Below are 58649 nucleotides of genomic sequence, written 5' to 3'. Positions count from 1 at the left end.
GTGTGTGTGTATTCACACTTTTCTTCATTCACTGCTGTTTCGGTTCCAACGTACTGGATGTTGTTAATGCAGCAGATCTTAATTACTCCGATTGCTCAGTGGCCCTGATGGATGTAACTGAGCACTGAATTTTTTTTTTCCTGTTTATTCTCCCTCCTATCCCCCACCATCTCTCAAATGTCTTTGAGGTGACATTCACTTCAATATTCTTTTTTAGTCACATTTAGGGGGAGCCTCCTGAATTTAAGTCCAGTCTTGAATCTGTAACTTTTCTAGGACAAGAGTCACTATTTTTAATAAGGGGACAAATCAGATGTTGACCTCCTTATTTCTGGGAAGAGATGGGAGCAATGATCTTGAGTCTAGATAGGGTTGCCAGATAAAACACAAGATGTCCAGTTAAATGACAGTTTCAGCTACATGACAAAATTTTTTGGTCTGTGTTCCAGAAGGCATTTGTTCTAAAATTTAATTGGAGGGGCGCCTGGGTGGCTCAGTTGTTAAGCATCTGCCTTCGGCTCAGGTCATGATCCCAGGGTCCTGGGATCGAGCCCCACATCGGGCTCCCTGCTCGGCGGGAAGCCTGCTTCTCCCTCTCCCACTCCCCCTGCTTGTGTTCCCTCTCTCGCTGTGTCTCTCTCTGTCAAATAAATAGAATCTTTAAAAAAAAATAAAACTTAATTGGAATTGGCACTATCTGGGATTTCAAATAAACAACAAATCTTTTTTCTTACTGTATGTCCCAAATATTGCATATCTGAAAATCAAATTCAACTGGAATTGGTATCATCTGGAGTTACACTGGAGATAAACAACACATAGCTTTTTTTCTGTTTAAGTGTGTCCCGAGTGTCCTTCTTCATTTACCTGAAATTCAGACTGACTTGAATTCAAATACATGTCCTGTATTTTTATTTACTGCATCTGGCAATGCTAGTCTAGGATCTGCTGCCACTACCTTCGGTCTTGATTCTTGCCTGAAATTCTCTCCAGGTTCTAAGCAGGAAGTTGAAAGCTATTGGTCCTTGGATTATCAGGAACATGGTTACCTGCTATCATCCACATTTTCCTGGATTTTTTTTGTAGAAATAGGTGCCTGATTCTTAAATGACAAGACATATGTGTATATAGATTTCCTTCCTGTCCCCTCCCCTTCTTCATCACTGATCCTAGGGACACTGTGCATCCCAGGGGGTTGTCCTCTGGTTGAGGGGATGAAGGCAAACTTTGAGCAGAGCCAAAGGTCCTTGAGGTTTGCTGCTCATGGTGTTGCAAGGGCCCCTCACAGGGTAGAGACAGACTCAGAAATTCTTAATGGGTTTCTTTCTTGCATCTAGGGAATGAACCACTGAGGACGAAGGCTTTGGGTAGATCAAGTGGCTTCTCTGTTTCTGACGTTCTATTTGCTTCCAGCTCCTTTGTGTTCAGGGAGCAGATATTTGAGCAACAAAGAGCCCTTCACTTAGACCTGACAGCACCTTCAGTTTATGTGGGGAACATCTGAAAATATTGTTGGTGAGGCCCCACCTCGGACCCATTATATCCCCATTCCTGAGGAGGTGGGGGCAGAGCAGACTTAAATCTCGTCTTTTTAAAGCTGCTCACGTGATTCTAATGTGCATCAGGGCTGTTTAGAAAGGCATAGTCTTTCAATTAAATTCAAGTGTGACTTGCATTCCCTTTTGTTGGCACGTCCTTATTCTGGGGACATTTCTTCATCCTGAGACAAAACCTCCTCCTTAACTCCACACACTCTCCACTTTTCCACTAATGCATCTTAAATGTCTGACCTGAAATGCTTTTCTCTTCATCAAACTTGTTTCATAGTTTCTTCTTTAATTGAGCTCAAATTCATCCAACATACAATTATTTTAATGTGTACATTTTGGTGGTATTTAGTATATTCACGGCCTTGTGCAACCATTCCCTTTGGTCCCCTAAACATGTTCATCACCCCAAATGAAATGTGAACCCATTAGGCAGTCACCCCACATTCTCCTACCCTGCTGCCCATTGGCTTTCTGTCTCTATGGATTTACCTATTCTGTGTATTTCATATAAATGGAAGCATACAACACGTAACCTCTTAGTGTCTAGCTTCTTCTAAGCATAATGTTGGTTGAGGTTCACCCACATGGTAGCATGTATCTGAACCTGATACCTTCTTTTTTAAGGACTGAATAATATTCCATTGTATGGCTATTCCACATTTCATTCCCTCAGGTGTCGATGGACAGTAGTTTTCCCCCGTCTGAGTTTTGTGAGTAACACTGCTACGAACATACGTGTACAAGTGTTTGTGCGTCTGTATTCATTTCTTTGGGGTGGATAACCCAGGAGTGGAATGGCTGCATTAGACGGTAACCGCCTACTTTTCTTGACTCTTCAGACGAAGTTAGGTTGACTATTCTCCCCCTTGTGTTAACCATTGTTCAGTAAATATTTGGGTGCCAGCAGTGTGTTGGGCAGTGTTGAAATAAAATGGTGAGCAGGACCAAATCTTGATGTCTTCCTTGTTAGACTTGAGAACTTGCACCAGGGCTATTTTCTGCCTCCCATAACTGGCATGACATAGGCCCTCATTATTAGGTTGAACCTTATTAACTTTCTGTCTGTAGATACAAAATCATAGAGATCTTGGCAATCTGTACCTGATCCAGCCTGGTAGTTATTGAAGTGATTCTGTAGGGCAGAGGCTCAGATGCACAAGGCTGTTGCCGACCTACTATGCGGTTCTTAAAGTTTATGATGCAGAGTCATATTGTATTTCTTGCAATCTTGGATTTCTTTGGTTCTTTTTTGTTGAAATCTAACTGGCGTAAGGCACAGACGTCTTTTTTTCCCTTAGGTTTTTATTTATTTTAAAGATTTGACAGAGACAGCAAGAGAGGGAACACAGGCAGGGGGAGTGGGAGAGGGAGAAGCAGGCTTCCCGCTGAGCAGGGAGCCCGATGTGGGGCTTGATCCCAGACCCTGGGATCATGACCTGAGCCGAAGGCAGACACTCAACGACTGAGCCACCCAGGCGCCCCTTTAGGTTTTTATTTAAATTCCAGTTAACACACAGTGTAATATTAGTTTCCAGTGTATAAGGTATTTATTTATTTTTTTAAGATTTTATTTATTTATTTGACAGAGAGACAGCGAGAGAGGGAACACAAGCAGGGGGAGTGGGAGAGGGAGAAGCAGGCTTCCCGGGGAGCAGGGAGCCCGATGCGGGACTCGATCCCAGGATCCTGGGAACATGACCTGAGCCGAAGGCAGACACTCAACGACTGAGCCACCCAGGCGCCCCCCGGTGTATAACTTAGTGACTGAACACTTCACTCAGTGCTCATCACAAGTAAAGCACAGACATTGTAAGTATACAGCATTGGGGGAAATAATTAAAAACAAAAGCTCCTGCCAACCCAGAAAACCCCTGCACAAAATTAAAAGAAAAAAAGTTCTATTCTTGACTAAGCATTAAGCCAGACTGCAAAATGTGTCACAGGCAATCCACGGAAGAGAACACAAAGGCAGGTGGAAATTTTGCCCTTCTCATAAAGCCGGGCAGTTACAGCCAGTCACACGCATGTTCTCAAGATAAACGGTAACTGGTCTTTAAATACGAGGACTTGTATGAGAGTTGACGGCAACATTTGATACATGTATTTCATCCTAAATTTACCTGGTAATTGGGGTGGCCATTTGTGTGAGCTAATGGTCTTTCACCAAAAAAGTAATGAAACTTAGAGCTTCTCTAGGATAGGCAGGTAATCACAATGTGGAACCAGGACCTAAATTAAAGTCCCAGAGATCAAGGGATAGGGGTGCTATCTCCCTTGGCATTTACAGCTCAAAGGTGGTTAACACCAGCAAGAGGCAATTTAGACTTTTCAGATACTTCTATGCATCTCAAAGGGATAGAGAAAGAATTTATAATGAAAAGTTTGCTAAAGAAATGCCCTAATCAAAGGAAGGGGCAGCCACTTGTCCACTCCCTGTTTCTATGATTTTTGACTTTCAATTTAAGATTACACACGTAAGTGATACCATGCATTATTTGTCTCTCTGGCTTATTTCACTTAGCAAAAGTTCTTGCAGGCAAATCCGTGTGGCAGGGGATTGGAAGATGGGGGACATAGGGAGAAATTGGTAAAAGGGTACAACTTGTAGTTATAAGTTAGATCTGAGGATCTAATGTAAAACACAGTGATTGTACTTGATAACACAGTATTATATAACTGAAATTTGCTGAGTAGAACTTGAATGTTTTCACGTGTATATATAATAAGTGAGGTGATGGATGTGTTAATTCACTCGATGGGGGGAAGCCCTTCATTGGGCTCTGCTCATCTATCAAATCACCACAAAATACAATTTAAATATCTTAGTTTTGTCAATTATACCTCAATAAGATGGAAATCGAAAAATGAGGAAAATCCTTTCCCCCTTTTACACGAGTAAGAATAATTAACTTTTTTAAAATTTAAATTCAATTAGCCAACATATAGTACATCATTAGTTTTTGATGTGTTCAATGATTAATTAGTTGCCTCTAACAATCAGTGCTCATCACAACTTGTCATCTTTTTCATTCAACTGTTAAAGGACATTTCAGCTCCATGTTCATTTGTTTATGGTGAAAAAAATTTAGATTTAGCCAGCTGGACTCAGTTTAGATGATCCCAATTTTGTTGGCAACATCCAAACCATCATAGTCAGGAGCCAGTCAAACATATGCCTTCTTCTCTCCATCAGGCCTGATGAAGGTGTTCACCTTGGCCACCTCAATGTCATAGAGCTTCTTCACAGCCTGTTTGATCTGGTGCTTGTTGACCTTGACATCCACAATGAACACAACTGTGTTGTTGTCTTCTATTTTCTTCATGGCTGACTCGGTAGTCAGGGGGACCTTGGTGATGACATAGTGATCAAGCTTGTTTCTCCTGGGGGTGCTCTTTCGAGGATATTTGGGCTGCCTTCAGAGACGCAGTGTCTTGGGTCGTCGGAATGTAGGTGATGTGCGGATCTTCTCTCTCTTTTTTCTTTTTTTTGATGACTGTGGACACCTTTCAGCGCTTTCTTGGCCTTCAAAGCCTTGGCTTTGGCTTTGGGAGGGGCAGGGGCTTCCTTCTTAGCCTTTGGCACCATCTTCGTAAAAGGGGTCCTTGTTCACTTTTGATTCAGACTTGTCCTGATAGCAGCTTAATGCTTTTTGCATATACTGCAATGCACCCTCTCCTGTTTGACCCTGAATATTTCCAGTGCTCTAGAATGTCTCCAAGTGCCCCTCCCAGGCTCCCCTAGCACTAACCTCTATTCTAAATTCTATCATGGTGGGGTAATTTCTGAGCTTCATATAAAGATAGTATGCAGTGTGTACCTGTTGTGATCGGGACTCTTCTCGACATAGTAATTGTGAGGTTGATTCATCCTGTTGCATGTGTTGGTGTTTTGTTTTTATATTTCTGTATAGAATGCCATTGTATGGATGTAACACATTTCCACATTGGTGGACACTTCTTCCAAGTGTTTGACTATCATCAGCTAGAGTTGCCGTAAACATTCTTGTTCATGTCTTTTGGACATGTACCTGGGAGGGGAATTGCAGGGCCTGTGCATGTGTAGCTCTAGGATTTGCTGCCAGGCAGCTGTACACAGTGGCCATATCTTTTCACACTCCTACAGGGAAGGCAAGGTTATTCAAGCTCCACATCAGTGACAACACTGGATGTCAGCCCTTACCATTCTAGCTCCTCCAGCTGGGGTATAGAATTCTTTCCCTGGGATCTAATGGAAGTTTTCTGATGAGTCCTGTTCATGGGCCAGTTGGACAACCTCATGTGAGATGCCTCTTGAAGTGTTCTGACCATTAATAAAATTAGGATGTTTTTATGACAGTTGTTGGGGGTAGTGTTCTGTATGTATACCTCAGTTAGGTCAAGTTGGTTAATGATGTGGTTCAAATGTTGTATATCTTATACTTTTTTCCTGCCTGTTCCCTTAAACCTTAAATCTCCAAATAATCATTTTATTTCTATTTTTGCCTTATGTAATTTGAAGCTACATTATTAGGTACATAAAAATTTAGAGCTGCTCACAATGTCCACAATAGCCAAACTGTGGAAAGAGTGAGATGCCCTTCAACAGATGAATGGATAAAGATGTGGTCCATATCTACAATGGAATATTATTCAGCCATCAGAAAGGATGAATACCCCACTTTTACATCAACATGGATGGGACTGGAGGAGATTGTGCTAAGTGAAATAAATCAAGCAGGGAAAGTCAATTATCCTATGGTTTCACTTATTTGTGGAACATAAGGAATAGCAAGGAGGACATTAGGAGAAGGAAGGGAAAAATGAAAAGGGGGATATTGGAGGGGGAGACAAATGAGAGACTATGGACTCTGGGAAACAAAGTGAGGGTTGCAGAAGGGAGGGGGTGGGAGAACAGGGTAACCAGTTGATGGGTATTAAGGAGGGCACATGTTGTGATGAGCACTGGGTGTTATACGCAAACAATGAATCATGGATCACTGCATCAAAAACTAATGATGTACTGTATGGTGACTAACATAACATAATAAAAAGATGATAGATGATCACCTATAAAATGCAAATGATAATATGCATGATAATACAGCAAATAGACCCCAAAAAGCAAATTTTAAGGACTAATTCTATGTATGGCTCATTTTATTCTGTCTCTATACATTATATTCAACAGTTTCTTTTTTTAATGTTAACATCTTTTATTTAACCCAGCATATTCAATATGTAAACCATATAAAATTAAACAATTTAGAGCTGCTCTATCTTCCTGCTAGCCTGGTCCTATTATAAAATGTCCTCTGTGTTTAGTGATCATTTTGCCTCTAAATGTACTTAGGTAATGTTCTAGATACACTTGTTCTGGTTAGAGTGTGAACACTGCATTTTTTTCACATTAAATGGTCTATGCTCTGATACTTGTCATGTGCCTTTCATTTTTAATCCAGTTTGACAGATAGTTTTCTTGAGTTAGCATTTATCCCACTTAGGTTTCTATGATTGCCAACACCTTGGGGTTTTGGTATGTCCTTTTGCTCTGTTTTCTGTGTTTTTATTCTTTGTCATTTTTTGAAGAAATTAAGTTTATTTTCTGTTAGTTACACATCTTGTTGCAGTGGTTATTGTAGAGAGTTCAGTGTTTATCTCTGACTAGTGGTTTGCCTGAGATGATGTCGTGACTGATCAATATGAGAATCATGGAGCAGCTGAGCTCTTTACTTCCTCTCATCCTGTGTCACTGTTTCTGTGTTTTACCACGTATATTATAATGTGTTACTATATTATAAATAAAATGATATAATACAGTATATTGTCAAGGGCTAATAATCTTGCACATTCATCCCCACATTGACCATTTCTGTGTCCCTCTTTATGTTCTACCATACTTCCGTCTGAAAAAGTTTTTAGGTAGTTTTTAGTGGTGAGTGTGTGTGTGTGTGTGTGTGTGTGTATATATATATATATATATATATATGTCTGCTGGCAATGAATTGTCTCTGCTATAAACTTTTTTAAATTTCCAGCTTTATTGAGGAAAGAGGGACAGATATTTAAGTTGTGATTTTTTTAAAGGTGTACAACATGATTTAATATACATACTCATTGTGAAATGATCACCACAATCAAGCTAATTAACACATCCACCTCACATAGTTAACTTTTCTGTGTGTGGTGAGAACACTTAAGATCTACTTTTTTAGCGAATTTCAAGTATATACTATTAACTATAGTTGCCATGCTGTACGTTAGATCCCCAGAATTATTCATCATGTAACAGAAAGCTAGTAACTTTAGACCAACATCTCCAGCCCCTGGCAACTCAGTGTTTGATTGGAAACATCTTTATTTTACCATCATTTTTAAAGTTTTTCAAATTCCAGTTAACATACAGTGTAATACTAGTTTCAGTTGTACAATATAGTGATTCAGCACTTCCGTACAATACCTGGTGCACAACACAATAAGTGCAGTCCTTAATACCCATCACCTGTTTCCTCCCTCCCCCACCCACATCCCCTCTGGTAACCATCAGTCTGTTGTCAATAGTTAAGAGTCTGTATTTCTTCATTTTTTGAAGGACATTTTCACTGGACATGTAATCTAGGTGGGCAGTGTATTTTTTAAATTTTATTTTATTATGTTATGTTAGTCACCATACAATACATCATTGGTTTTTGATGCAGTGATCCCCGATCCATTGTTTTCATATAACATCCAGTGCTCCATGCAGGACGTGCCCTCGTTAATACCCATCACCGGGCTAACCCATCCCCCACCCCCACCCCCGCCTCTCTAAAACCCTCAGTTTGTTTCTCAGAGTCCATAGTCTCTCATGGTTCGTCTCCCCCTCGGATTTCCCCCCCCTTCTTTTTCCCTTCCTTCTCCTAACGTCCTCCTTGCTATTCCTTATGTTCCACAAATAAGTGAAACCATATGATAATTGACTTTCCCTGCTTGACTTATTTCACTCAGCATCATCTCCTCCAGTCCCATCCATGTGGATGTAAAAGTTGGGTATTCATCCTTTCTGACGGCTGAGTAATATTCCATTGTATATATGGACCACATCTTCTTTATCCATTCGTCTGTTGAAGGGCATCTCAGCTCTTTCCACAGTTTGGCTATTGTGGACATTGCTGCTATGAACATTGGGGTGCATAGGGCCCTTCTGTGTCTTTGGGGTAAATATCCAGTAGTGCAATTGCTGGGTTATAGGGTAGTTCTATTTTTAATTTTTTGAGGCACTTCCACACTGTTTTCCAAAGTGGCTGTACCAACTTGCATTCCCACCAACAGTGTAAGAGGGTTCCCCTTTCTCCACATCCTCACCAACATTTGTTGTTTCTCGCCTTGTCAATTTTTGCCATTCTAACTGGTGTGAGGTGGTATCTCAATGTGGTTTTGATTTGAATTTTCCTGATGGCTAATGATGATGAACACTTTTTCATGTGTCTGTTAGCCATTTGTATGTCATCTTTGGAGAAGTGTCTGTTCATGTCTTCCCATTTTTTGACTTGATTATTTGTTTTTTGGGTGTTGAGTTTGAGAAGTTCTTTATAGATCTTGGATACCAGCCCTTTATCTGTAGTGTCATTTGCAAATATCTTCTCCCATTCTGTGGGTTACCTCTTTGTTTTGACTGTTTCCTTTCTATGCAGAAGATTTTATCTTGATGAAGTCCCAAAAGTTAATTTTTGCTTTTATTTCACTAGACTTTGGAGATGTGTCTTGAAGGAAGATGCTGTGGCCGATGTCGAAGAGGTTACTGCCTATGTTCTTCTCTAGGATTTTGATGGATTCCTGTTTCACATTGAGGCCTTTCATCCATTTAGAGTTTAGCTTTGTGTATGGTGTTAGAGAATGGCTGAGTTTCATTCTTCTGCATGTGGCTGTCCAGTTTTCCCAGCACCATTTATTGAAGAGACTGTCTTTTTTCCATTGCATATTTTTTCCTGCTTTGTTGAAGATTATTTGACCATAGAGTTGAGGGTCCATATCTGGGCTCTCTATTCTGTTCCATTGGTCTATATGTCTGTTTTTGTGCCAGTACCAGGCTGTCTTAGTGATTACTGCTTTGTAACACAGCTTGAAATTGGGCAACGTGGTGCCCCAGCTTTGTTTTTCTTCTTCAACATTTCCTTGGCGATTCGGGGTCTTTTCTGATTCCATACAAATTTTAGGATTGTTCCAGCACTTTGAAAAATGTCATTGGAATTTTGATCGGGATGGCATTGAAGGTGTAGATTGCTCTGGGTAGCATAGACATTTTAACAATGTTTATTCTTCCGATCCATGAGCATGGAAAAATTTTCCATCTTTTTGTGTCGTCTTCAATTTCTTTCATGAGTGTCGTATAGTTTCTAGAGTATAGATCATTTACCTCTTTGGTTAGGTTTATTCCGAGGTATCTTATGGTTTTTGGTGCTATTGTAAATGGAATTGTTTCTCTAATTTCTCTTTCTACAGTGGCGTTGTTAGTGTATAAGAAAGCAACTGATTTCTGTGCATTGATTTTGTATCCTGCCACATTACTGAATTGCTCTATGAGTTCTGGTAATTTGGGGGTGGAATCTTTTGGGTCTTCCATATGAAGTATCATGTCATCTGCGAAACGAGTTTGACTTCTTCTTTGCCAATTTGAATACCTTTTATTTCTTTTTGTTGTCTGATTGCTGTTGCTAGGACTTCTAGTACTATGTTGAACAATGGTGGTGAGAGTGGGCATCCTTGTCGTGTTCCTGATCTTAAGGGAAAAGCTCTCAGCTTTTCCCCATTGGGGATGATATTCGCTGTGGGTTTTTCATAGATGAATTTTATGAACCTGAGGAATGTTCCCTCTATCCCTATACTCTGAAGAGTTTTAATTAGGAAAGGATGCTGTATTTTGTCAAATGCTTTTTCAGCATCATTTGAGAGGACCATATGGCTCTTCTCCCTCCTATTAATGTGTTCTATCACATTGATTGATTTGCGAATGTTGAACCACCCTTGCATCCTGGGGATAAATCCCACTTGGTTGTGGTGGATGATCCTTTTAATGTATTGTCGGATCCTATTACTTAGGATTTTGTTGAGGATTTTGGAATCCATATTCATCAGGAATATTGGTCTGAAATTCTCCTTTTTTATTGGGTCTTTGCCTGATTTGGGGATCAAGGTAATGCTGGCCTTATTGAATGAGTCTGGAAGCTTTCCTTCTGTTTCTATTTTTTTGAAACAGCTTCAGTAGAATAGGTATTATTTCTTCTTTGAATGTTTGGTAGAATTCCCCAGGGAATCCATCAGGCCCTGGACTCTTTTTTTTTTTTTTTTTTTTTGGGGGGGGGGGAAGGTTTTTGATCACTGCTTCAATCTCGTTACTGGTTATTGGCCTGTTCAGGTTGTCAATTTCTTCCTGTTTCAGTCTTGGCAGTTTATAGGTTTCCAGGAAGGGATCCATTTCATCCAGATTGCTCAGTTGATTGGCATATGGTTGTTGATAATCATTTCTAATAATTGTTTCTATGTCCTTGGTGTTAGTCGTGATCTCTCCCCTTTCATTCATAATGTTATTAATTTGGGTCCTTTCTCTTTTCGATAAGTCTGGCCAGTGGTTTATTGATCTTATTTTTTTTAAGATTTTATTTATTTGAGAGAAAGAGAGTGCACATGTGGGGGAGATGGTCAGAGGGAGAAGCAGAAACTCCCTGCTGAGCAGGGAGCCTGATGTGGGACTCGATCCTGGGACTCCAGGATCATGACCTGAGCCGAAGGCAGTCGCCTAACCACCTGAGCCACCCAGGTGCCCAGTTTGTCGATCTCATTAATTATTTCAAAGAACCAGCTTCTAGTTTCGTTCTGATCTACTGTGTTTCTAGTTTCTAATTCTTTGATCTCTGCTCTAATCTTATTTCTCTTCTAATGCGTGGTTTAGGCATCATTTGCTGCTTTTTCTCTAGTTCTTTAAGGTGTAGCGTTAGTTGGTGAATTGGGGATTTTTCTATTTTTTTGAGTGAGGCTTGGATGGCTATGTGTTTCCCCCTTAGGACCGCCTTTGCAGTATCCCATAGGTTTTGGACCTGTGTTTTTGTTCCTATTGGTTTCCATGAATTGTTTAAGTTCTTCTTTGATTTCCTGGTTGCCCAAACATTCTTTTTTTTATTATGTTAATCACCTTACATCATTAGTTTTTGATGTAGTGTTCCATGATTCATTGTTTGCATAAAACAACCAGTGCTCCATTCAATACGAGCCCTCTTTAATACCCATCACCAGGCTAACCCATCCCCCACCCCCCTCCCCTCTAGAACCCTCAGTTTGTTTCTCAGAGTCCATAGTCATTCATGGTTTGCCTCCCCTTCCGATTTCCCCCTTCATTTTTCCCTTCCTACTATCTTCTTTTTTTATTAACATATAACGTATGATTTGTTTCAGAGGTACAGGTTTGTGATTCAACAGTCTTACACAATTCACAGCGCTCACCATAACACATACCCTCCCCAATGTCTATCACCCAGCCACCCTATCCCTCTCACCCCCCGCCAATCCAGCAACCCTGTTTGTTTCCTGAAATTAATTCCTCATGTCAGTGACATTATATGATACATGTCTCTGTGACTTATTTCACTCAGCATAATACCCTCCAGTTCCATCCACATCATTGCAAATGGCAAGATTTCATTCCTTTTGATGGCTGCATAATATTCCATTGTATATAAATGCCACATCTTTATCCATTCATCTGTTGGTGGACATCTTGGCTCTTTCCATAGTTTGGCTATTGTGGACTTTGCTGCTATAAACATCGGGGTGCACATACCCCTTCGGATCCCTACATGACCCAAACATTCTTGAGCAGAGTGGTCTTTAGCTTCCAAGTGTTTGAATTTCTGCCAAATTTTTTGTGATTGAGTTCCAGTTTTAAACCACTGTGGTCTGAGAATATGCAGGGAATAATCTCAATCTTTTGGTATTGGTTGAGACCTGATTTGTGACCCAGTATGTGGTTTATTCTGGAGAAAGTTCCATGTGCGCTCGAGAAGAATGAGTATTCTGTTGTTTTAGAGTGGAATGTTCTGTATATATCTATGAGGTCCATCTGGTCCAGTATGTTATTCAAAGATCGTGTTTCTTGACTTTCTACTTAGATGATCTATTGCTGAGAGTAGAGTATTGAGGTCTCCTACAATTAACATATTGTTATCAATGACTATTTTGGTTAACAGTTGGCTTATGGAGATGGCCACTCCCATGGTGGGGGCGTAGATCTTTACAATTGTTAGATCTTGTTGGATAGACCCTTTAGGAATGATATAGTGTCCTTCTGTGTCTCTAACTACAGTCTTTAGTTTAAGATCTAATTTGTCTGATATAAGAATTGCTACCCCAGCTTTCTTTTGAGGTCCATTGACATGAAAGATGGTTCTCCATCCCTTCACTTTCAGTCTGGATGTATCTTTAGGTTCAAAATGAGTCTCTTGTAGACAGCATATGGATGGGTCCTGTCTTTTTATCCAATCTGCACCCTGTGCTGTTTTATGGAAACATTTAGGCCATTCACGCTCAGAGTGATTATTGAAAGATATGAATTTACTGTCATCCTGTTGCCTGTGAAGACCTCGATTTATAGATTGTCCCTATAAATTTCTTTTCTATATCACTCTTGGGGTCTTTCTCTTTTTTATAGAACCCCCCTTAATAATTCTTGCAGGGCCGGCTTACTGGTCACATATTCTTTCAATTTCTGCTGGTCTTGGAAGCTCTGCATCTCTCCATCCATTCTATTTTTTATTTTATTTTATTATGTTAGTCACTATACAATACATCATTAGTTTTTGATGTAGTGATCCATGATTCATTGTTTTCATATAACACCCAGTATTCCATTCTAAATGACAGCCTTGCAGATAAAGTATTCTTGGCTGCGTGTTCTTCTCGTTTAGTACCCTGAATGTCTTGCCAGGCCTTTCTGGCTTGCCAGGTCTCTGTGGATAGGTCTGACATTATTCTGATGTTCCTCTCCCTGTACTGAAGGAATCTCTTCCCCCTAACTGCCCTTGAGATGGTTTCCTTGGTTCTAAGATTTGCAAGTTTTACTATTACATGCCAGGGTGTTGGCCTGTTTTCCTTGATCTTGGGAGGGGTCCTCTCTGCCTCTTGGACGCGAATGTTTGTTTCATTCCCCAGATTAGGGAAGTTCTCAGCTATGATTTGCTCAAATATATCTTCTAGTCCTCTCTCTCCACCCACTCCTGGATTCCAATAATTCTGACATTGGAACGTTTCATGGTGTCACTTATTTCTCTGATTCTATTTTTATGGATTCTGGGTGGTTTTTCCCTGGCCTCCTCATTTCCCTTTTTATCTATTATATTGTCTTCCAGGTCACTAATTCGTTCTTCTGCCTCACTTACCCTACCTCTTAGATTATCTAGATTAGATTGGATCTCATTGATAACATTTTTAAGTTCTGCCAATTCAGCTTTCATTTCTGCCCTTAGAGACTCTATGTTGCCATTAATCGATTTCTCTATTCTAGCTATTGTCTTCACAATTGCTAGCCTGAATTCCAGCTCCGACATCTTGGTTATATTTGCATCCATTTGTAAATCTGCAGCATAAGTCATCTCTGAGTCTTTTCTATTTTGGGGGTTCCTCCTCCTAGTCATTCTGTTGATGGGTGGTTGAGGGAATGTGTAGAGTCCAAACTATTGACCACAACCGAAGCAAGATGCACCGGTTTTCTAGGGACCTTAGGGTTCTGGCCTTTTGGTTTCCCAGCCTGTCTTCTGGGGGAGGGTCCTGCCTCACTGTTACTCAGGCAACCCTGTTTGGGCAGAGTTGGCAACCCTGTGGCAGGGGATGGGCACATATTTGGGGGGGGGCTTTTGTTCTCTAGTGTCTTTCCCTTGTGGCTTTCTGGCTTTCACCATCTCTTCTGAGAGAGCAGAAGAGACCCTTTCCAACCCTCTGCTTCAGAGCAGAGAGATCTCAGTCTGTTCTTCAGTGAGCTCTCCAGGCCACACTGTCACCATTTCTGTCCGTGCTGCTATAAACTGCAGCATCCTGGGTTGTGTGTCCCTCAGCAGTGCTCCCAGTTCTCACCTCCAGATTGGGGCATGTCTCAGCCCTTTGTGCTTCTAAAACTGCCAGCCACCCCCAGTTCACACACGCGGCCCCACTCTGGGTTTCCATCCGGGCGGGCTGTCCTAAAGTCCTTTTCCCGTTGCTACCGGTCTGCGAGTCTGTGCCTGGTCCCCAGGTGGGAGGCTATCACTCTCCTGTGGTGTAGGATCCCTATGGGCAGGCTCCCTCCTCCTTCCATTTGTCTTCTGATATCTACCTGAGGAATCACGGCTCCCCAGTTTGTACCTCGAAACCAACCACTTGAGATATTCTGTTTGTAGAGATCCAGATCTATCTTCTTACGTCTCAGGCTGATTTCGTGGGTGTTCACAGTGGTCTGGTAGATATCCAGCTCAATTCCGGGACCAGTTGGAATAGGGTCCCCTACTCCTCCATCGTTCCCCCCATTTTTTCTTTATAGCAACTCAAAGATGTCATTTCATTGTCACTTTTATACAATCGAGATAATTGACATACCTGTGTGTCACTGCTGTCTTAGAGAATGCAATGAGGTGACCAGTCATAGTATAGAGTAAGTGTTCAGTATCGCTCTTTCCTCTTCATGTACCAGGTGCTGCTCTAGGTACTGGTGGTGCAGCCCACAACAGACAGCTGAGGGAGTTTACATTCTTGCACTGTAGAGAGATAGAGAAGTGTGCAGACACAGGTAGCAGGATGTGCTACTGGGAGAAAGTAGAACAAGTGTGTAGATTTGTTTTTGGAGGAGGAGAAATCCTGGCTCATGGTTTCAACTCTATTCTCTACAGGTTCTGTGGATGTAGCAATTCCCGGGCGGAGCTAGAAATCTTGTGTGTTGGGCAAGATGAGCCCCTCCGTGAACGTCTCTTTTGACAATGGTTCCTGTAATAAGCTGCTGTCTTACCTGATTGGCCTGGATCAATCTCAGCTGGAGGAATTCAAGCTGTGCCTCCAGTCCCCAGAGCTGCTGTTTGGGAACTTCCAGAAGATCCCCTGGGCAAATTTGAAAGCCAGTAATCCCATTAATCTGTTAGGTCTGTTGGGTGAATACTTTTCAGAAAGGCAGATATGGGAAGTGACCCTCAGCATCTTTGGGAACATGAATCTGACTTCATTGTGTGTGGAAGTTAGAGCAACGTTGAATGCTGAGTGGGTCCACGGGAGGGAGGGAGGGACGGATGAATGGATGGATGGGGGTGGAGGGACAGAGGGGCATCTGCCTGGTGTGCAGGGGAACAAGGAGATGGTGGCTGGATTCTTATGGGGTCGTGCCAAAATTCTAGCTACCCTTAAAAAATCTCCCTGCTGGGCTATGAGAGTTTCGGGTTAAAGGTATAAAGGCTACGAAAATTCAGAGCTCTAGCCTGGGAGGGAATGGTGACTCAAAGCAAAAAGGAGGAAAATGTGAGGTACGCTCAGTTGTGTTGCAAACCTTCTTTTGAAAATACAGACTTCCTCCTGGAAGGGAGTGGGTGGGAGGGTGGGGTAACTGGGTGATGAGAATTAAGGAGGGCACATGATGTGATGGGCGCTGGGTGTTACACACAACTGATGACTTATTGAATAGTACATCTGAAACTAATGTACTTTAAGCTGGCTAATTAAATTTAAATTTAAAAGAAGAAAATACAGATTTCTTCCAAGGCAGCTGTAGTATTAGGGAGTGATTTGAGTATAATAGGAATTTCATGTTTGCTTATGCAGGATTCTTTTTCCTACAAGGGAAACACTAGGTAAATGCCAACAAAACAAAAAACTGCCCCCAGCTGAGCCAAGCCATGAAGGAATATACAAAATGTACGGGTGCATACGCACACCTCAAATATTTATCAGCTACCCTAGCACGAGCCACACCCACCCAAAACTTTCTGATTTTAGATCGCTCTTTCTCCTTCACAAAACCTCACAAGCTGTAACACTTGCTACACCCTCAAGTAAACATCAGGCGCTTTTTTTTTTTTTCTTGTAATGTGCATGCTGTGTTTGTGGTGGCATTGCGCCTGGTGTGCTGTTGTATTGTGTGGTATTTATTTGTGGTAGTGATGTGTTTCATAACTAGTTAGCAAGTGTGGGACTGTGCTACTGTTTTTGTTGCTATCATTTTTCTGAATGTATCACCGATTCCATTTTCCTATAATATAAAAACCCATGTGGTATTTATCCAGTTTTCTCTCTGCAGTGAGCCTTAGGAGTGCATATGCCACTTTATGGCAGAACCAGTTGTCTCTGAGACCAGTACAAAATCATCCTAACTTTTACTGGTACCTGTTATGAGCCAGGCATTGATCCTGATGCCTCCTGTGTTTGTATGTAGTCTTTACTACACTCATAAGGAGGTCCTCTTGTTCCACTTTTGTAGACAAGAAAACTGGGGCCCAGAGCTCAAGTGAGTTGCCCAAGGTCACAGAGCTGGTGACTTGAACCCAGGTAGTAGGTGTCCAGAGGCTCTGTGCTTGACTGTATACTGCTTCTCTTGCCCCGAATGAGGGCATAAGTTCTAAGCAGTAGGGATGGGAGCTGGCAACATGATACCTCCCACATTGGAGACTGAGTCTATGGAAATTCAGGCTCTCTGTATCTTCTGGTGAGCAGGAGGATGGGGTGGGAACTAGATTTCCCTGTCTACCTGCCATCCTTTCTCCATTCCCTCTCCCCCCATCTTCCTCCTTCATTTGAAATCCCTCATTTACTCTTGTGTAGAATAGGCAGGTGTTGAACAGAGAATTAGAGAATGGAACCTAGAATCCTTAAATCCTGTTTTAGACTGACGATCCCAGAGGGAGGCATTTGCACAGAGGAGAATGCCATTAAAGGAAGAACATCCTTTCTAGCCACTGGTCCTGTATGAAGGCTGTAGAGCCAGACCTGGCACATTGAAGAAGCCCATTCTTCCTGGTCCTTACTTGATTCCCACTTGGCCTTCTGAGGGGGTGTAGCATATGGAGGATACCTTGCCAGCAGGAAAAAGCCCTAGACCACATCATCTTCCTGGCAACATGAGCGATGATATAAAGGTCCAGGGAGTCAGGATGGCTTCTACTCCCCCCTTGGCTCCATCTTCTAGGAAATATGGCATAACAAGAGTCTCTGTGCTTGAATGATGCTGTTGTATGTGAATGCGTGTGTGTTTGCGGGCACATGTGTGCTATCTTTTGGGGGCCCTGGATTTAGGAGCTCAGGTTTGGTGTCAGAGTGCCTGGATTCAAAGTTTGGCCCACCTAACCAACTGTAACCCTGGGCAAATGACTTACCCCTGGGCCCCTGTTCTCTCTTCTTGAAAACCTGGCCAGCTGTACCTACCTCTGAGTTTCTAGAAGGAAATGCTTAGAAGATGCTGGGCTCAGAGAAAGTTCTCACACATTCATTTATCTTTGGGGTAGTTTTTTCTGGATTCCAGGTGCTAGTTTGAGACAATGCCAGAGGGACAGTATCAGAACTGGGAATGCCTTTGTCATCTTATGGCATATACTTTCCGCCCTACCCAAGACGATGTCAACAGATTTTGGGTAGGTGAATCTGTGATTCAACAGGCTTTCCTAGGCAGACAAAGGGAAGTCTGAATTGGGATTTTTTTTTTTTTAAGGAAAATGGGACTTAAATTCTAGGCTGTTGTGTTGACTCTTTTGATAAGTGGCCCCAGCTAGATCTAGAGCATTCAATTTAATGTATATAGATATAGATTGTGGCAGCAAGGCTATAATCTGGAGGTATCCCATCACTGGGCTTATGTGTAACAGAGGAATGCAATGTGTCATGTTGTGAAATGGAGCTAGTGATGAGGGATGATCTTAGCTTACTGCGCTATGCACATAAGATTTCCCATTCAGGTCCCCTGATCCTAGGTGAGCTGGCCTAGCCCTGGACAGGCCCTACAGGTAGGCTTTGTGGGGCTCCACAGAATTGGGATTATATTGGCCAAGCTCACCATAGTGGAGAGTGATGGGTAGTAGCTCTTCAAAGGAACATGGGGCATGAGGAGGAAGCCCAGGACCCAGCTGGCTACCCAGATCAAGTCCTGCAAACCTTGATAACCAATGGAATTATAAACATTAGAGCCATGTCTCTGTTAGAGCTATTATCCCTTACGGGGCATTGGCCTATAGCAGCTAAGCAGTGGGCAGTGGAATGGGAGTTATTGCTGTGTGAGTTAGACATGGAAGGGGCCCTTTAGCTCATGAGGAATGGGGCATTCAGAGTGGTTTTGTGAAATATATAGAGGGAGGCTTGAGTTAGAACCCAATTCTTGGTGCTTTTATTCCTATGGTATTCTGGTATCCAGAGATAGTAGAGTGGTTTCTATGTGCTGGGTGTTGTCCTGTGTACTTGGGATAAGTAGGCAAACAGAGGCTAGCCATTTGTGTCCCTCCTTCAGTGTGGTGGGAAGAGAGGTACTGAACCTAAGAAATACATACACTACATAGTGTGTTAGGAGGTGACAAATGCAATGGAAAGAGAAAGTTGAATGGGGAGAGTCTTGAATGTGTGCCCAGTGATCAAGTGAAATACTAATCAAGACTGCCCAGCACCATTGAGCTAAAATTTGAGCAAAGACTCAGAGGTGAGGTGGTGAGCCACATGGGTATGGGGAGAGAGCATTCCTGACAGGGCATGGCTGGGTCCAAAGTACTTGAGTTGATGGAGCTAGAGAATGTGATTCTTTTGTCTCTTCAGTCTCAAGCCTGTCAGAGCAATACTTAGCTCTGTGGAGAGCATCCATCATTGGCCATTTTCAGCCTGGGTATCTCAATATCCCACCATCACTGTTTGTTTCAGAGATGGCACAAGCATGGGTACCCCAAGATCCAAACCAAGAAGAAGAGATGCCAGAAGAAGAAGAAAAAGGTTTGTATGCTACTTTATGGTGGAAAAATGTGGTGACAAATGGCTTGATGGGGCATCCATTTTATTGGGTCTATAATCGCCACCACCTCTGAAATTTTCTTCAATTGATAGCATGCAGGAAATTATACAATTCCCAACCTGTTCTTGCACTGCTGCTTATTGAATAATAAATTACTATAAACTGGATAATTTCTCTGACTCCACTCTCTGCTCTTAGATACCAGTGTCTCTTTCTGGACTTTGTACTTTGCATTAATAGGTAACTGTATTTTTTTTTTTTTTTGTACCAGTTGACTGTTGGAGATTTTCAGGTTGACAAAGTAATACATGCAGCTATGGAACAGATTTGGTTTTCTCAAATATATGTACTGGTGTATAATCCAGAAAATATCATGGAAACCTAAAACTTGTAATGAAAAACCTCAATCCGTTACTCAACCCTTGAGTTCTGTTCTGTAGAAGCAACTATATGCCACTCTTGCTCAAAAGAGATTAACATACACTGTAACCTCTTGGTTTTTCAATCAATTATCATGGTAGTTAAATATCTCCAATTATTTTTGTGAAGCAATCAATTTTCAGTATCATGGATATAAATCAATGCTGAGCCACATGATACATCAGGAATACAAGCTATATTTCTTTTCTAGGGCTGCCATAATAAATTTCCACAAACTGAGTGGCTTAAATAACAGATGTTTACTCCCTCACAGTTCTGGATTAGTCCAAAATTACGGTGTCGGCAGTGTCATGCTTCCTCCTGGGGTTTGCAGAGAGCCTCTTCCTTGTTGATCGGGCTTCTGGTGGCATTCCTGGATTTGTGGCTGCATCCCTCCAGTTTCTATCTCTGGTCACATGGCCGCCTCCTCTTATGTGTCAGAATTCTGTCTCTTGTGAGAATACATTTGACTGCCTCTAGGGCAATACAGGATAAGTTCTTCTCCTCAAGGTCCTTATATTTGCTACACAAGGTTCTGGGGATTAGGATGTCAACATATATTTTGGGGGGGCACTGTTCAGCCCACTGTATATACCTTTTTGGGGGAATCATTGCCTGTTTTTGTTTGAGTTAATAATTGCTTTTTAAACTTTCCATGCAATTATCTCCAAATTCTTTGGGAAGTATAATGTAATCAGATGTAACAAGCAATCCATCAGGTCCCTCATCACTGTTTCTAGACAGTTTCCTGAAGCTGAACATCCTTCCCTAATCTGTATCAGTTGCCACATATTTCTCATCCTGGGACTTGATTTAATCTCGAATTCTATTTTCTACTCTCAAATGTTGTTGCCCCCCCACCCCCACTTTGCCCTAACTTCTATGTCCATCTGTCTTTCTCACTGCTGTTTCAGGGGACCCATTTTATGATAAGTTAGAAAAGTCAATATGAGGAAATTTCTTTGAGAGCTTGCCTGATAATTTCTCTAGTGCACCATTGATGAATGGCTTGGGTGTAATTGTCCCGCTTGAAAGTCCTTCTCCCTCAATGTTTCTGGTGTTCCAATGTCCTCTGGTGCCCAGTGTTGATAAATCTTGATAACGTGATTTTTTTTTTTTTTTTTACATTTTATATGACCCATGACCTATCTTTTACACTATGAGAACTTGTGGAGTCCTCCATCCCTGTGTTCTGAAATGTCACAGGGTATCTAGGTTTGTGGTCCTTACCCTCTTGATTAGGTTGGATACTAAGCAGGACATTTAAATGTAAAAAGTGCTCTTCTGCTCTCAAATAGTCTTGTTATCTTTTTGGCATTAATCATTCCTTCTCTGTTCTTTCTCTACAACTCTAATTAAGTGTTGTGTTTCCTGGGACTAACAATTAGATCATAACTTTTTTTTTCACAAAATTGAGTTTTTTTAATTGTGTATAGTTGACACAATGTACATTAGTTTTAGATGTACAACTTAGAGATTCAACAAGTTTATACATTATGCTGTGCTCACTTTGTTATTGCCATCCGCCCATTACATTGCTATTACAATATCATTGACTATATTCCCTGTGCTGTGTCTTTTATTCCTGTGACTCCATAACTGGAAGCCTGTATCCCTCCTTCATCCATTTTACCCATTCCCCCAATCATAACTTTTTAATCCCATGCTACCATTTGTTTTTGTTAAAACCATTTGAAAGATTACTTCAACTTTCCATCATACCGTCCACAAAGCCTATTTCATCGATAATATTTATAATATCGAAACTTTTTAACTCGATGTCTCCTTTTAAAATGTAATACCTTTTGAATTTTTTTTCCAACTTTTGGAGCACTTTTTGGTTCCCAGAGTTACCTGTTTCTTGGTTAAAGTGATTATACAAGCAAATATAAATGGTACAATGTGCTTAATATTTTAAAGTTTCTCCTATATAGCCAATTAATTCTACAAAGGTAGCAAGCTTAAAAATTTGGTGTGTGTTCTTCCAGCTTTTCTTCATGAATTAGATTATATATCAGTTTGTAATTCTTGTCATTTGATACCTTGATCACATCATTATACAAACCTATCAGCTTCACATTTTAATAGCTACTTAATATGTCATGGCCTGTAGCTTACCCTGTCCTATTGGTAGAAACTTGGGCTTCTGGGTATGTGCATATTAAACAATATTTGAGGGGCGCCTGGGTGGCTCAGTCATTAAGCGTCTGCCTTCAGTTCAGGTCATGATCCCGGGGTCCTGGGATTAAGTCCCTCATCGGGCTCCCTGCTCGGCGGGAAGCCTGCTTCTCCCTCCTCCACTCCCCCTGCTTGTGTTCCCTCTCTTGCTGTCTCTCTCTCTCTGTCAAATAAATAAAATCTTAAAAAAAAACAATATTTGATAAACATCCATGACCTATTGTGTCCATCTGCAAGTATTTCTGCAGAAGATGTGCCTAAACTAGAACTCCCGGATCAAAGCACATACAGAATCTAAACTTTGATGCAGCTAAATTGATCTTCTAAAAGACTGTATCAAGTTATGTCTCTCCTGATACTTCAGGTGTTTTACTGTCCTGTTATCAACAGATTCTTTAAAAAAATTGCCACCTTGATAAAAATACTGCCCTGATTTAATACTTGGTTTGCATTTGTTGTGTGAGTGAGTTGAAAACTGTAATTGCTTTTAGCCTGTTTATTTCTTGCAAAATGACTGTTTGTTCTTCCCTCTTCTTTTGGGTGCTTGCTCTATTCTTTATTGACTTGTAAGAGCACATTGCATATAGAAAATGAATGACCTTTTGGTCTGTCCCATAGATGACAAGTATTCCTCCTCATGTGGTTTTTGTCTTTCAAAATGACATGTGCTGTGTTTGTGTTCTGCTTTACATCTTCTGGATGGCAAGACTGTTTCTCCACTTGGCTGGGGCAGGGTCGGGGGGAAGGCTATCCGTGCTATAGCTGCCACCTGAGTGTAGATCCACATGTTCTCCAGCTCTTGTTGTGTGGGAGAGAACAGAGGCAGGGGAGATGGGTTACCTGGTTCTGAAGAAGAAGGTCCCACACGAGTCCCACCTTTGGTCCATAAGATCCATTTCTTAAAGGCTGCGTGATCAAGTTTTGGGGTTTAATCAATCCAGAACAGTCCTTGTTTGGAGATGGGGTAAAGCTCTGTTAGGTTGAATATTTGAGGAATGCCAGCCTTCAGAGACCTTTGATAATCTGAACAGAAAGGGCCCCACCTCCAGAAAATGACTTTGCCCTTCTGGTGGGTAAAAGAAAAATGCTTTTCCATTCTTTCCTGCTTATTTGGAACTTAAAAAGGAACCGAGGTTCAAAGAATTTGATGTGTCCACAAAGCATTGCAGCCCTAAGCATCAGTTCTAAACCTTAAAGAAAATGCAAAGGCAGGCCTTTGGTATTCCCACTCTCCTGTTCTTTATACCAGAAACTGCATGTGTGTGTATAAAAAAGAATCATCCACTAAGATATTTAAGCCACAAACCTAGAATGCATGTACAACTCTATTTTCCTTAGCATTCCCCACACCCTCGTTATTAGAAATCATTAGTAATACTACCGGTTCTACTCTCAGTATATACCCTAAGTTCATTCATCCTATTTTCAATACTACGCTCTAGCTTCACAGGCTCTGCTCAAGTGTTTCCACAAAGAACCAGGGACCTATTGTTGTTGCTATTGTGTTATCAATGGATATGTTTGACGAACCCTACCTACCTTCACTTAGACAACAGAAGCAGCTTAATAAGTGGGCTCCTTGCTCCTTTCTTTCAACATAATCCCCTCTCTAAGCAACAGTGACCTTTTAAATATGGAGATTGTGGCTTTTCATCTCCTGGCCTTCAGAACAAAGATACCCATGACCAGCCCTTCCCCACAGTTGAGACCCCCTGTCAGGCACTTTGCTCACTCTGCTCTAGAATGTTCTTATTCCTGTCTCAGGGCATTTGTACTAGCTCTTCACCCTGCCTAAAATCCTCTTTCTACATCTTGGACTGGCAGCTTCTCGTGATTATGGTGTTAACTCTCCTGCAGAAGCCTCTACAGATCCCTTCCCCTCCTCCTCCAAAGGGCATTCTCAGTCTCTCTTATGTTCTCTGTACTTCTTGTATATCCTTGAGCTATTCTGCTACCTTTGCTACTTTGTACCACCACGCTGCTCCTTCCAAAAGTTAGACCCTTGAAGGTAGAACTTATTGTCTTGTTTAAGGTTTTATATAAAAACTTACTATTCCTAAGGCCGAAATTCATTCTGGCCATTGTTGTGTTCTGTTTTGCCTCACTTCTGTTTTAGTTCACAGAAGAAGATACAGAGAGAAGATGAAGGCTAAAATATTGATGCTGTGGGACAACATGCCTTGGCCTGAAGGCCATATATATCTCCGCAATGTGACGGAGAAGGAACACGAAGAACTGAAGAGCCTCCTGCATCCTAACAGGACTGGAGCCCAGCCACAGACAACAGTCTTAGAGGGAGTAGCAGGGGTCGGGAAGACCACCCTGGCAATGAAGGCCATGCTGCATTGGACAGAGGGCTTTCTCTTTCAGCAGAGGTTCTCCTATGTTTTCTTTATCAGTTGCCATGAACTTAAAGAGATGAAGGATACCACATTTGCTGCCTTGCTTTCCTGGGACTGGCCTGACTCCCAGCCCCCCACTGAAGAGCTCATGAGGCACCCTGAGAGGCTTCTGTTTGTCATTGATGGCTTTGAGGAAATGGACCTGCCCTCCAACTTGGACAACAGCCCACCATGTACAGACTGGTATCAGCGACTCCCAGTCAACAGAATCCTGCTCTACTTATTGAGGAAAGAATTGGTTCCCATGGCTACCTTACTGATCACAACCAAGGAGGATAGAACCAAGGATCTTAAAAAGTTGTTACTGAATCCATGGTTTATACAAATCTTAGGGTTCACAGAGGGAGACAGGGAGGAGTATTTCATCAGGTACTTTGGTGACCAAAACAAAGCTAAGAAAATCTTGCGTTGGGTAAGAAAAAATGAAAACCTGTTTTATTTCTGCTCTGCCCCCATGGTGTGCTGGACCGTGTGTTCCTGCCTGAAGCAGCAGATGGCAAGAAATCCTTGTTTCCAGCTAAGCACCCAGACCACCACCCGTCTATGTCTACTTTTTCTCCAGCTTGTTTGCCAAAGCAGAGGTGAGTTTGTCAGACCAGAACTGGCCAGAGCAGTGGAGAGCCCTCTGCTCTCTGGCTGCAGAGGGGATGTGGTTTTGGAATTTCACATTTGCAAAAGAGGACCTCAAACACAAGTGCCTGGAAGCACCTCTCATTGATTCTCTCCTCAGCTTGAATATTCTCCGAAAGGTCAGTGACTGGGAGGCGTGTGTTACTTTCACTCACCAGAGTTTCCAGGTGTTTTGGGGGGCCATATTCTGTGCACTTGGAGGGACAAAAGGGTCCGTTGGCAGTCCTGCAAAGCATGAAGAGATGAAGGTGCTACTGAATGTTGCTTTGGCTGACACAAACTTGTATTGGAATCAGATGGCTCTTTTTTCCTTTGGTCTTTTAAAAAGAAACTTAGCAGAACTGGAAGCTACTTTGCATTGTAAAGTGAGTCGCAGGATAATGGATGAATTATTAGAATGGGCAGAGGAATTAGAAAGTTATGACATTTTCTCCAACCGTTTTGAATTCCAACACTTTTTTGAGTGCTTATATGAGACTCAGGAGTAAGACTTTGTAAGGCAGATTTTGAGTCATCTCCTTGAAGCAGACCTTGATATTTTTGGGAATCTACAACTCCAAGTTTCTTCATTTTGCCTAAAGCACTGTCGAAAGTTAAGTAAGCTAAGGCTTTCTATCACCGTTCCCATCCCTCAAACGGAATTGACTTTCAACGTGGAGACTTTGGAGTTAGTAATGCAAACCATTTCCCTCCCAGGTTTCTTCCCAGGCTCTGCCCAAGTTCTTCCATGAAGAACTGGGGATATGTTATTGTTTTATCATTGGTTATGATTGACCAAACCTTCTAGGTCACTCCAACCCAGGAGACCATTTCCCTTTAGGTGTCATATAGGATTCCTTGGCTACTTCCATTGATCTACTTCGAGGTAGAGCTTCTATCTCAGGCCCCGAATAGTGAAGATGTATGTGCCAGACATTGTGCTAAGACCTCTCCTTATATCCGACTGATGCCCATTGTTGAATGGAGGGTGGAGTGTTATTGCCATTCGTAGATGAGAAAACTGAATAAAAACAATTTGCTTATGTCAGTGTGGCCACTAAGCAGCTCAGCTTGGATCGATGTCCAGCTCTCTTCCAGAGCTCCAGAGCTCAAAATGCTGGTGCCCCTCCTTTGAGCATGAGTTGGGGTGGGGGTGCGTCCAATGGTGTCAACTATATCCTGAGGTTTGTCATGAAGAGTTTGTCCCTTTGTCTCCGGGAAGAAGAATCCCAGAAATACTTAAACTACTTTTGGGTCTTACCCTATGACCTTCTCCCATTGCTGACACTGTGGACTTCCAGCCTAAGAGGTAAAGAGATCTCAGTGTTCTAATTATTTCAGGCCCTAAGGGTGTTTTCTAAACTCCTCCCATGAGACAGGGGCTGCTACGTGTTCACACATCCTTTCTTGTTTAACCCTCAGACCTACAAAAAATACCAGTTCAATTTTGGTTGTACAAATAGAAATTCTGAGAAGACTAATCTCTTTGTGTTCATCTAGATTGGAATATTAGTAAGATGTTTGGTCTCAGGGTCTCAGAGTCATAAATGTTCAATATATCTTGGCTGACGTTTGTCCAGTCTTGGATTCCCTAAAACCTAAATAGGGGACTTAGGTAGCATTCACTGTTGGGTTACATGAGTAAGTGTCCTTACTACTAAATGTTTTCCCAAGGATAATACCATTTATTGTAAGGATTAATACTCTATCAACACCATTCCTCACCTTACACATAATCACCCTAAGGCTGAAGGAGATTTCATGTCTTCCTTAATGGCAATAACAGACCTTCTGATGTGAAGGTCAGTCCCTGTTTCTCTACAGTACAGTTTCTTTTCCTAAGTGGTTTTTAATTCTGTCTGTATCTCGGAATTAACTGGGATGTTAAACATGAATACATGGGCATGTGTACACACACACAAATACAAATACACTAAGGTTAGAAACAACTAACCAATGCAATAATTCTGGGCTCACCATGTAGAACCTTATATCCTTAGGTGCTTTAATGTGTTTGTTTTACTTTCTTCATTGGAGATAAAAAGTTTAATTCATGACTTGGATGCTCTTTTACTCTTGTAAATGTTGAGAGCCTACCACATTAAGGAAATACTAAATAGAATTTTTTATTATGTTCAGTTAGCCAACATATAGTACATCATTAGTTTTTGATGTAGTGTTCAATGATTCATTAGTTGCGTATAACACCCAGTGCTCGTCACATGTGCCACCCTCAATACCCATCACCTGGTTACCCGACCCCCCTCAACCCCTCCCTTCTGTAACCATCAGTTTGTTTCCTGGAGTCCAGAGTCTCTCATGGTTTGTCTCCATCTCTGATTTCTTCCCCTTCAGGTTTCCCTCCCTTCCCCTGTGGTCTCCCACACTATTCCTCATGTTCCACATAGGAGGGAAACCATGTGCTAATTGTCTTTCTCCGCTTGACTTATCTCACTTGGCGTCATCCCCTCCAGTTCCATCCATGTCGATGCAAATGGTAGGTATTCATCTTTTCTGATGGCTGAGTAATATTCCATTGTATATATAGAACCCTCCTAAGTTCTAAATATTTGCATAAACATTTTTTTAAATCAAAATCCTATGAGGGTAAGTTTTATTATGTACATTTAGAGATAGACAATTGGAGCACAGAGATTAAATCATAGGTAGTGCAGCTCTGAATTTATCTTAAGTCTGTTTGACTTGAAGTCTGAACATGTAGGATTAAACCAATTGCCACCTCACCTCACTTATGCAGTTGCTTTCCTCTGAAAAGCCTGGTTGAGGATTGTTGGAATAAAACGTCTGTGACTTTAAGAACTATACTTTTGGGATCACAGTTTTCCTGCCCAGCACTCTAGCAAATTCCTTCATTTCCAATGGGTCTCTTTTTGTCCCCTGTAGACCACACTCTGGGCATTGGTTGAGGTTCACTTTAGTAACCCTTCTTTCTCTCATAAATGACAAGTCTGCATTCCAAGAGACACCAGTGGCAGGATATTTGCTCCATGTTTTGCAATGGGAATGTGAGTGAGCTGGACCTGAGTGATAGCAAGCTTAACACTTCTTCAATGAAGAAACTCTGTTATGAGCTGAGAAATCCAAGGTGCAAGCTCCAAAAACTGATGTAAGTGTGACACACAATTTGAAAAATTCCATCAGAGAATAATCCAACATTTTTCTCTTGATTATTGCAGTGAGTATCTATTTTCCAGAAAGTAAGCTCAGGTGCTCGGGATAATAAAATAAACATGTTTGTATGAATTGAGGCAAAGACCTGGTACTGTCATGAGTCATCTTGTATGAGACGTACAGGTAGACAAACTAATTTTCATAAGACCTCTGAGTGAATCTGCTGTTTTGAGCTGAATATGAAGGAGTAGAAAACTTGTAGGATGTGATCGGGACAAAGCACTTGAGGAGAGCCAGAGTTTATGTAGAATCCATGTGAAGTGTTGAGTCTTAAGGAAAGGTGGGTAGTTTGTGGTAAAGAATTTGTTCATTCAATGGATATCTAATGAGCATCTCTTCTCCATTCTGAGGTTATAGCCATGAACAGAATGGACAATTCCTGCCTTCATGGAGCTTACAGTGTTGGAGAAATGAACTTAAATGACCAGAGTAGTGTATGAGACAGTGAGATCTCCCAAAGCAGGAGGAAATCTGTTCAGGGACCCCGGGTGTGGAAGAGGAGGCTTTGTGTTGTTGGATAGGGAAAGCAGAAGGCCCTCTCCTATCTAAAAGTTTTCTGAATAAAGACCTACGCATTGGAGCTGAAGCATCATTTTGGACTGAAACCTCTCACATGATGTAAACAGAGATCACAGGGTGCCAAATCTGGCTTGAAGGTAGGGAATAATGGAGGTGGCCATTGAAAGAGAAGCCAGTAAGAGCTACCTGACTGAGGACAGACTGAATGACTCTTACACTTGGAGAAGGCGTTGGGTTGGATGCTCTGGAGTCCACACCAACTAATTCTGCCTTACTGTCCCTCTGCAATGCAGTGCCACCTTGAGGTCTGAATATCAGATGTTTGCACTGATTCAGTGAGTTAAGAGCAGATTTGGCAGTAATGATTGTCCTCAAACTTCAGTGTATTGTGAGCTGAATCAAACCCCCAGGAGGCAGCCTTAAACATCTTTTATTAGGATATGGCTTTTTCATCCTCCCTCCCTCCCCTCTGTTTTGGTCTTATTGCTTAGTCCTAAAGTGAGGAGAAACAGAATTAAGAAAAAACAAGAGGAGAGGTGTTCTCATCAGAACTTTCTGGGTTGGTGTGGGGGGTTGCCCCCTGCCCAGAAGAGCAGGCAGCTCCAGGGTCTCTTATGCAGACTTGGTGGGGAAGGGGATTGATTCCTGATTTAATCCATCCAACTGAGCTTCAATTTCGGGGTCCCTCTTATAAATGTATATCCTTGAGGGAGGGCGTACATGAGTGTGCATGTGTATGTGTGTGCGTGTGTGTGGTAGAAAGGCAAGATGAAGTACTCCCATGAGGCCAGCCTCCTCACTTCCTCTCTTTCTCAGATGCAGATCAGTAACTCCTGTGAGGATTCTGAAGGAGCTTGTCCTTGTCCTACACGGTAACAAAAGGCTGACCCATCTGAACTTGAGCTCAAACCACCTGGGAGTTCCCGTGTCTACGATGATCTTTAAAACCTTAAGGCATTCAGCCTGCAACCTCCAGTATCTGTGGTAAGTCTCTGTTTTTCCAGATCTGTCCTCAAGGTCACCCCCAGGTTCAGTGATGCATTGGGAGGATGGGGCTCAGCACGGCAGCAAAAGGAGGTAGAGAAAGATGAGCAAAGGGAAGAAGTGCTTGGGTACAATGCAGTGCTTCACATTATTTAATGTCCACCAGACCCACCCGAGGGCGTGTGTTAAAATGCAGGGTCCTGGAACCCACACCCTGAGACCCAGCAGGGCTGCTGGGGGGCCTGATAGCTAGCATTTCTAACAGGCTCCAAGGTGGTGCTGGGCCACTCTCTGAGTAGCATTGACTTCAGGCCATCCTGCCTGGGGAGATGATGAGGAACAAGGAGACATAAGCTCTTATTTGTGGAACAAGGGGGCCTCCAAATGACCCCTCTTCCTGTGAGTAACTGCCTGTCTTGGGGTCCCTTTGGTAGGTTGGAATCGTATGGCCTCACCCCTCTGATGTGTCGTCATCTCTTTCTGGAGCTCAGCAAGAACTCGAGTGTGAGCTTCCTTAGCCTGGGGGACAATGATCTCTCCGGTATTGAGGTAAAAAGTCTGCAGGGGCCCTCTGGGATGTCAAAGTCTTCCCTGAAGGAGCTGTCGTAAGTCTTCCTATCTTGCCAAAATAGTGTCTTTGCAGGGTTAAGTGGCAGGGTGGGGTGGCAGTGGGATCATGTTTGGGGGAGCCTTGGGGATCCCCCTATTGTAGTTACCTACCCTGCTGACACATTCCCTATCTTCACTCTTTTTCACTATGTCCTTAGGGCTCCATCTCAGCCAGCTTTGCCCTCACCTCGATTGTGGGAGACTCACCTGCCAGCCTCCCCTAAAATCAGTGGTTTTTTATTTTTTAATATTTTAATATTTTAAAATTTATATTCAACTAGCCAACATAGAGAACATCATTAGTTTCAGATGTAGTGTTCAATAATTTATCGGTTGCATATAACACCCAGTGCTTAAAGATTTTATTTATTAGAGAGAAAGAGGGAACACAAGCGGGGGGGGGGGAGCGGGGAAGGGGCAGAGGGAGAAGCAGACTCCCCGCTGAGCATAGTCGGGGCTGGATCCCAGGACCCTGAGATCATGACCTGAGCTGAAGGCAGATGCTTTACTGACTGAGCCACCCAGGCGCCCCATATTTTTTAAAAAAGGATTTTATTGAACAGTACATCAAAAACTAATATGTACTGTATGGTGGATAACTTAACATAATAAAAATACATATAAATAAAAATGAAGAAAAAATGTCCCATGTCAAAAAGATTAAAAAAATAATTAGAGAGAGAGGGAGAGAGCAGCAGCGGGGGTGGAAAGGGAGAGGCAGACTCTCCAGTGAGCAGGGAAAACCCAGTGGTTTTAAACTGGGGGTGATCTTGTTCTCCAAGGGACATTTGGCAATGTCTGGACACTTACTTGGTTCTCACCACTGGGAGGGGAGGATGCTACTGGCATCTAGTAGGTGGGGACCAGGTATGATCAATATGCTTCAGTGCAGCATTGGGGGACCCCCGCTCCCCACCCCCCACACACCAGCATCACGAAGAATGATCTAGCCCAAAGGTCAGTATGGCTGAAATTGAGAAGCCTTACCCTGACCCACCTTTTTCTCCTTTATCCAGTTTAATCTTTTGATGATGTTGGGGTCCCAGATGTGTGGCCCAAGGGATTGGGAGTTTGAGAAAGAAAGAGAAAGTGGGCATAGCTGGGGCTCACACTGCACTTGTACCTTCTACAGCCTGGAGAAATGCAACCTGTCAGCGGCCATCTATCAGGATCTGGCATTGTACCTTACCAGCATCCAGAGGACAATTCGACTGTGCCTGGGATTTAATCCACTCCAAGATGATGGCGTGAGGCTCCTCTGTGCTTCCCTGACTCATCCCGAGTGCGCCTTAGAGAGACTGGTGTAAGTTCCTCTTGGTTCTATTTCTGGAAGTAACTCTCCTTGGGAGTAGGCATAGAGGAAAACAATGGGTCCTTCATTTGGACCCATTTATATCGTTGAATACTAACATGTGTTGAGCAATTACTCCATGTGGTAGGCACCATTCTAAACATAGGTTCTGAGTAGCACCCCAGATTTGTTGAATCAGTCCCTGGGGGTTGTGCCAAGGAATTCAATTTTAACAAGGATACCAGGAAATTATGGCCTGGTCAACTAATAATCTGAGCTCCTATCTCTAGATACAGAGCTGGGCACCAAGGTTGGGGTCAGGGATAAAATAGACACCCGCCTGTGTGGAGGATGTAGTTTTATGAGTGAGATACCAAAAAAAAAAAAAAACAAAAAACAAAAAAAAACTAGGAGTTCAGCTGAGAAGAAAAACAAAGTGGAATGAGTAGACAGGAGTGGTAGCTGGTTTCCTAGTAAGGTCTTCTCGCATCAACCAATTGGAGGAGGTGACACTAAAGCTACAAGACATTGACTAAGGAAGCCACATGCAGAGGCCCCGAGGCTGGAGTAAGCATAGGGCATTGCAGGAAGAGCAAGACAACTAGTAAGACTGGGGTAACAGGAGTGAGTAGGATGACTGATGAAGATGAAGCTGGAGAGGCAGGACTATGCCCCAGCAGTGAAGGAATCGGTTGTGTTTGGAGGTGGAAACGTTGTCCGAGGACTGGAGTTTGTACAGGGACATACTCTGAAAGATTACTCAGGCTGCTCTTGAAGGATGGACTATAATGGAAGCAAAAATAAGAACAGAAACAAGCGCCTGTAGATCAGGCAAGAGAACAACAGTGAATGGGCCAGAGTGAGGTGGTAAGATTTCAGGGTATACTTGATGGTAGAGCCAGTAGGACTTGCTGATTCATTAGTGTGGTTTAGGAAGGAAAGAACCAAAACATCGCCAGGTGATGGGCTTGGCAGCTGGGTGAAAGGTGGTACCATTTTCTGACAGGGGGAAGACGGGGAGGATGATGAGGTTTGGATGTGAGGGGTTTGGTCTGGGACATGGGAGTGTGAGATGCCTATTAATCAACCACATAGAGATGTGACCTGAGCAGATGTATGTAGGACTGTAGGTTTCAAGGGGGTTGCTGGGTGGGGATGAATCTACTGGCAATGGTAGGCGCCACGTGTGATTTTGTAGGTGATTTCTACTTTAGCTACAATCTGCTGCTCTGGGGCAGATGTGGAATAGATGGAGAGATGGGTTTTCCTGGAATTGGATACTGTTCAAGTAAATATAAAAGGTTTAAAAGGCCAAGGGTCTTGAGGCCCCTCCAAGGGGGTAAATGGTGAAAGACCATAGAATCTGAGCTACAGACCAACAGGTTAGCACTCAGCACTGAGCCTCAAAGAACCATAATATTAATAGCTAATTAATACATATGTAATATGAACTAATATTATATATAACTTACAGGTTATATTAACAATAGATATAATAATGTTATAATTATGCTTAGAGCAATATACTTTAATATATAATTATATTTCTTAAATTTTATTTTATTAGGTTAGTCACCATACAACACATCATTAGTTTTTGATGTAGTGATCCAAAATTCATTGTTTTCGTATAACACCCAGTGCTCCAAGCAGTACGTGCCCTCCTATAATACCCACCACCGGACCAATTCATCCCCCCCACCCCCCTCCACTCCAAAACCCTCAGTTGGTTTCTCAGAGTCCATAGTCTGTCATGGTTCATCTCTCCCTCCGATTCCCCCCCTTCATTTTTCCCTTCCTTCTCCTAATGTCCTCCCTGCTATTCCTGATGTTCCACAAATAAGTGAAACCATAGGATAATTGACTTTCTCTGCTTGACTTATTTCACATAGCATCATCTCCTCCAGTCCCATCCATGTGGATGTAAAAGTTGGGTATTCATCTATAATTATATGTATTTAATAGATACATGAATATATAACAAAATATAAAATAATATAAATCATATATGTAATCTATATAATTCATGTTACTCAATAATATAAATCATGTATATATAACATGTCTATTATATAATGCCTAAGCATTTTATATATATAATATATAGTATACATATTATATATATATATATCTAATGCTTATATAATCTCTCTATATTCTATATCTCCTACAACTTGTATTGCACACTTGCCAAGTGCTGTTTCAAGCACTGCACGTCATGGCTCACGGGATCATCAACAATGCCATGAGGGACCATTATAATCTCCAGCTTAGCAAGAAATGAAGGCTGGAGGGAATAAAGCAACATGCCTGACAAGTCAGTAATGGCTGAACAGCATTTGAATCCATGTCTAACTGGCTTCAAAGCCTTGGGTTCATCCCCAGCTGCCTCAAGGTCATTTAAAGTGTTTTCCCTTCTGTTTATTTTTTATTTTTACTTAAAGTTAAAAAAAAATTCTCACAGGGTGCCTGGGTGGCTCAGTTGGTTAAGCGACTGCCTTCGGCTCAGGTCATGATCCCGGAGTCCTGGGATCAAGTCCCATGTCAGGCTCCCAGCTCAGTAGGGAGCCTGCTTCTCCCTCTGATTCTCTCCCCTCTCATGCTGTTTCTCGCTCGCTCACTCTCTAATAAATAAATAAAATCTTTAAAAAATATTAAAAAAAATTCTCACATTAAACTTCTGACCTGTGAGAAGTCGCACATTTTTACTATACAAGTCGGTGAGTTAGGGGAGAAGTACACACCCATGAGATCATCACCACCATTAAGGCCATATACATATCCATCACTTTCCAAAGTTTCCTCTTCCCCCTTTCTTATTAAATTTTTTGTGATATCACTTAACATAGAATATTTAAATACATAGAAAATTCTAAATCTTAGAGAACTTAAAGTACACAATATGTATTGTTAGCTATAAGTGATGTTGTAGATCTTCAGAACTTCTCTTGCATTACTGAAACTTGATATTCTTTGATCATCATCCCTTTATTTTTAAAGACTTATTTATTTGAGAGAGAGCAAGGAGAGGGGCACAGGGAGAGGGAGAGAGAGCATCCTCACGCAGACTCTCTGCTAAGCATGGAGCCCAGCGTGGGGCTCAATTCCAGGACCCTGAAGTCATGAGCTGAAATCAAGAGCAGGAGGCTTACCCGACTGAGCCAGCCAGATGCCCCGATCATCATCCTTCTATTGGCTCTTTTTTTTTTTTTTGAAGCCGCCACTAATAACAAGCATGTTCTTGCTGTGCGCATTGCATAAATCTGGGAAAGGATAAGCACAGATACTCAGCATATCCTGGATTGGGGTTCAGGGGGACACCATGGTTGAACTCAGAGGCAGGGCCTGAGGCTTGTGTCCCCATGGGCCTTGTTTTGGGCTGCTTTCCTGAGCATCTGTCTCTGTGGCTCTTGCCCCGTAGGCTCTGGTTCTGCCAGCTCGGTGTACCCAGTTGCAGGTACTTGTCAGATGCTCTCCTTGAGAACAAGAGTTTGACACATCTGAACCCGAAGAGGAATAACCTGCAAGATGAGGGAGTGAGGTTTCTGTGTAAGGCCCTGAGTCGTCCGGACTGCAGCCTACAGAACCTGGAGTGAGTTCCATTGCCCCTCTGTCCTTCAGAGGATGGGAAGAGAGCATGTGAATTAATTTGCAAATGCCTGAGTTCCAGATGGGCCTGGAGTCCTGGGTGTAGACATGATTGCTCACCTAGAGGAGCTTCAGGTTCTTTTGGAGGGGGGTAGGTGGGGATGGGTGGGGGTACCTATGGTTGGGGGTGGGGGTACTGGGATGACTGCTGAGGACCAACCACAATGTGTGTTGGCGGTTCCCAAGACCACTCTGTGGGTCTGATGATTCACAGAGGACTTCAAGAGCTTGGCATGGAGTCAGATTTGTGGCTGTGATTTATTACAGTGAAAGGAGAAAAAGCAAATCAGCAAAGGGGAAATGTGCATGGGGTCAAGTCCAGAGGAAACCAGGTGCAAGCTCCCCATAGATGGCATGGGGAAGGAGCTGCATTGTCCTGTCTACTTCCTTTCTACCGGGTAGATAGTGTACTCAGACCTCCTGACCAGCACCCTCCTCTTCCCAGGGCTCAGAATGAGAAGTCTGGCTTTGGCATCTCTCTTTTCCTTGGAAGAATGTGACATGGGCTGGTGTAGATAGAGCAAAGCCCAAGGATTCGGGGGTTATTGTTTTTCCCTTTCTGTTTATTTTGCAGTTTGTCAAGTTGTTCTTTAACCGCAGAGGGCTGTCAGGAGCTTGCTAATGCCCTCAGGCATAATCATAATATGAAAATTTTGGATCTTGGGAACAATGATGTTTAGGATGATGGAGTGAAACACCTGTGTGAGGTTCTAAAAGATCCGAATTGTGCACTGAACACACTTGGGTGAGTTGACGCTGTTCTCTTTGTGGGGAGCCCCCATCTCTACTGTTGCATCCAGAGGGAATAATATGCGGTCACCTGAGGGTTCAAGAAAGGAACAAATGACAAAGTTCTCTTGTTAAAAATCTCTTCTGCTTAGGGCGCCTGGGTGGCTCAGATGGTTAAGCGTCTGCCTTCAGCTCAGGTCATGATCCCAGGGTCCTGGGATCGAGCCCCATGTCGGGCTCCTGGCTCAGCGGGGAACCTCGTTCTCCCTCTCCCTCTGCTTCTCCCCCTGCTCATGCTCTCTCTCTCTATCTCTGTGTCTCAAATGAATAGATAAAGTCTTTAAAAACTATATCTTCTGCTTAATGGTAAGGCTCAAGTTCAGAGACAGAAGTTCATTCCCGTTACCCCCTCCTTGGTGTATTGTAAGTATTCTTTGTTTCAGTTAGTACCTTTTGGATAGTAGGTCGGGGGCTGGTGCGCCATGTTTCCCACCCCAGAGTCTTTTCTATCTAAGGGGAAGTCTGGTTTTAGCCATAAGGTGATGTGTGTGTTCAGCAAACTAAGATGGTTTACACTCAAATAATAGGAGTCTTGGTTAAGTGTGGCTTACAGGATAGCTATTTTTCACAGAGGTGGTGATTCTACTCAGTCTCACAAAATGCTTAGAAATCATACAGTATCTCTTTCTTTGTGGAAATCCTGCCATTTGCATTAAGTGGATGGACCTTGAGGACATTATGCCCATAAGTGAAATAAGTCAGAAGTTGCTGGGTTTTTGTTTTTCTCACCACATTCCTGTCCTTCAAGAAGTATCTTGAGGTGCGGACACCTGGGTGACTCAGTTGGTTAAGCGACTGCCTTCGGCTCGGGTCATGATCCTGGAGTCCCGGGATCGAGTCCCGCATCGGGCTCCCTGCTCGGCGGGGAGTCTGCTTCTCCCTCTGACCCTCTTCCCTCTCGTGCTCTCTATCTCTCTCTCTCTCTCTCAAATAAATAAATAAAATCTTAAAAAAAAAAGTATCTTGAGGTGCAATATTATTTATCCTGTAGGTAAAGGAAAAGCTGTCAGATTTATGCAAGTAATTCTGGGTCCTATTTGTGCCTTAAAAAGAATGCTGGTCTGGTTTTAAGCCCTCACTTGCTAGGTGCTTCTCCCTGGATGTAGAAATGAATAAAATGTTTGCAACCGTTATTGCATTGTCTCTAGTGACAAATGCCTGTCTGATACTCAGTTCACTTTCACTCCGTTTTACTCTCCAATGTTGTAGTTTTAATGATTTTTTAAAAGATTTTTTTGAGAGAAGAAGACAGAGAAAGCATGAACAGGGGGGAGGGACAGAGGGAGAAGGAGACCCCTTGCTGAGCAGGGAGCCTGATTCAGGGCTCCATCCCAAGACTCTGGGATCATGACCTGAGCCAAAGGCAGATGCCTAACTGAGCCACCCAGGTGCTCCGCCAATGTTGTAGCTTTAAAGCAGGCACCTGAGTGTCTTATTTGGGTTCACAGGCTTCCATCTTTACCATCAGACCAGGGTTTCTCAACCTCAGCACTACTTACACCTTGGGCTGGGTAATCCTTGGCTGTGGGCTGTCCTATGTACCATACGATGCTGAGCAGCATCCCTGGCTTCCATCCTCCAGATGCCAATAGCACCTCCCTAGTCTGCAGACATTGCTCAGTTTCCCCTATGGGGGAAAGATCACCCCTCATTGAGAAACACTGGCCTAGATGACCAAGGGAATACTATTAAAAGTACATAATCGAGGGCGCCTGGGTGGCTCAGTTGGTTAAGCGACTGCCTTCGGCTCAGGTCATGATCCTGGAGTCCCGGGATCGAGTCCCGCATCGGGCTCCCTGCTCAGCGGGGAGTCTGCTTCTCCCTCTGACCCTCTTCCCTCTCGTGCTCTCTCATTCTCTCTCTCTCTCAAATAAATAATAAAATCTTTAAAAAAAAAAAAAAGTACACGATCACCGTCAACCATATATAACAGTGGTAAAAGCCCTGCAGGTGGCACTAGACCGGAGACAGGACGCACTTGGGTGATGTTAGAGCCCATTTTTCTCATGTCATCCCCTTCCTGTCTACCAAATAGTGCCTTTACCTTGAAGCATTGTCTGGATCCTACCCAACTTCTTCCAACCTAAGGAAACATTCTTTCCCTTTACTGTTTTTTTTTTTTACCTTTTTTTTAAATGTTGTTTTATTATGTTATGTTAATCACCATACAACACATCATTAGTTTTTGATGTAGTGTTCCATGATTCATTGTTGGCTATAACACCCAGTGCTCCATGCAGTACGTACCCTCTTTAATACCCATCACCGGGCTAACCCATCCCCCCTCCACCCTCCCCTCTAAAACCCTGTTTCTCAGACTCCATAGTCTCTCATGGTTCGTTTCCCTCTCCAATTCCCCGCTTTCATTTTTCCCTTCCTACTATCTTTTAACATATAATGTATTTGTTTCAGAGGTACAGGTCTGTGATTCATCAGTCCTACACAATTCACAGCACTCACCATAGCACATACCCTCCCCAATGTCTATCACCCAGCCACCCCATCCCTCCCACCCCCCCACCACTCCAGCAATCCTCAGTTTGTTTCCTGAAATTAAGAATTCCTCATATCAGTGAGATCATATAATACTTGTCTTTCCCTGATTGACTTATTTTGCTTGGCATAATACTGTCTAGTTCCATCCACATTGTTGCAAATGGCAAGATTTCATTCCTTTTGATGGCTGCATAATATTCCATTGAATATATATACCACATCTTTATCCATTCATCTGTTGATGGACATCTTGGCTCTTTCCATAGTTTGGCTATTGTGGACGTTGCTGCTATAAACATTGGGGTGCACGTACCCCTTTGGATTACTACATTTGTATCTTTGGGGTATACCCAGTAGTGCAATTGCTGGGTCATACGGTAGCCTATTTTCAACTTTTTGAGGAACTTCCATACCATTTTCCAGAGTGGCTGCACCAGTTTGCATTCCCACCAAGTAGGAGGGTTCCCCTTTCTCTGCACCCTCGCCAACATCTGTCATTTCCTGACTTGTTTATCAAAATTTTCGTGTATAGACACCTGTCACATTTCTTTATAGGCTTATATGGAAATTTCTACTAACTTAAACTGATATAACACTAGAACTTTTGTCTTTGAACATGTGGTTGGCTAGCTACTACAAATAGATTTTGTTCTGTTGAATTTAGAAACAAGATGAAAGTGTAAGGAAGGGGTTGTAATCTTATTTTAGTCCTTTCAAGGACCTTATAAATAAAATCACATCCACTTTTTAAGATTTTATTTATTTGACAAAGAGGGAACACAGCAGGGGGAGTGGGAGAGGGAGAAGCAGGCCTCCTGCCGAGCAGGGAGCCCAATGCAGGGCTCCATTCCAGGACCCCGGGATCATGACCTGAGCCAAAGGCAGATGCGTAATGACTGAGACACCCAGGTGCCCCAAATCACATCCACTTTTTATGAACATTGTTTCTTTCACAGTTGGGCAGGCTAATGTTCTGTTTCCTCAGCTGGCAAATGGAGTTTAAGATTTTGGCTACCTTTTATAGGATTGGTATATGGATTAATGAGTTATGTGTAAGCATTTGGAGAAGTGTCCAGTGTGTGGTAAGCTTTCCACTGTAAGCCAGTTTGTTTTAACCACATACTTTTTCCTAGATCTGGTATCACTTCTAACTTCTCAATCTTAGAGGACCATCTTTCACACTTCCTTCCCACCCACTCCTAGGTTGGAGAAATGCAATCTGACGCCTGCTTGCTGCCAGCATCTCTCCTCAGTCCTTGGAAGCAGTAAAAGCCTGGTTAACCCGAACCTTTTGCAGAATGACTTGGAGCCCAGTGGAATCAGCATACTGTGGAAGGCCTTGAAAAAATCAATGTGCAAACTACAGAAACTTGGGTAATCCCCAGTGACTTTTATACTAGGAAGCACTAGCTGAGAGAGGGGGATGGGTTGGGTGATGTTTTAAAGCAAGCATTGGGTTCAGCCTGCATTCGATTTCCTAGAGCAGTGCTGGCCAGCAGAACCTATGGTAATGACGGAAACAGTTTATATCTATTGTCCAGTACAGTAGCCAGCAGCAGCATGTGGTAACTGGGCACTTGAAAGGGGGTTTGTGCACCCCAGGAACTGAATTTTTGACCTTTCTCAGTTTGAATGACTGAAACGGCCACATGGGTAGCGATGACCATACTAGGCAGCATAGTCCTACAGACATTTGGGTAGTTGAGGAGTCCCCTCATTTTTCTCATTCTTGTACCTACTCAATGTTTCACTTAACAGACATTCACTCAATGACATCCCTTTCAAGGCCGACGAGCATGCCGTGGTAGATAGCAGAAAACTCATGGTCATGGGCCTTTTGCCTTCATGGCTCTGCGTTCTCCTCAGGGAGATGACAAATCTGAGATGTATAAAAGCAGTGTTGTCATGAACTCTATGAAGGAAACTCTGGGTTGTAGTAGAAAAACAAGGGTGATCAGGGTGGTAACAGAAGGCATGTCTGACATGGTGACGTTGGTCTTGAGTCCCAAGAAGGCTGGAAGGAGGAGTCCATGTATCAGGAGGGGAACATGGACAGTGACAAGAGACAAAGTGTAGAGTATTCTAAGGAATACTCAGTATTGGAGTAGCATGTGTAAAGGCCCCGAGGTTGGATTACCAAGCTCTGTATTGCCCCTTCCAGGCATTGAAATAGAGCATTTCGTTAGAACACTCTCCACCTTATTCAGTATTCTGGAGATGAGGTCAGAAAGGTAAGCAGTGGGTTCCCCCCCTCGCACCCTGGAGAAAGACTTTATTTTTTTTTTTTTAAGATTTTATTTATTTGAGAGAGAGAGAGCACAAGAGGGGGGAGTCAGAGGTAGAAGCAGACTCCCTGCTGAGCAGGGAGCCCGATGTGGGACTTGATCCCGGGACTCCAGGATCATGACCTGAGCCGAAGGCAGTCGCTTAACCGACTGAGCCACCCAGGCTCCCTGGAGAAAGACTTTAAACTAGGCACGTTTTAGCAGAAATCCTCTTGGATTCCAAGGAACCTTGCCTACTTTGGGAAGTTGATCAAAAGCTATACATTCAGGACTTTATATTACCAACTTCACATCTAAACAATGCATATTTAAAAGCATTCTCTCTCTCTTTCTTGCAGGCTCAAGAAAGTTGTACGACATAGTGAAGGGGGAGCTGCAGGAATTGCAGGAGAGGGGGTCCTTTCTAAGAGTCAAGTGTAAATGGGATTTCAATGACCTTGAGGACAAATGGTGGTGGTGATCCAATGAGGAGATGCCATGGCTTCACCATGGGATGATCTTGGATTAGAACCACCGGGAGATTGTTCAGGTGTCCCTGTTCATGGGGACAAATGAGCTGTTCCCTCCAGAGTGCTTTTCTGCCCTTTTGTTGTAGGCAGCATATTAAATACTCAATCTCCAGATTTCTAATATAATTCTACATTTGGCCCCAAGACCCTACATTGGCTTTGCCTCAAGTTTCCTTTTGTCCTTCTTGGTGTAATGTCTTTCTCAGATGTTAAGAGGATTTAATAAAGCAAAGGATATTAAAAATACCTTGAGAAAGCTTAAAGCCTCATTTCCTGTGGATGGAGAGGTGGGATAAACGTGACTCTAATTCCATAGTTATCCTACTGTGGATAAACCAGCCGGATGGAGATCCAGAACCACTCCTAATATGCAAAAATAGACCCCATTTTGGCTTTTGCATCTACCTTTGAATGATCTATGGCTGTGATATATATAAAATGTATTTTACCTACCTGAAAACAGGAACCATGGATCCTACACAGGATATAATGTGAAATTAATGGCCTTCATGGGAATGCATATTAGGATAGGAGCTCACTACAATTTTCTCTCCCTTGCCTTATTATTCAATAAGCAAAAGCCATCAGAAGTCTTAAGGAACAGTTGGATATTCATTTTATTTTGCATTTTGTAGCTTATCAAACCTTTTTGGTATGTCTCAATCCTCATCAGAGTCCTGTAGGTGGGGGCATTCCTCCTTGATGAAGAATTTAAAAACAAAAGACACTGAGGGTGATCATAGTGTCTCCTCTGCTAGGTAAGTATAGGGGAAGGGAGGGAAAACTGAAGGGGGAGAAATCAGGGAGATGAACCATGAGAGACTATGGACTCCGGGAAACAAACTGAGGGTTTTAGAGGGGAGGGGCGTGGGGGGGGTAGGGTAGCCAAGAGATGGGCATTAAGGAGGGCTGGTGTTGTGATGAGCACTGGGTGTTACAAGCCACTAATGAATCACTGAACATTATATCAGAAACTAAGGATGTACTATACAGTGGCCAACTGAACACAAAATAAAAAATATACTGAGGGTGAATGCTTTATAACAGATCACAGAAATAGTAAGTCAAATAATGGAACTTGGAATCCAAGTCTTCTGTTTTAAGAGCCAACATGCCTTATGAAAGCCAGTGGGGTCTTTCAGTAAGTTGAAGGCCATGATCTTTCTATCCATCCATCTTCCCTCATCCATTAAATATAAGTGAAACTTAGATCCTTGAAATACTTCATTCTCTTCATGGTGCACTTTTATCATTCATTGTAGATGAAAACTGGGTTAGTGGGGAGAGGTGTATTAACTAACTTGGAAAATCTTGAGGGAGAGATTTTTTTAAATTTTTTTTTATTGTTATGTTGATCACCATACATTACATCATTAGTTTTTTTTTTAATTGTAGGTCTTTTTTATTGTTATGTTAATCACCATATATTACATAATTTGTTTTGGTGTAGTGTTCCATGATTCATTGTTTGTTCATAACACCCAGTGCTCCATGCAGAATGTGCCCTCCTCAATACCCATCACCAGGCTAACCCATCTCCCCACCCCTCTGCCCTCTCGAACCCTCGGTTTGTTTTTCAGAGTCCATCGTCTCTCATGGTTCGTCTCCCCCTCCGACTTACTCCCCTTCATTCTTCCCCTCCTGCTATCTTTTTCTTTTTTTCTTAACATATGTTGCATTATTTGTTTCAGAAGTACAGATCTGTGATTCAACAGTCTTGTACAATTCACAGTGCTCACCATAGCACATACCCTCCCCAATGTCTATCACCCAGCCACCCCATCCCTCCCACCCCCCACCACTCCAGTAACACTCAGTTTGTTTCCTGAGATTAAGAATTCCTCATATCAGTGGGCGCCTGGGTGGCTCAGTTGGTTAAGCGACTGCCTTCGGCTCAGGTCATGATCCTGGAGTCCTGGGATCGAGTCCCACATTGGGCTTCCTGCTCAGTAGGGAGTCTGCTTCTCCCTCTGACTCTCTTCCCTCTCGTGCTCTCTATCTCTCATTCTCTCTCTCTCTCAAATAAATAAAATCTTAAAGAATTCCTCATATCAGTGAGGTCATATGATACATGTCTTTCTCTGATTGACTTATTTCACTCAGCATAACACATCTAGTTCCATCCACATCATTGCAAATGGCAAGATCTCATTCCTTTTGATGGCTGCATAATATTCCATTGTGTATATATACCACATCTTCTTTAGCCATTCATCTGTCGATGGACATCTTGGCTCTTTCCACAGTTTGGCTATTGTGGACTTTGCTGCTATAAACATTGGGGTGCACATACCCCTTCGGATCCCTACATTTGTATCTTTGTGGTAAATACCCAGTAGTGCAATTGCTGGATCGTATGGTAGCTATTTTCAACTGTTTGAGGAACCTCCATACTGTTTTCCAGAGTGGCTGCACCAGCTTGCATTCCCACCAACAGTGTAGGAGGGTTCCCCTTTCTCCACATCCCCGCCAACTTCTGTCGTTTCCTGACTTGTTAATTTTAGCCATTCTGACAGGTGTGAGGTGGTATCTCATTGAGGTTTTGATTTGGATTTCCCTGATGCCGAGCGGTGTTGAGCACTTTTTCATGTGCCTGTTGGCCATTTGGATGTCTTCTTTGGAAAAATGTCTGTTCATGTCTTCTGCCCATTTCTTGATTGGATTATTTGTTCTTTGGGTGTTGAGTTTGATAAGTTCTTTATAGATTTTGGATACTAGCCCTTTATCTGATATGTCATTTGCAAATATTTTCTCCCATTCTGTCGGTTGTCTTTTGGTTTTGTGGACTGTTTCTTTTGCTGTGCAAAAGAAATTTATCTTGATGAAATCCCAATAGTTCATTTTTGCCCTGGCTTCCCATGCCTTTGGCGATGTTTCTAGGAAGAAGTTGCTGCGGCTGAGGTCGAAGAGGTTGCTACCTGTGTTCTCCTTTAGGATTTGGATGGACTCCTGTCTCACGTTTAGGTCTTTCAACCATTTGGAATCTATTTTTGTGTGTGGTGTAAGGAAATGGTCCAGTTTCATTCTTCTGCATGTGGCTGTCCAATTTTCCCAACACCATTTGTTGAAGAGACTGTCTTTTTGCCATTGGACATTCTTTCCTGCTTTGTCAAAGATGAGTTGACCGTAGAGTTGAGGGTCCATTTCTGGGCTCTCTATTCTGTTCCATTGATCTATGTGTCTGTTTTTGTGCCAGTACCATACTGTCTTGATGATGACAGCTTTGTAATAGAGCTGGAAGTCCGGAATTGTAATGCCGCCAGCTTTGCTTTTCTTTTTCAACATTCCTCTGGCTATTCAGGGTCTCTTCTGGTTCCATACAAATTTTAGGATTATTTTTTCCATTTCCTTGAAAAAGGTGGATGGTATTTTGATGGGGATTGCATTGAATGTGTAGATTGCTCTAGGTAGCATTGACATCTTCACAATGTTTGTTCCTCCAATCCATGAGCATGGAACGTTTTTCCATTTCTTTGTGTCTTCAATTTCTTTCATGAGTATTTTATAGTTTTCTGAGTACAGATCCTTTGCCTCTTTGGTTAAATTTATTCCTAGGTATCTTACGGTTTTGGGTGCAATGTAAATGGGTTTGACTCCTTGATTTGTCTCTCTTCTGTCTTGTTGATGTATAGGAATGCCACTGATTTCTGTGCATTGATTTTATATCCTGCCACTTTACTGAATTCCAGTATGAGTTCTAGCAGTTTTGGGGTGGAATCTTTCAGGTTTTCCCCATGAGGGAGAGATTTTTAAAAATCAAAGGTTTAGACTGCTTTAGTCACCATGTCGTGACCTTAGTTACTGCTAAGTAAAATGGTATCATGTCATATCTGATAATCTGACAACTTGTTAACCCCAAATCCAAGATAAGCCCAAAGTTTCTTGTTTCTTTATAACTCAGGGATGTTTTTCTGTGAGTGCTGGGTATACAAATTCTCTATTATTCTCATAATATTTTAGGAATTTATTCTAGAATTCCTGAATTTGCCATGGAATTATTCAATTACAGCAAAGGATCTTAACCCTTGGGTATTCTTAGAGTGTTGTTTTATTTCAAAGCCATGTAAGGCCAAAGTGGCTTTCTAGAGGAATCAATGATAAGTCCACCCACCCCTGCCCCAGGAAGGGGAACTGAGGGTTCAGTAAAGGAAGAGATGGGACTGAAGGGATTTGTATGAGCTGTGATTGCTAAGCTGCTTCCCCAGGCTCACTACAAGTTATGAAACCCACCACCCAGCAAGGAGCGATTCACTTGTGGCCAATTGCACACTAACTGCAAGTCTGTGATCATGTGGAAGACCTACCCACCCACTCTTTTTTCACACCTGCTACTTTGCCATCATAAAAGCATGGGTAGACGTGGCCAGGACTAGGGAGTGGCTGGGGGTAAGGCCGAAGTAGTGCATAGTTGAGGTTAGAGAGCAGGGAGAATCCCCTCTGTGATGTGATGGGGGAGCTGTGGTTGAGAAAATGATCCCCTGAGTGGAATTTGGCGAAACAAATAGATTCTCTACAGAGTGTTTTTTTCTTTTTTTTATTTCTCTTCTAATTTGATTAGAGATGTAACATGTACCATACAAAGTTAGACATTACAGAAATGAAGTGCCACCTCCCAGAGAACCATTGGAATTTATCATTATTTGTTGGTAGTATCAGAAGTATTATTTAATAAGTTGGTATTTTAATAGCCACAGTAGTGCCATGCATTTGGAAAGTGTACATATATGTGGAAGACATTAGTTATGAGATGCCTTATGAGAAAATGTGCAATGGAAATGGAGTTTTGCAGACACCTTGAAATAACTCAGAAGCCCCCAGGAGTGACTAGTCTAGACTGTTTGGAACAGAGTGGCTTTTGATGATGGCACCACTGCTTAGCTAGTGATTTACACCCTTTAAGTCGATTTTTCTTATTACAACATGGGTCTAATAGCACTAATCTCAGGTTTTGCAAAAATTACACAAAATAACTTGTAACATGCTCAGTGTGTGGTAAACACCTATAATGTTGCTCTTAGGTTAATAATCTCCTTCAATCCTGTCATCTCAAGATCCTCTCTTGCAAACTAGATGCTTTATGGCTCAGTTCTTTATCTGCACATCCTTCCCCTGTTTTCTACTGACCTGTACTTTTGAGGGAAAGAGGTTTGAGATTATGGGAAACTGTTGGAATGCCTCCTAGCGGGTGGGAATGGATGTCCCCTTAACATAATTGTTGCTAGGGCAGGAAGTTCTTTGGTTTTTCCAGCTGGTCTGTCTCTCAGAAACCCTGGCAGGATCTCCTTCCTCTTCTCCACAGATGACTTGACGTGACTTTCTCAATCTTTATCTCTTATGTTTGTGATAAGCTGGACATAACAAATTCACTATTTAGCCATTTTGTTTGTTTTTTAAGATTTTGACAGAGCATGCACAAGCAGGTGGAGCATCAGGCAGAGGGAGAGGGAGAAGCAGACTCCCCGCAGAGCAGAGTCCAATATGGGGCTCAATCCCAGGACCCTGGAATCATGACCTGAGCCGAAGGCAGACGCTTAACAACTGAGCCACCCAGGTGCCCCTATTTAGCCATTTTAAAGTGAACAGTTCTGTGATGTTAAGTAGATTCACACAGTTGGGAAGCCTGGGTGGCTCAGTCGTTAAGCATCTGCCTTTGGCTCAGGTGATGATCCCAGGGTCCTGGGATCGAGCCCCGCATCAGGCTCCCTGCTCGGCGGGAAGCCTGCTTCTCCCTCTCCCATTCCCCCTGCTTGTGTTCTATCTCTCGCTGTGTCTCTCTGTCAAATAAATAAAATCTAAAAAAACAAAAACACACTGTTGTGCAACCCTCACCACCATCTATCTATGGAACTTTATCTTCCCAAATTGAAGCTCTGTCCCCATTAAATATTAACTCCACATTTCCTATTCCCTCAGTCCCTGGAACCACTATTCTACTTTGTCTCTATGAATTTGACCACCCTAGGTACCTCATAAAAGTGGGATCATACAGGGGCATCTGGGTAGCTCAGTTGATTAAGCATCTGACTTCTAGCTCAGGTCATGATCTCAGGGTCCCCAGATTGACCCCCATATTGGGCTCCATGCTCCATGGGGAGTCTGCTTCTCCCTCCGCCTCTACCCCCTGCTCATGCTTTCTCTGTCTCTGCCTCAAATGAATAACTCTTTTTTTAAAAAGTGGGGTCATACTTTTATTTGTGCTTTTGTTGACTGACTTATCTCACTTGGCATAATGTTCTCAAGGTTCATCTGTGATATGGCAGGTGTCAGAATTTCCTTTTTTAAGGCTGAATCCTACTTCATCATGTGGATAGACCACATTGTGTTCATCCATTCCTTTGTCAGTGGACACTTGAGTTGCTGACTTAATCTTAACTCCTGAATTGATAGTATAGGAGGCCAGAAATGAAATACTCCTTAAGCTTTCTTTCCAGTTCCCATCCGTCTTCATTTACAGGGTTGGAGGTCTTCATTTGGAGGAAGGGAAAGAAGAGTAGAGAGTTTTAGAAGCCATAAGGTGTAGTGGGAAAAGGAGGACCAGACTAGAGTCTGGGGAAGGATGGGAGATGCAACGGGTCGTGCAGGGAGGTAAGATTAGCAATGCCAGAGAAATGACCTAATACTTGGAAGGAGGCAAAAAGAGAATTAGGTGTTCTCTTGGGGACAGTGCTGCTCTTGCAGCTTTTATTGGAGTGATTTTTACAGCTCTGCAGAGGCTGACTTGTGGAGTCTTCTCTGGTGTTTATATATTATTTAATTTTATGCTTCTGCTTTTTCAATTTATTCCACTGAACAAGCATGACTCACAAGATGAATCATAAAGCATTGTTCAAATTTACTCTCAGATGTGAAATCTTTTCCTGCACCTGGTTAAATACTTGACCTGGGCCATTTCTTTTCTTTATCATGTAATAGTTTCAATATCAATAACTTAACAATCTAGTCCATGCCATAAAACTCAATTTAAACTTCATGCTCTCCTGAACTATGAGATGGAAGCCCTAAATCCTGAGAAGGGATGTGTTTGGAAAGAGGAAAGGCGAGGGAGCAGGGAAAATAGTTACTGGACTGACACAGTGACAGACTCAGCATATGCACCACCGGATCTGGATGTGTAAAGCCGGCTTTCCTGGGATCAGCAGAGCCTTCTCATCAATAGAGAATTGCCCTTTGGAGGCTTTACTGATGAAGACAAATACATGTTTCATTCAGCTGGTAGCTTATTCCTTACTAAACCCCAACATATACATTGAAACCAGTAGCTTACCTTGCTAATATTTGTCATTGCGACTTTACACATTGTCTAAGGTCTTACTGTGCCTGATGTTGAGCTCAGTTCTGCATGCCCATGCCACCCGCCTCCCTCTTGTTACAATTTTTATCCTTCTATTGGTTGCCTTGTAGATACATGTGGTACATGTACATCTCTAGATGGTTAGACTTCTGTATGAGAAGAGATTTACAAAGTTGTAAGTTGTGATATGTATAATGTCAAATATTAGCAGATAAAAGCCTATCAATAGATTATTTAAATGAAGTACATATATACAAGGCTGTTCTCTCAGGTTCAAGAAACAAGGTTTAGATATGTATAGGTATATATAGATATGGTTTACTTACGTATTATGTATCTCAACCTTTTTGTATGTGTGCACATATGGATACATGCATACACCTTTAACCACAGAATGCTATTGTATATATGTGCTTCACTGTGTTTATACTTTAACAATCTATCCATGTTGAGATGTATACACAATTTCTGTATGTGTATATTACATGAAGTACATTATTTTCAGTCTATTCATGTTATGTTTACATACATCAATATAGATAGACTAACAATGAAAAATGCATTTAGTGTGGGATCTTTATGTAATTAAAATCAATGCTATTTTGTTGATGGATGCATTCACGTACAGAGAAGTATAGGAATGATATGGGGGGGGCCAGTCTTATGACAGATTGCTTGTGCAGAGGAGAATAAGACAGGGTTGGTGGTCAAAAGGATCTTCACCTTTAATTGTACTTGTAGGTGGAGGGCAATGGATGATTTGTACTTTTGTGATTTTTAAAAAAAGCGCTTTCCAAATACCATCATAAGGCAAGAGAACAGAAAGCCTGAGTTGGGATACTAAAGACACTAACAGAAAAGACAGTGACCAAGTTATACCTTAGGTCCAGTGCTCTTGGTACAGGCTGCATCTGTCCAAACCATGTGTGGAAAGGATCATGGTTTCTACAATCCACATGCTTGATCCAGGCATTCACGGGGAACAAATTCTGTTGGGAGATTTGTTTTACAAAATGTTTAAGATCTAAGACTCTATTAAGTGTTCAAAATGTTGTGGGGCAGGATAGGAACTTGACCTTGGCAGTCTTTAGTGACTTTCCCAAGACCACAAAGTTGAGGGGAGGGCAGTGGGGGGATGGGTTAGCTTGGTGATGGGTATTAAAGAGGGCACGTTTTGAATGGAGCACTGGGCGTTATACGCAAACAATGAATCATGGAACACTACATCAAAATAATAAATGGGGAAAAACCCATATAGACACAGTCTATGAAGTATCCAAATGTGGGGCCAGAAAAATCAGGGTTCACATCCATGTCCGGAACTGTAATTCCTGGGGACAGAGTAGGCATGAGTAAGGGCTCCAGTAACTTTTCTTTGAAGGTGCCCTTGGGTCAGGAGGAGTCTAACTTGCTTGCTGCCCTATTGTCCTGTCTCTTTTCCATCGGTCAGCTATAATTGTCAAGGTTAGATTTTGCTTTTCTGCAGCTGTCAGAAGTCTCTGGGTTTCCTCATCAAATTCAGTTTTTTGCAGCCTAATAAGATAGAAAAGGGGCTCTGTTGAATTCCTACCTCTTTTGTTTCTTCTCTGCAGCTCCTCTTTCTCAGTCAGTTCTTCCCGGGACAATCCTAGAACAACTTGGTGTTGCCTCCAAAGGGAAAGACAGATCCATGGGGCGGTGGTGTGTTGATAAATGTTTAACACCGGGCTCTTGCGAGGGGGGAAGAAAGCCCTGATTTGTAGCACTGCACGTTTCTGAGGTGTAAATTATCCAACCATGGCCAATTTTAAGCTGCCAACTTGGTGTCTCTAAACACAGCAGGAGAAAGAGATAACACAGGGTTATCATGATCTGGTAGGAGCGGTCTCCACATTACAGGACAGGAAAAATGTCCTGATAGAAAGCCCTGATTCCACCTAAACACTAGCATTTGGGACTGGAAGTCAGAGGCAGCTTGGTAGAAAAACTATTTTTATTTTTCAAAAGATAAATTAGTAATAGCTTCCATTATCCGAGTGCCTGGTCCTAGCCTTCTATTGTGGGTTTTACACGTATATCTCATTAAAATGCCAAACCTTATGAGATGCTGTTATTGACCTGATCTGTGAAGAAGACAAGGAAGGCTAAGCAAGTTAAGGAATTGGCCCAAGGTCACACAGCCATCAAGGGGTAGAGATAGGACACAGATCCCAGCAGTTTGGTTCTGGAGCCCTGGCACTTAGCACAAGGCCGTATAGCGTTGCTGTGAATTAAACAGGAGGGTTAAGGATCACCGTGTCTTTGTTCTTCTGTGGGTATCTGTTTGCAACTTCCTGAGTAGCTTCACCTCACTGTTGGAGTGAGGGACACTCCTTCGTGTCTCTGCTTCTGTCCACAGTTGGGGAGGGTGCAGGGGACGTGGAAACACATAGTTCTGTATTTTTATCACATTTATATTTTCATAGTTACTATGTCAAGTCAAATCATTTCCCCCATTTTGCAGAAAGAAGACAGATAATCAGGGAAGACAAACGCTTTGCCCAAGGCGACAAGACTCAACACAAAAAATCTAGAATTCCACAGCTCAGGAAAATGATGGGCAATCCAAGTCTTCCCACTGCCTCAGGTACCACCTCCCCCACGCTATGTTCGGAATCTTTCACACAAGGTAAGAGGAAGATGACATGGTGCAAGCCACCTTAGGTTTCTAGATGTAGGTTTACAAGGAGGGGCTTTAAAGGAATGGACCTATTTCTTCACAAGTTGGAAAAGACGGTAATAGTCTTAGTGCTGGACTTCTACATCATTTACTTCCCCTTTCAAGAAAGTAGTGGCCCTATAAGTACCTCTGACTGTGCGTGATTTCAGATAGGTTTGAAGAGGGTAGGAAAATATAGAAAGAGATGCTGTAGGTTCATTACATTGTTACTTAATAGAACAATATTTATCTAATAAAACAACACATATAATTTATAATTATATAATATTACTATACATGTATAATTTATAGATTTAAATCTATAATTATAAATACATAGTAAATTATACAGTATAATTATAAATATAACAAAGTATAAATACATATATGTGTTTGATAGATTTTATAGTTACAATTTATAACTAAGTACCTATTATAAAATTTTAATATGTCTGTATATTACATAATATAAGTCTATTTGATATTGATTTTATAACAATAAAAGTTTATAATACATATGTATAATTTTATATTTATACAGGCTTATATAATATATATTTTATTGATATTAGATTTGTTATAATTTATAAATGTATATACGTCCTATAAGTCTACATGAGTCTTATATAAATCTATAATATAAATACATTAAATTTTTAATATAAGCTTTAATATAGTAAGTTATAATTTGTAATTTTACATACCTATGTATTGTAATTTGTACAATAACAGTAGCAAATGCCACTGTTTTTGGGTGCTCACCATCCACCAGGTATTGTGCTGAGTTGACCCATCTTTCACTCCTGGAAGCCTGAGGTGGGGAGCACCACTTGCATTTTGAACATAGTGAGACTGGACTGTGGCAGTGCCATACCTCAGGTCCCAGTGAATCCCTCCTTTGCTCAGGAGTGTCCCCACAGGGAGAGCAGCCCCGGCTCACCTGAGCATCTGCAGAGTGCATGCTGGGTGTCTCAGGGCTTCACACAGCACCACTGCCCCACTGTCGTCCAGGGCGATTCCTTTCTGACTCCGTCTTTGCAGGGTTTTACCGCTGGTGAGGGCACGGGAGAGGCCATGACAGCAGGCGCTCGTTACCTTGCATGCGCCCAGCCTGCAACCAAGGACAAAGAGTGAGAAGTGGTTCATCCATGTGAATGGGACATGAGCTTCACATCTGGTCAAGCTCACTCCTAGCCTCTGAGTACAGTGTCTCATGGTCCAGTCTGTGACATCTGGTCCCTGTGCTGGGGTAGACTGTAGAAGTGACCACAACTGTGTGTCCCTCTTTCACCCGGGCCTGTGGCAATGTGCCTTTGGTGCTCATCCATGTGCACAGGGCACTGTGCAGCACCGTTTGCCGAAACTGTGTCCTCTCCCTGCCCCACCTGCGATGCACTTGTCCCCACTGCAACATCCGAACGTGCATCGATGGGTCCTTTTGGGATCCCTATGCTGGTTGTTTATAACTCTGGGTTCAACTTGGCTTTTAATTTCTTTTCTTTTTTATTTTCTTATGTTAGTCACCATACAATACATCATTAGTTATTGATGTGATGATCCATGATCCATTGTTTTCGTATAACACCCAGTGCTCCGTGCAGTACGTGCCCTCCTTAATACCCATCACCGGGCTAACCCATCCCCCCTCCCACCTCCCCTCTAAAACCCTGTTTGTTTCTCAGAGTCCATAGTCTCTCATGGTTCATCTCCCCCTCCGATTCCCCCCTTCATTTTTCCCTTCCTTCTCCTAATGTCCTCCGTGCTATTCCTTATGTTCCACGAATAAGTGAAACCATATGATAACTGACTTTCTCTGCTTGACTTATTTCACTTAGCACCATCCCCTCCAGTCCCATCCATGTTGATACAAAAGTTGGGTATTCATCCTTTCTGATGGCTGAGTAATATTCCATTGTATATATGGACCACATCTTCTTTATCCATTCATCTGTTGAAGGGCATCTTGGCTCCTTCCACAGTTTGGCTATTGCGGACATTGTTGCTATGAACATTGGGGTGCATATGGCCCTTCTTTTCACTACATCTGTGTCTTTGGGGTCAATACCCAGGAAAGCAGTTGCTGGGTCATAGGGTAGCTCCATTTTTAATTTTTTGAGGAACCTCCTACTCTTTTCCAAAGTGGCTGTACCAACTTGCATTCCCACCAATGGTGTAAGAGGGTTCTCCTTTCTCCCCAACCTCTCCAACATTTGTTATTTCTTGCCTTGTCAATTTTTGCCATTCTAACTGGTGTAAGGTGGTATCTCAATGTGGTTTTGATTTGAATTTCCCTGATGGCTAATGATGTTGAACATTTTTCATGTGTCTGTTAGCCATTCATATGTCTTCTTTGAAGAAGTGTCTGTTCATGTCTTCTGCCCATTTTTTGACTTGATTGTTTTTTGGGTGTTGAGTTTGAGAAGTTCTTTATAGATCTTGGATATTAGCCCTTTATCTGTAGTGTCATTTGCAAATATCTTCTCCCATTCTGTGGGTTCCCTTTTTGTTTTGTGGACTGTTTCCTTTGCTGTGCAGAAGCTTTTATCTTGATGAAGTCCCAAAAGTTCATTTTTGCTTTTGTTTCACTAGCTTTTGGAGATGTATCTTGAAAGAAGTTGCTGTGGCCAATGTCAAAGAGGTTACTACCTATGTTCTCCTCTAGGATTTTGATGGATTCCTGTCTCACATTGAGGTCTTTCATCCATTTTGAGTTTATCTTTGTGAATGCTGTTAGAGAATGGTCAAGTTTCATTCTTCGGCATGTAGCTGTCCAATTTTCCCAGCACCATTTATTGAAGAGACTGTCTTTTTTCCATTACATATTTTTTTCTGCTTTGTCAAAGATTATTTGACCATAGAGTTGAGGGTCCATATCTGGGCACTCTATTCTGTTCCATTGGTCTATATGTCTGTTTTTGTGCCAGTACCATGCTGTCTTGGTGATCACTGCTTTGTACTATAGCTTGAAATTGGGCAACGTGATGCCCCCAGCTTTGTTTTTCTTCTTCGACATTTCCTTGGCGATTCGGGGTCTTTTCTGATTCCATGCAAATTTTAGGATTGTTTGTTCCAGCACTTTGAAAAATGTCATTGGAATTTTGATCAGGATGGCATTGAAGGTATAGATTGCTCTGGGTAGCATAGACATTTTGACAATATTTATTCTTCCGATCCATGAGCATGGAATGTTTTCCCATCTTTTTGTGTCTTCTTCAATTTCTTTCATGAGTGTTGTGTAGTTCCTAGAGTATAGATCCTTTACCTCTTTGGTTAGGTTTATTCCGAGGTATCTTATGGTTTTTGGTGCTATTGTAAATGGAATCGTTTCTCTAATTTCTCTTTCTACAGTGGCGTTGTTAGTATATAAGAAAGCAACTGATTTCTGTGCATTGATTTTGTATCCTGCCACATTACTGAATTGCTGTATGAGTTCTAGTAATTTGGGAGTGGAGTCTTTGGGGTTTTCCACATAAAGCATCATGTCATCTGCAAAAAGAGAGAGTTTGACTTCTTCTTTGCCAATTTGAATACCTTTTATTTCTTTTTGTTGTCTGATTGCTGTTGCTAGGACTTCTAGTACTATGTTGAACAGTAGTGGTGAGAGTGGGCATCCTTGACGTGTTCCTGCTCTTAAGAGAAAGATTTTCATCTTTTCCCCATTGAGGATGATATTCACTGTGGGTTTTTCATAGATGGATTTTATGAACTTGAGGAATGTTCCCTCTATCCCTACACTCTGAAAAGTTTTAATCAGGAAAGGATGCTGTATTTTGTCAAATGCTTTTGCTGCATCAATTGAGAAGACCATATGGCTCTTCTCTCTCCTCTTATTAATGTGTTCTATCACATTGATTTGCAAATGTTGAACCGCCCTTGCATCCTGGAGATAAATCCCACTTGGTCATGGTAGATGATCCTTTTAATGTATTATTGAATCTTATTATCTAGGATTTTGTTGAGGATTTTGGAATCCATATTCATCAGGGATATTGGTCTGAAATTCTCCTTTTTTATTGGGTCTTTGCCTGGTTTGGGGATCAAGGTAATACTGGCCTCATTGAATGGGTCTGGAAGCTTTCCTTCTGTTTCTATTTTTTGAAACAGCTTCAGTAGAATAGGTATTATTTCTTCTCTGAATGTTTGGTAGAATTCCCCATGGAATCCATCACGCCCTGGACTCTTGTTTTTTTGGGAGGGTTTTGATCACTGCTTCAATCTTGTTACTGGTTATTGGCCTGTTCAGGTTGTCAATTTCTTCCTGTTTCAGTCTTGGCAGTTTACAGGTTTCCAGGAAGGCATCCATTTCATCCAGATTGCTCAGTTGATTGCCATATGGTTGTTGATAATAATTTCTAATAATTTTTCTATTTCCTTGGTGTTAGTAGTGATCTCTCCCCTTTCATTCATAATTTTATTAATTTGGATCCTCTCTCTTTTCTTTTGTATAAGTCTGGCCAGTGGTTTATTGATCTTATTAATTAAGAACCAACTTCTAATTTCGTTGATCTGATCTACTGTGTTTCAGGTTTCTAACTCATTGATCTCTGCTCTAATCTTAATTATTTCTCCTAATGCATGGCTCAGGCATCGTTTGTTGCTTTTTCTCTAGTTCTCTAAGGTATAGAGTTAGTTGGTGAATTTGGGGTATTCTATTTTTTGAGTGAGGCTTGGATGGCTATGTATTTCCCCCTTAGGACTGCCTTGGCAGTATCCATAGGCTTTGGACCGATGTGTTTTCATTCTCATTGATTTCCATGAATTGTTCTTGATTTCCTGGTTGACCCAAACATTCTTGAGCAGAGTGGTCTTTAGCTTCCAAGTGTTTGAATTTCTGCCAAATCTTTTCTTGTGATTGAGTTCCAGTTTTAAAGCATTGTGGTCTGAGAATATGCAGGGAATAATCTCCATCTTGTGGTATCGGTTGAGACCTGATTTGTGACCCAGTATGTGGTCTATTCTGGAGAAGGTTCCATGTGTGCTCGAGAAGAATGAGATGTTTTAGGGTGGAATGTTCTGTATATATCTATGAGGTCCATCTGGTCCAGTGTGTCATTCAAAGCTCTTGTTTCCTTGTTGATTTTCTGCTTAGGTGATCTGTCCATTGCGGGGAGTGGAGTATTGAGGTCTCCTACAATTAACATATTGTTATCAATATGACTCTCTATTTTGGTTAACAGTTGGCTTATGTAGATGGCTACTCCCATGTTGGGGGCATAGATATTTACAATTGTTAGATCTTCTTGTTGGATAGACCCTTTAAGAATGATATAGTGTCCTTCTGTGTCTCTAATTACAGACTTCAGTTTAAAATCTAATTTGTCTGATATAAGAATTGCTACCCTAGCTTGCTTTTGAGGTCCGCTGGCATGGAAGATGGATCTCCATCCCTTCACTTTCAGCCTGGATGTATCTTTAGGTTCCAAATAAGTCTCTTGTAGACAGCATACAGATGGGTCCTGTCTTTTTATCCAATCTGCAACACTGTGCCATTTTATGGGAGCATTTAGGCCATTCACGTTGAGAGTGATTATTGAAAGATATGAATTGTCATCATGTTGCCTGTGAAGACGTTGTTTTTTATAGATTGTCCCTGTAAATTTCTGTTGTATATCACTCTTGGGGTCTTTCTCCTTTTATAGAACCCCCCTTAATATTACTTGCAGGGCTGGCTTAGTGGTCACATATTCTTTCAGTTTCTGCTGGTCTTGGAAGATCTGCATCTCTCCATCCATTCTAAATGACAGTCTTGCAGATAAAGTATTCTTGGCTGCATGTTCTTCTCGTTTAGTACCCTGAATATGTCTTGCCAGGCCTTTCTGGCTTGTCAGGTCTCTGTGGATAGGTCTGACGTTATTCTGTTGTTCCTCCCTCTGTACTGAAGGAATCTCTTCCCCTTAACTGCCCTTAAGATGGTTTCCTTGGTTCTAAGATTTGCAAGTTTTACTATTACATGCCGGGGTGTTGGCCTGTTTTCCTTGATCTTGGGAGGGGTCGTTTCTGCCTCTAGGACGCAAATGTTTGTTTCATTCCCCAGATTAGGGAAGTTCTCAGCTATGATTTGCTCAAATATATCTTCTAGTCCTCTCTCTCTCCACTCCCTCCAGGATTCCAATTATTCTGACATTGGAACGTTTCATGGTGTCACTTATTTCTCTGATTCTATTCTCAGGGATTCTGAGTTGTTTTTCCCTGGCCTCCTCTTTTCCCTTTTTATCTATTATATTGTCTTCCAGCTCACTGATTCGTTCTTCTGCCTCACTTACCCTAGCTGTTAGATTATATAGATTAGATTGGATCTCATTGATAGCATTTTTTATTGTTATGTTAATCACCATATATTACATCATTAGTTTTTGGTGTAGTGTTCCATGATTCATTGTTTGTTCATAACACCCAGTGCTCCATGCAGAATGTGCCCTCTTTAATACCCATCACCAGGCTAACCCATCCCCCTACCCTCCTCCCCTTTAGAACCCTCAGTTTGTTTTTCAGAGTCCATCATCTCTCATGGTTCGTCTCCCCCTCTGACTTACTCCCCTTCATTCTTCCTCTCCTGCTATCTTCTTCTTTTTCTTTTTTCTTAAAATATGTTGCATTGTTTCAGAAGTACAGATCTGTGATTCAACAGTCTTGCACAATTCACAGCGCTCACCGTAGCACATACACTCCCCAATGTCTATCACCCAGCCACCCCATCCCTCCCACCCCCAACCACTCCAGTAACACTCAGTTTGTTTCCTGAGATTAAGAATTCCTCATATCAGTGAGGTCATATGATACATGTCTTTCTCTGATTGACTTATTTCACTCAGCATAACACCCTCCAGTTCCATCCACGTCGTTGCAAATGGCAAGATCTCATTCCTTTTGATGGCTGCATAATATTCCATTGTGTATATATACCACATCTTCTTTATCCATTCATCTGTCGATGGGCATCTTGGCTCTTTCCACAGTTTGGCTATTGTGGACATTGCTGCTATAAACATTAGGGTGCACATACCCCTTCGGGTCCCTACATTTGTATCTTTGGGGTAAATACCCAGTAGTGCAATCGCTGGATTGAATGGTAGCTCTAATTTCAACTGTTTGAGGAACCTCCATACTGTTTTCCAGAGGGGTTGCACCAGCTTGCATTCCCACCAACAGTGTAGGAGGGTTCCCCTTTCTCCACATCCCCGCCAACTTCTGTCGTTCCCTGACTTGTTAATTTTAGCTATTCTGACGGGTGTGAGGTGGTATCTCATTGAGGTTTTGATTTGGAT

At 42.1% G+C, this 58649-nt stretch overlaps 1 protein-coding gene across 1 annotated transcript; it reads left to right on the top strand.

The window, feature by feature from the left end:
- The first annotated feature begins 15468 nt into the window (after window positions 1–15468).
- Window positions 15469–40000, top strand: NLRP13 (NLR family pyrin domain containing 13). Its single transcript, XM_025848750.1, is given in 10 exon segments — window positions 15469–15773; window positions 16958–17010; window positions 24200–25022; window positions 25024–25782; window positions 28063–28221; window positions 29622–29789; window positions 31531–31701; window positions 35111–35281; window positions 35912–36082; window positions 39826–40000. Coding segments are annotated over 10 exon segments (2955 nt in total).
- The last annotated feature ends 18649 nt before the right edge of the window (window positions 40001–58649 follow it).

Source organism: Callorhinus ursinus, unplaced genomic scaffold, assembly GCF_003265705.2.
Source record: "Callorhinus ursinus isolate GAN/ISIS: 27379988/994484 unplaced genomic scaffold, GSC_fseal_2.0 scaffold106, whole genome shotgun sequence".
NCBI classification, from domain to species: domain Eukaryota; kingdom Metazoa; phylum Chordata; class Mammalia; order Carnivora; family Otariidae; genus Callorhinus; species Callorhinus ursinus.
The sequence above is the reverse complement of the archived record's forward strand: the minus strand, read 5'-3'. Positions and strand labels throughout refer to the sequence as shown.